Source organism: Eucyclogobius newberryi, unplaced genomic scaffold, assembly GCF_026437365.1.
Source record: "Eucyclogobius newberryi isolate DKJ021-1_F unplaced genomic scaffold, fEucNew1.0.hap1 SCAF_121, whole genome shotgun sequence".
Lineage (NCBI taxonomy): Eukaryota > Metazoa > Chordata > Actinopteri > Gobiiformes > Gobiidae > Eucyclogobius > Eucyclogobius newberryi.
Genome location: NW_027315748.1, coordinates 227,028 through 284,297, shown reverse-complemented (window position 1 = coordinate 284,297; position 57,270 = coordinate 227,028). Strand labels below are relative to the sequence as shown.

Here is a 57,270-nt window from a genome sequence, read left to right as displayed (position 1 = left end):
ATTGTCTCCCACGTCTCAGCACTGTGCTCAGAATGTCAAATTTTCGAACGCTAAACTCTGAGCAAAGACCAGCGCCACAGACGGCTCTAAGGACCCAAAGATCTCTGAGGAGGCCTTGATCCACATCTGGGCCTTCTCTTGGACACATGAGACCTGAGAGTGGCTGAAACTTGCAGAGTGGCATTAAAGTGAGGTTTCATCCAGATTATTTTAGAATTAATCAAAACTTACTTTTCACGTTGATCCCAGACATAGCTGGTGTAATTAATGTGTAATTACTTGCTTTGATATTTTTGTTTATTAAACTACACAAAATCATTCCGGTTTATAGACTTTTTATTGATCTTTTTTTTTTTTAGAGTTATAGTTGTCAGTCAATGGATAAAGTGCTCCCTTTTCAGAAAACGAGACTCGGTAGGTATTAATGTTTTGCTGAACAAGCTTCAGATTTTGCCCTTTTTAAATTTAAATCTGAACAATAACTTCCTAAAATCCTAGTCCCAGAGAATATTGTCCATAACAAACACCATGTTCAAGCACAAGGGTGTCCATCAGTGCACGTGGCACCAGGACACATACTTCCCAACTCTCTTGGAGATATTTATTTAAAAAAATAAAAATCGACCTTTTCTACTAGCCTTTACTTTGGTAGCAAAGGCGAGCGGCGGGGAGCATACGGGGGACATGGGCGCCGCCATGTTTGTTGTGATTACGCTGCTGAGCGTTTCCATCCCAGAATTCAACGCAGGTCAAATTTAATCCGAAATCTACACCATGATAGTGAACGACATGAGCGTTAACAAAGATAGCGGCGCCAATAAGGATAAATCGACTGATGAAAATAAATACCGGTTCTACAATACATGGTTTGTTTAATATAGAAATATACTATGAAGCGTAAAGTGGGACGAATATGCATCCGATGAGTCATGTGGCTCGCCTCATTAGTGTTATTTTCGGTTAATTCTGATAAAATTTGAAATCTCTCGCATAGGGGGCAATCTCCCATTTTTTAATGTGTTATCTCCCCCCTGGGATGGTAAATAATTTGGGAAGTATGAGGACACCCTAGGCTGGAGATCAATTATCGGCTTCGTTGTCGTGTCATCTGACCTCCGGCCACGTGTCTTGGACACTCGGGTGAAGAGAGGAGCAGAGCTGTCAACTGATCACCACCTGGTGGTGAGTTGGATCCGCTGGCGGAGGAGGAAGCTGTGCAGACAAAAGCGCATTGTGAGGGTCTGTTGAGAACGTCTTGCGGAGCCCTCTCTCAGTAGGGTCTTCAACTCACACCTTCGGAACAGCTTCTCCCATTTCTTGGGGGAGGCTGGGGACATTCAGTCAGAGCGGACCATTTTCGTGACCTCCATCGTCGATGCGGCTGCTCAGAGCTGTGGTCGCAAGGTCTCAGGTGCCTGCAGGTACGGCAACGCCCGAACCCGGTGGTGGACACCGGAAGGGATGTTGTCAGGCTGAAGAAGTAGGCCTATCAGGCCTCTTTGGCTTGTAGGACTCCTGAGGCCTTTGACAGGTATCGGCTGACCAGACGAGCCGCAGCTTGTGCTGTCGCTGAGAGGAGTTTGGGGAGATCATGGAGGAGGACTACTGGTTGCCCCCAAAGAAATTCTGGAAAACCGTCCGTCGCCTCAGAAGTGGGAAGCAGTGCTTCACCAACACCGTTTATGGTGCGGGTGGAGACCTGCTGACCTCGACTGGGGATGTTGTCGGGACGGTGGAAGGAATACATTGAGAACCTCCGTAATCCCACTACCACATATTCCGAAGAGGAAGCAGACTGAAGACTCTGAGGCTGACTCGTCCATCGCCCAAGCTGAAGTCATTGAGGTTGTTGGCAGACTCCTTGGTGGCAGGGCTCCTGGGGTGGATGAGATCTGCCCTGAGTACCTAAAATTTTTCTGGATGTTGTAGGACTGTCTTGGCTGACACATCTAAGTGTCTCTGGACTGGCAGACTGGAGTGGTCATCCCTCCGTTCAAGAAAGGGGACCGGAGGGTGTGTTCCAACTACAAAGGGATCACAGAACCTCAGATTCAGGAGGAGCAGAGTGGTTTTTGTCCCGGTCGTGGAACACTGGACCAGCTCTATACCCTCCATCGGGTGCTCGAGGGTTTATGGGAGTTTGACCAACCAGTCCACATGTGCTTTGTGGATCTGGAGAAGGCTTTCAACCGTGTCCCTCGGGGTGTCCTTTGGGGGGTGCTCTGGGGCTACGGGGTCCGGGGCCCTTTGCTCAGGGCTGTCCGGTCCCTGTATGACTGGAGCAGGAGCTGTGTTAAATTAACTTGTTTTGACTTTATTCGGCTGGATTGAGTGTTTTCGTCGTGTCGTGGCGATGTGTCTTGGCTCTGAGTCCCCCGGCTCCGGCCCCGCCCCCCGGCTCCGGCCCCGCCCCCCGGCTCCTGCCCCGCCCCCCGGCTCGGGGCCGGCGCCGTACCGCGTTTCCACAAAGGAGGAACTCATGAAACTGCGGAGAACAGTCGTCTTACCCGGAGATCGTCACGTTATCCCGTCGCAATACTGACCTAACCTAATACTGATGTGCAATTCTGTCGTATGTGCAATTACTGTGAAATTCATGTGCAATCTATGTGCTGTCGTGACACATATTCATGAGCAATTACTGTCGGGATCACATGCAATGGTATTTATTTATTTATTTATTTGTCTATGGGAGTTTTTATTTATTTATAGGAGATCTTCTACTGAAAGTGTTTTTCAGACTTCCTATAAGTGATCTGTTCTTCTGTATCTACCTCTGTATCTACCTGCGTTGCACCAATGAAATTTCCCCATGTGGGACAATAAAGGAATATCTTATCTTATCTTATCTTACATTGGAGTAAGTCAGACCTGTTCCCAGTGCGTGTTGGATGCCAGGGCATCCCTTTGTCACAGGTTCTGTTTTTTGTTTTTATGGACAGAATTTCTAGGCGCAGTCAGGGGTCGGAGGCTGTGGTCAGGGGTCGGAGGGTGTTCGGTTTGAGGACCACAGGATTTCATCTCTGCTGTTTGCAGACGATGTTGTCCTGATGGCTCCATCAAACCCGGACCTGCAACATGCACTGGGACGGTTTGAGCCGAGTGTGAAGCGGCTGGGATGAGAATCAGCTCCAAATCCGAGGCCATGGTTCTCAACCGGAAAAAGGTGTCTTGCCCTTTCCAGGTGGGTGGGGAGTCCTTGCCCCAAGTGGAGGAGTTCAAGTATCTCGGGGTCTTGTTCACGAGTGAGGGAAGAGGGAACGTTAGATTGACAGTTGGATCGGTGCAGCGGTCTGTTGTGGTGAAGAAGGAGCTGAGTCGAAAGGCAAAGCTCTCAATTTACCGGTCAATCTACATTCCCTCACCTATGGTCATGAGGTAATATTTTGAATAATTGGTTAAATCCAACTGAACTCTTTGCTTTGAAAACCACTGCAAATATGATGACGGTTCAAAACCATGAACCATTTGCTCAATATTCAAACCCATTTTGGGCTGTATTCAAAATCAGAGCGTATTAAAAAAAAAGTCAAAATGTGTCCTGTTGAGTTGTGCTGTAGACCTTTAGTCGAACAATCGATCAATGGTGTCTTTGTCAAATTCATTTTGGGTTCTTTTGAAGGATTAATATTCACAACAACAGAAAAGAATAAACAAGTGAGATACTGTGAGATTTGGGAGTGAATTATGGGTTCATTCTGTCGTTTTTCATGTAAATACACTGGTCGTTTTCTATAAAAATAAAAAAAAAATATTTGCAATAGTGTGAACTCCTGTGATCTTGTGGTGTTGTCGTTCCACTTTGGGTTAAATACATGTTCTGTTAGCAAAATATATAAAATCAATGTTGTTTTTAAGTTGGGCTGAATTTGAATATTAAGTTTATTGTTGATGGTAAAAAGTTCAAACCTCAACTAACACATTTAAACACATTTCTGTTGTATTGAAATAATATTGTCTGATTATCGTTATCAGGAATTAGATAAAGATTTTTGTCACTATTTTTGCCTTAGTCTTATCATAAAGATACTAAATAGTTTTGCCCGCTTTAATCGTGTCTACTGCACGGTTTTGGCCGTAGAGGTTTAGGTTTATAGTTTTACTTCCTGTTTGTAATTTATGACGTCACACTAGTGAATTACCCAGCAACCACTTTTTGATTCGACAAATAGAAATATATGAGCGCTCCTTTATTTTGTTGAATTAACATTTATAGGGTGAAAAACAGTTGTTTTGTGTAAATTATACATCTACTCTGGCTGGACCCTAATGTGATGTCACTTCCTGTCATTTACTATAGATTTGTTTGTACTTTTCCTTGCATATAGCCGCTCGATCGGTGTAAAACTAGGGTTCATATGTACAACAGATACAGACACACCAAATAAAAACCTGTAACGTGCCCTTTGAACTAGGGACTGTTGAATGTGGTGTCGATGAGTCTCGCAGGCCTGTTTGAATAGAACGGTTTGGCGTCTTGATTGTGTGTTACAAAGTTGCGTGTCTCTCATGTAACACGCCTGAGCAGACGTTCAGCCCAGCGCTTCCGTTTTGCAGCGTATAAGGAAGAAAACTGTCTGGATGTTGCCAGAGCCCATTATTATAACACTTTCCGAGCCGGGCCACGTGACAGATGATTGAACGCTTTTCTTTCAACACTGACGATTTCAGTTTGAGTTGAGTTTGTCTTATTAAAAGCAGACTGACTTTTAACACAAAAAATAGTCACATTTCTTTCTCCATTTTGCTAAAGGTGTGATTTTTGTTTGTCTCACTATTAAATCTGCAAGTGAAAAGTAACGTTAAGGCTCAATTAATGAAAAAAATATGACAATCACAGTTATTAAAACCATAACTGTAATCACGATTATTCAAACAATTATTTGTTTTAGAGCAGGGATGTCAAATTTTACCGTTTTGATTAAATATCACGATTTAATGATTGATCACGATTATTGAGACTGTGACCAAACAACAGTGACAGTGAATTTCCCTGGGAGCGCCCCGGGTTTTTGCCTCTGTGACACAAGCGGTGTGCTTGGCCTGCCGATACCTGTCAACGGCCTTAGGAGTCCCATAAGCAGAAGAAACCTTATCCCTTACGCCATCCCGTACTTCCGGCGTCCACCACCGGGTTCGGGGGTTGCCGCCTTCCTAGATTTTTAAAGATGAATATTCATTAAAAACCTATAAAGGGTTAATTTGAAAAAGTAAAAAGTGTGTATGATACCTGGAGACAAAAAGTACTAAAAAAAACCTTAGATTTGACTTTCTAGTTTACCTGATTTAGAAGCTATTACATTTTATTATTATTATCTAAATAGGGTTGAATTGAAAATAGTACAAGGTGTGCTTGATACCTAGAAATTAAACCTACTATAAAAGACAGTAGAAGCTATTGAAAGAATTCCTTGTTTTTTGAAGGTGAATATTCATAAACTACCTGGCCTGATAACGAGACTGTGACTGGGGCTTAGCATCGGACCTCTTCTTGACTGGAAAACATCACAATGGCCAATGTGAAACCTGTGGAAAAGAAGAAACTGTCCCCCATGTTTTAATGGAGTGTAACAGGTTTGCAGTTCAGAGGAGATCACTTTTGTCCCACTTCTTTGATCTGGGGTTTAAATCTGTGTCAGTGAAGACTTTGCTTGTCCCCTCTTTGCATCAGCAGGTGTACAGAGCGTCATAACGGACTATCACCAGTGAGAGGCAGCAGTGCTCTGTGTGGTGCGTAGTCTGCCGGAAATACATTGTTACCTGCCTGGCTGGCCCCTTGAAGAGAGAGGGTGGCATTGTGGGTAGCCGGAAGTGTCTTGTTGTTTTTGGGTCTGTTTTTCGATGTTTTTTCGGCGCGCGCGTGTCTGCCACCGCTGATCCGTATGTCCTGCATTCCGCTTCATGTAACCAAATAAAATCGTGTTGCAACGAGTACTATGCCTGCTCAGCCTCTGTACCACGGTTAGGAGTTTACTGGGCAGGGGAAGTATTAATAAATCCGGAGGTGGAAATAAATTTGGCCACGTCCCGGAAGGGACCTGCGCGCTAATGTATAGCTTACATAGAGATATCGTTCTACTGACGCGCGCAGATCTCTATTGGTGGTGCGGAGGCAAAGTGCTTCACCATGCATTAGACGGCAAGAATGAAGGTCCTTGTGCCCTAGTATCTCTCATTGTGCAGGCAGTCGTGTTTCCCATGACAGCTAATGACATTTTGCAGTGGGCTGATTCTCCTGTCCGGATGGCAGAGAACCCACTGCGTCCCATGAGATCGGTAGGGAAATCCACTCCCTGGCTGAGTGAAGCTGACCCAACCTACGTCGATGCCATAGGAGTCCCACGGGGTGTACCAGACGAGTATAAAATCAGTAATCAAGTGGCCGCAGGATTTGAATCATTCTTTTGCCCGTGGTGTACTATAAATAAAAATGTTGATAGAATTAATTACATCCATTATAATATTCAGAAACTGGGTATTTTTTTCCCAGGAAGGGTTCACTGCTGTACACGAGCAGCTAGCCGCTACCTCTCTGATGGCCTTCCAGAATCGTATAGCCTTGGACATGCTCTTGGCAGAGAAAGGCGGGATTTGCGCCATGATAGGGGAGGAGCAATGTTTTACTTTTATACCGAATAACACACGCGAAGGGGGCCGTTTGACCCAGGTTGTTGACGGATTACGCACAATAAATAGAAAGATGAAAAAGCATTCGGGGGTAGACACATCCATGTGGGATTCATGGATGAATTATTTTGGTAAATGGAAAGGGTTAATGTCGTCTGTGATACTCTCCCTCGCCGTTTTCCTGGCCATCCTGGTCTTGTGTGGCTATGGCTGCATACCCTGTATCAAGACCTTCACGGTGTCTTACCCACCTGGTGGAACGAACGATCAGCGGCTTTGTGGCTCAGGCAGGAGGAGGTCAGTATATGTTGATATGTTGGTGCCAAAGGAAGATGCTGTCCTCCCGGAGGAAGAGGAATGTTATCTACTCTAACCTTTCCCTTTGTCTAGTGTGCTGCGCTGTGCTTTATTTTTCAGAGTTGTCTGGTGAGCCGAACAATGGGAAAGTTTTGCAGTTCTGTAGTAGACATGTTTATATTGATGCACGGTTTTCTCACCAGTGATGGTTTGGTTCTATGTGAATTATTTGATTATATATGGGTTCTGATTGTGATCTCCTTCAGATATCAACAGGGGGAATGAAGTATATTGATTATGCTCATGTATCGCTTCATTCTTCTGCCCAGTCCAGATGAAGGGAGATCGGAGGGTCGGAAAAGAGTAGTGAGAGAGCAGAATAATCCTAAAGTAATCCTTCAATTTAAAACTGAGAGTGAGTTAGGAAAAATTGGAATCTTGGCGCTGTCAAGGGAGATAAAGAAGATATTGGGGGATGTAGCATTTGCCAGTGTTGAGAGATGGTAATCTACTGATTGTGTGTGATTCGGAGGCGCAGAAAAACTCAGCAATGCAGATTAGTAGCATTGGAAAGATGGCTGTAAGTGAGTTTAAGGTTGTTGGAGAAAGGAAAGGAGCACGTGGAGTAGTCACAGGAATCCCCCTGGATGAAGATCTGGATAAGTTTAAAAACAGTTTGGGTGCAGGGGTGGATTCTGTTAAGAGATTGATGAGATGGAGTGATGGCCAAAGAATTCAGAGCATGTCGGTTTTATTGGAATTTAAAGATGTGCTTCCTGAGAGAGTGAAGGTCGGCTGTTTGAGTTTCCTGGTAAGAGAATATGTCCCTCCTCCACTCCGGTGCTACAAGTGTCAGCTTTATGGCCACATAGCAGCGGTGTAAAGAGGGAAGCAGAAATGTTTAAAATGTGGAGGTGAACATAAGATTGAAGAATGTGAGGAAAATGCTCAGATTAAGTGCTGTAATTGTGGGGGACAGCACACTGCGACGTTTGGTGGATGTGAGGTAAGAAAGAAAGCTGTACAAATTGAAAAGGTAAATATGTTGAATAACATCTCGTATGCAGAAGCTGCAACGAAGGTCCAAATACAGAAACGAGGAAACACTGCTGACACCAGTGTTGTTCCAAAAAGAGGAGGAACAAGTATAGTACTTGCTGTTGATGACTTGGTAGTATTTTTGTCTTATGTGATAAATTGCTCTGAACAAGTCAAACGTAAACCAGACAAAGCTAAGATGATAGTAGAGGGGGCGGAGAAATTCTTGGGTGCTAAAGGTATCTCTTGGGAGCTAATGAACAAAAGGTTAGAGGGGAACAGTAAGGCAGGAGGAGAAACAAGTGAGAAGACCTGATTATACTGCAGTGGAATGCCAGGAGTCTCATTGCAAATGGACAGGAATTTAAAGGATATGTACAAGATAGTAAGGTGAAACCGGATGTCATTTGTGTTCAAGAAACCTGGCTAAAGCCAACATTAGATTTTGTTATTAGAGGGTACGAGTGTGTTCGAAGGGATAGGCAAGGAGGAAATGGTGGAGGATGTGCAATATTTATCAGGAATGGGATCAGTATAGAGTTTTAAGTAAAGGGAAAGAATTATAATTCATTGTGATAGAAGTGTGGGGGAGAGTTCTTCTATTAAGAGTGCTTTTTAAACTTCCTATAAGTTATCTATCCCTTTCCTCTGAATCTACCTGCGTTGCAACAACAAAATTTCCCCATGTGTGGACAAAAAAGGAATATCTTATCTCATCTTAAGCGTTTAACACTGGAGGGTCTGCAGGATTTTATGGTTCATCTTGAGGGCAAATCTACATGTTGTGGTGATTTTAATGCTCATAGTACGTTGTGGGCATAATGATGAGAATGGGTTGGTGATAGAGGATTTAATGGATATGAAGGGTCTTGTATGTTTGAATGACGGGAGTGGAACTAGATTTAATGCTGGTGTCAGCGGAACCACCTCCTCATCAACGCGGGGAAGACCAAGGAGATGGTGGTGGACTTCCACAGAGGCCACCCCACTGCCCCCTCACCAGTGAACATCCAGGGACGGGACATTGAGAGAGTGACTCATACAAGGACCTGGGTGTTCATCCGAACCACAAACTGAACTGGACTCATAACACAGACGCACTGTACAGGAAGAGCCAGAGTCGGCTCTACCTCATGAGACTCAGGTCTTTTGGAGTGACAGGGCCACTCCTGAAGACCTTCTCTGACTCTGTGGTGGCATCAGCTCCTGTAGGTGTGGCCTGCTGGAGCAGCAGCATCACAGAGAGGGAGAGGAAGAAGCTGGACAAGGGTCCTGACTAGATTCACATCTATGCTGGACCATGAGTGTCGCCCCCTGCAGGACACTCTGTCCGCTCTGGAGAGCAGCTTCAGAGAGACTGATCCAACCTCGCTGTGCGAGGGAGAGGTTTCACAGGTCTTTCCTTCCTGCTGCTGTCAGACTGTATAACAAACACTGCTAGCCCTGAACATGTGCAATACTGATTTAACCATGTGCAATACTGTCATATTCATGTGCAATTACTGTCATACTCATATGAAGAAAGCTATGTGTGAGACGGGGGTGCGGAGTGTGCGCTGCGTCGCACATTCTGGCCATCTTTGCGTACAGAACTTGCTTTCCCAACATGGCGTGATAGACACCGTGGTTACTGCGAGGATGAGTGTAGGTCGCTTCAAACACTGGCCCCTGGCCTACTCTCGACTCGACAACAGATGGATTTCATCAAGAAAAACATACGTTTTATTATTTAAGCCCAAGAGTATTAAGAGTGCAGTTCTGAAAAGCACATTATGGCCTTACTTTATGACACTGTTGCAATTTTAATACACTTTGTTTATTTGTTTACATGCTTCTGGGGATTTTAAGTTGAGCTGCTTTTTTATTTAATTCAAATTCTGCACTATTGTTTCTTATTCAAGCTACCTCAAAAAAGGTGCACTGTTAAAGTGTTAAAAAATAAAATAAAAACTGCGACAACCTGCATTTGTGCATTTAAAAAAAAAAGTTACTGTACTAGGGAAAGAAATCCCGCACACTGTCTTACTTGCGAATAAAAATGTATTGGTAAAGAGGCAACGTTTCGGCAACTGGGCCTTCGTCAGGCAAATGGGTAACTGAGGATGGGACAGAGGTTTAAATAGGAGTGGCCTAAAAAATAGGAGTGGCCAATCACAGATGTTAAAGGTCCCATAACATGCAAAATCGACTTTTCAGAGCTTTTAACCTTCTTACATTGCTATTTGTGCTTCATATTTGTCCAGAGTGTTTTTTTGATTGATTCCCGCAGTGTTTAGCTATATTACAGACTATCTCCTTTCCACAAATCTCCAAACTGACGGGCGGTGGGGCAAGACCGCGTCATAAGGGCAAGCACGCGTCATTAGCCCCCCTCACCCCCCGCCTGCCGCCTCCCGCCCCCTTCCCCCCGGCTCCGCGCTGCTGTCTCCCTTCAAGCTCATTCCGGAGTTTTTCTGCTTCGATTTACGAGGAAACACGGCTCAAAGAGGCCCAAAACGTCATTAATGATATCGCACTCTTTACTATTATCACAATGGTGAAGGTTTATGTGGCACTTGATGCAGCAACCGGGAAAATAAACGGAGAGAAGTTCTATCCGATACGAAAAACCAGGAAATAAGAGCGCGATGGACATAAGACTTTTTTATCCATCTCTATCTCTATAGATAGATAGATAGATAGATAGATAGATAGATAGATAGATTCTCACTCATTCGCGCGGAGCTGCGCAGCGCGGAGCAGACAGCTGTGGGGCTACGTCACGGGTGGGCGGGGCACACACGCTCTCTGAGACTACGTCACGGGTTGGGCGGGGGAGCCAGATCGCTCTTCGCAAGGTTGGGGGCGAATATCAAACCAAGCCGTTTGCATTTCCGGGTTGGTGAGGGGGTCCAAGGTCTGGGTGATATTTCTTAACTATTATGTTAAGGCTGTTGCACAACCCTTATTATTACCAATTATACACTAGACTACACTAGACTACGAAACGTGAAAAAAAGCATGTTATGGCACCTTTAATCACAAAACGATAGACAAATAGTGACACCTCATGATGAATTACACATACGTCAAAAATAGTATTAATCACTATTTTTTGAAGGCCCAGTTGCCGAAACGTTGTCTCTTTACCAATACATTTTTATTTGCAAGTAAGACAGTGCGCAGGATTTCTATTATTATTATTATTATTATTATTATTATTATTATTATTATATATATATATATATATATATATATAATTCCACAAATGTTCCCAATCATTGTGTTCACACGTGCTATCACAGGCAACACAACACCGCTCTGTGACGAGTTCTTGCTGGTTTGCGCACGGCAACAAACCACACTTTTTTGTCGCTGCTCTGAACAGCTGCAAGTTCCCCGAGTTGATCTGGCGCTGTACTCACACCACGTTTGTGAAATATGTTTGCTCATGTAACGGTTATATGATTAAATCCCACGGGCGCATACATGGATGCGCCCGTGGGTAAAACAAAACTAATCAAATGTGTGGTGATTTTCATAGCTTACGATGCCCACAAATGTTTTTTTCCCCGCAGCTTTTGAGTTTGCTCTCACAATTTGACATTCTCGAAACATACGGCCAGTAAATATGCAATAAAATGTTTAAGGTCTGGTTTTCATTATTTTGAAATCCAGGTCGAGTTACCGGAAACACACATTTTTTTCTTCTTATGAAGTTCTCTCAGGTGTGAACTGTTGCCCAGTCAAGTGACCCAAACTGCCATTTTTAGAGCCAATTACCTTCCCAGGAATGTTGTGTAGAAGCATTGCGACTCCTGCTGACCAATTTGTTCCATAACTAAAATATATTTTGTCTCCCCAACATTTTTCATCAGTGTTTTTGGTGTGTGTCTCTTGAAGAAGAAAACGATGTGCTTTGGTTTTAGTCGAGTCTCTCAAACCCCGAGCATTGAGAGACGCCTGCCGTGTGGGGCGGGCTGCGGCCTCATGAGTTTGAGTCCGGCTTTCACCTGTTTGCTGCATGTCGTTCCCCAGTCTCATTCCCATTTCCCACTGCACTGTCCTGTCAAAGCCTACAGTCCAAAAAAAACTCTGGAAAATAAAGTACTCAGAATGTGAAATACAAAGGATCAAACATGACTCTCCCACTTTACCCTCATTCACACAAACACATTTAATTGTTAAATTAAATCAATGTGTTACATTCATTAAATGTTGAATGTAAACATGTTTGAATGACAGAGCTCTGGCTAGACTTGTTTGATGCTGTCGGTCCTCACCCAAAGCCAGAGCCTGTTATACTGTCCACATTCTTATAGAAACAGTAAAGTTCTGTTCGTTTCATAACTCACTGAACCTTGTGAAAATGACTTATTTTTTCCATGACAACACCACTCTCAATGGTGATAAGGAATTGACAAAAGTATAAGTTATTTATTTAACCCTATTATTACTTAACATCTTCTTTTTCTGTGTTCATGGCAGATCTAAAAGTCCATCAGAAGAATTGGGTTCACCTGTGACCAGTGTGGAAAGACATGGAGCTGTTCTTCTGCGCTCAAGAAACACTACAGAACTCACACAGGAGAAAAACCATACGAGTGTGACCAGTGTGGAAACAGTTTTCCTACAGCAAGAGCTCTCAAAATACACACTAGTATCCACACTGGAGAGAAATCTTACAACTGTGATGTTTGTGAGAAGACATTTTCAAGCTCAAGCTACTTAAAAAAACACATGAGAGTCCACACTGGAGAGAAACCTTTTAAGTGTGACCAGTGTGAAAAGGCTTTTAGAACATCACCTGAGCTCTCGAATCACTACACAACCCACACAGGAATAACACTAAATGAGTGTGACCAGTGTGGAAACAGTTTTTCTACAGCAAGCGCTCTCAAAAGTCACACCAGAATCCACACTGGAGAGAAACCTTACAGCTGTGATGTTTGTCAGAAGACATTTTCAAGCTCAAGCAGCTTAACAACACACATGAGAGTCCACACTGGAGAGAAACCTTACAGCTGTGATGTTTGTCAGAAGACATTTTCAATCTTGAGCAACTTAATAAGACACATGAGAGTCCACACTGGAGATAAACCTTACAGCTGTAATGTTTGTGAGAAGGCATTTTCAAGCTCAAGCCACTTAACATCACACATGAGAGTCCACACTGGAGAAAAACCTTACAGCTGTGATGTTTGTGAGAAGGCATTTTCAAGCTCAAGCTGCTTAAAAAAACACATGAGAGTCCACACTGGAGAGAAACCTTTTAAGTGTGACCAGTGTGAAAAGGCCTTTAGAACATCACCTGAGCTCTCGAATCACTACACAACCCACACAGGAATAACACTAAATGAGTGTGACCAGTGTGGAAACAGTTTTTCTACAGCAAGCGCTCTCAAAAGTCACACCAGAATCCACACTGGAGAGAAACCTTACAGCTGTGATGTTTGTCAGAAGACATTTTCATGCTCAAGCAGCTTAATAACACACATGAGAATCCACACTGGAGAAAAACCTTACAGCTGTGATGTTTGTGAGACGGCATTTTCCCAGTTAAGCCACTTAACATCACACATGAGAGTCCACACTGGAGAGAAACCTTACAGCTGTGATGTTTGTCAGAAGGCATTTTCCACTCAGGCAGCTTAATAAAACACATGAGAGTCCACACTGTTGAAAAGCCTTAGCGGCTAAGGCTTTTATCAGATGCATGTGTTTTCATATCAAACGCCTGCTAATGTTCATGTTTTACCATAAATGAGCTCATCATCTGGACACTGTTTTTTTTTTTTCCCAACTCCTTCATTGAGTCATTCTCAATATGTGGATGTAGTCTGAGAATGCAAATATTTATTCTACTCTATGAAGGGTGTTTACAATTTCACTTGAGATTACTCTCCTTTGTATCCTAACTGTAAAGGGCTATCAAAACCCTTTTGTTAGCTGATGTTAGCTCCCTCATCACTGAGTACCTGATTAGCGTCAGAATGGACAGGGCTTTTCCCGCCCCATGGCTTCAAGACACTATTGTATGCGACCGGTATGTTTAACGTTAAATTTCTATTCAAAGAGCTCTTTCTGAACAAAATGGCCTCTGTAGGACATATGTGTCCATAGAGACCTTTAAGAGACATTACCTTTTCATAATTAAGACACTGTTGCAGAAAGCAAAGCAAAATGTTGGATGGGTGGAAGAATGTTCCCCATCCCCCATGGACCAACAACACTGTCTTCACCACACCCCCCTCCCCCCCTTTGGGTCAACACCTCTGATAAAGAACACAGAGGACACCAAATGGGTCCAAGGACCTGACCCCTGTGGAGAAGTGGAATCGTCTACTGTAACAAATCCTCTTGTTCTGCTGGATGGAAACTTTCTCAGGATGAAGTCCTTAATGACTGTATTTCACATTTAAACTGACTTAACGTTTACTGTGTGATCTAAACTTGTAAATAAATCATGCTTTAGTTTAGTTTGCCTTAAGAACTGTGTTTGAAATGTGTTTATGTCATATTTAATGTACTTCCTCATGACCTGCTAATGATGTGTGGGAGGGGCTTCCATTGTCTCCCACGTCTCAGCACTGTGCTCAGAATGTCAAATCTTCGAACGCTAAACTCTGAGCAAAGACCAGCGCCACAGACGGCTCTAAGGACCCAAAGATCTCTGAGGAGGCCTTGATCCACATCTGGGCCTTCTCTTGGACACATGAGACCTGAGAGTGGCTGAAACTTGCAGAGTGGCATTAAAGTGAGGTTTCATCCAGATTATTTTAGAATTAATCAAAACTTACTTTTCACGTTGATCCCAGACATAGCTGGTGTAATTAATGTGTAATTACTTGCTTTGATATTTTTGTTTATTAAACTACACAAAATCATTCCGGTTTATAGACTTTTTATTGATCTTTTTTTTTTAGAGTTATAGTTGTCAGTCAATGGATAAAGTGCTCCCTTTTCAGAAAACGAGACTCGGTAGGAATTAATGTTTTGCTGAACAAGCTTCAGATTTTGCCCTTTTTAAATTTAAATCTGAACAATAACTACCTAAAATCCTAGTCCCAGAGAATATTGTCCATAACAAACACCATGTTCAAGCACAAGGGTGTCCATCAGTGCACGTGGCACCAGGACGCATACTTCCCAACTCTCTTGGAGATATTTATTTAAAAAAATAAAAATTGACCTTTTCTACTAGCCTTTACTTTGGTAGCAAAGGCGAGCGGCGGGGAGCATACGGGGGACACGGGCGCCGCCATGTTTGTTGTGATTACGCTGCTGAGCGTTTCCATCCCAGAATTCAACGCAGGTCAAATTTAATCCGAAATCTACACCATGATAGTGAACGACATGAGCGTTAACAAAGATAGCGGCGCCAATAAGGATAAATCGACTGATGAAAATAAATACCGGTTCTACACTACATGGTTTGTTTAATATAGAAATATACTATGAAGCGTAAAGTGGGACGAATATTTATCCGATGAGTCATGTGGCTCGCCTCATTAGTGTTATTTTTGGTTAATTCTGATAAAATTTGAAATCTCCTGCATAGGGGGGCAATCTCCCATTTTTTAATGTGTTATCTCCCCCCTGGGATGGTAAATAATTTGGGAAGTATGAGGACACCCTAGGCTGGAGATCAATTATCGGCTTTGTTGTCGTGTCATCTGACCTCCGGCCACGTATCTTGGACACTCGGGTGAAGAGAGGAGCAGAGCTGTCAACTGATCACCACCTGGTGGTGAGTTGGATCCGCTGGCGGAGGAGGAAGCTGTGCAGACACAAGCGCATTGTGAGGGTCTGTTGAGAACGTCTTCCCTCTGTCAGTAGGGTCTTCAACTCACACCTTCGGAACAGCTTCTCCCATTTCTTGGGGGAGGCTGGGGACATTGAGTCAGAGTGGACCATTTTCGTGACCTCCATCGTCGATGCGGCTGCTCAGAGCTGTGGTCGCAAGGTCTCAGGTGCCTGCAGGTACGGCAACGCCCGAACCCGGTGGTGGACACCGGAAGGGATGTTGTCAGGCTGAAGAAGTAGGCCTATCAGGCCTCTTTGGCTTGTAGGACTCCTGAGGCCTTTGACAGGTATCGGCTGACCAGACGAGCCGCAGCTTGTGCTGTCGCTGAGAGGAGTTTGGGGAGATCATGGAGGAGGACTACTGGTTGCCCCCAAAGAAATTCTGGAAAACCGTCCGTCGCCTCAGAAGTGGGAAGCAGTGCTTCACCAACACCGTTTACGGTGCGGGTGGAGACCTGCTGACCTCGACTGGGGATGTTGTCGGGACGGTGGAAGGAATACATTGAGAACCTCCGTAATCCCACTATCACATATTCCGAAGAGGAAGCAGACTGAAGACTCTGAGGCTGACTCGTCCATCGCCCAAGCTGAAGTCATTGAGGTTGTTGGCAGACTCCTTGGTGGCAGGGCTCCTGGGGTGGATGAGATCTGCCCTGAGTACCTAAAGTTTCTGGATGTTGTAGGACTGTCTTGGCTGACACATCTAAGTGTCTCTGGACTGGCAGACCGGAGTGGTCATCCCTCCGTTCAAGAAAGGGGACCGGAGGGTGTGTTCCAACTACAAAGGGATCACACTCCTCAGTAAGGTCTGTTCCAGGGTACTGGAGAGGAGAATACGACTGATAGTCGAACCTCAGATTCAGGAGGAGCAGAGTGGTTTTTGTCCCGGTCGTGGAACACTGGACCAGCTCTATACCCTCCATCGGGTGCTCGAGGGTTTATGGGAGTTTGCCCAACCAGTCCACATGTGCTTTGTGGATCTGGAGAAGGCTTTCAACCGTGTCCCTCGGGGTGTCCTTTGGGGGGTGCTCTGGGGCTACGGGGTCCGGGGCCCTTTGCTCAGGGCTGTCCGGTCCCTGTATGACTGGAGCAGGAGCTGTGTACATTGGAGTAAGTCAGACCTGTTCCCAGTGCGTGTTGGACTCTGCCAGGGCATCCCTTTGTCACAGGTTCTGTTTTTTGTTTTAATGGACAGAATTTCTAGGCGCAGTCAGGGGTCGGAGGGTTTGGGGACCACAGGATTTCATCTCTGCTGTTTGCAGACGATGTTGTCCTGATGGCTCCATCAAACCCGGACCTGCAACATGCACTGGGACGGTTTGAGCCGAGTGTGAAGCGGCTGGGATGAGAATCAGCTCCAAATCCGAGGCCATGGTTCTCAACCGGAAAAAGGTGTCTTGCCCTTTCCAGGTGGGTGGGGAGTCCTTGCCCCAAGTGGAGGAGTTCAAGTATCTCGGGGTCTTGTTCACGAGTGAGGGAAGAGGGAACGTTAGATTGACAGTTGGATCGGTGCAGCGGTCTGTTGTGGTGAAGAAGGAGCTGAGTCGAAAGGCAAAGCTCTCAATTTACCGGTCAATCTACATTCCCTCACCTATGGTCATGAGGTAATATTTTGAATAATTGGTTAAATCCAACTGAACTCTTTGCTTTGAAAACCACTGCAAATATGATGACGGTTCAAAACCATGAACCATTTGCTCAATATTCAAACCCATTTTGGGCTGTATTCAAAATCAGAGCGTATTAAAAAAAAAGTCAAAATGTGTCCTGTTGAGTTGTGCTGTAGACCTTTAGTCGAACAATCGATCAATGGTGTCTTTGTCAAATTCATTTTGGGTTCTTTTGAAGGATTAATATTCACAACAACAGAAAAGAATAAACAAGTGAGATACTGTGAGATTTGGGAGTGAATTATGGGTTCATTCTGTCGTTTTTCATGTAAATACACTGGTCGTTTTCTATAAAAATAAAAAAAAATATTTGCAATAGTGTGAACTCCTGTGATCTTGTGGTGTTGTCGTTCCACTTTGGGTTAAATACATGTTCTGTTAGCAAAATATATAAAATCAATGTTGTTTTTAAGATGGGCTGAATTTGAATATTAAGTTTATTGTTGATGGTAAAAAGTTCAAACCTCAACTAACACATTTAAACACATTTCTGTTGTATTGAAATAATATTGTCTGATTATCGTTATCAGGAATTAGATAAAGATTTTTGTCACTATTTTTGCCTTAGTCTTATCATAAAGATACTAAATAGTTTTGCCCGCTTTAATCGTGTCTACTGCACGGTTTTGGCCGTAGAGGTTTAGGTTTATAGTTTTACTTCCTGTTTGTAATTTATGACATCACACTAGTGAATTACCCAGCAACCACTTTTTGATTCGACAAATAGAAATATATGAGCGCTCCTTTATTTTGTTGAATTAACATTTATAGGGTGAAAAACAGTTGTTTTGTGTAAATTATACATCTACTCTGGCTGGACCCTAATGTGATGTCACTTCCTGTCATTTACTATAGATTTGTTTGTACTTTTCCTTGCATATAGCCGCTCGATCGGTGTAAAACTATGGTTCATATGTACAACAGATACAGACACACCAAATAAAAACCTGTAACGTGCCCTTTGAACTAGGGACTGTTGAATGTGGTGTCGATGAGTCTCGCAGGCCTGTTTGAATAGAACGGTTTGGCGTCTTGATTGTGTGTTACAAAGTTGCGTGTCTCTCATGTAACGCGCCTGAGCAGACGTTCAGCCCAGCGCTTCCGTTTTGCAGCGTATAAGGAAGAAAACTGTCTGGATGTTGCCAGAGCCCATTATTATAACACTTTCCTAGCCGGGCCACGTGACAGATGATTGAACGCTTTTCTTTCAACACTGACGATTTCAGTTTGAGTTGAGTTTGTCTTATTAAAAGCAGACTGACTTTTAACACAAAAAATAGTCACATTTCTTTCTCCATTTTGCTAAAGGTGTGATTTTTGTTTGTCTCACTATTAAATCTGCAAGTGAAAAGTAACGTTAAGGCTCAATTAATGAAAAAAATATGACAATCACAGTTATTAAAACCATAACTGTAATCACGATTATTCAAACAATTATTTGTTTTAGAGCAGGGATGTCAAATTTTACCGTTTTGATTAAATATCACGATTTAATGATTGATCACGATTATTGAGACTGTGACCAAACAACAGTGACAGTGAATTTCCCTGGGAGCGCCCCGGGTTTTTGCCTCTGTGACACAAGCGGTGTGCTTGGCCTGCCGATACCTGTCAACGGCCTTAGGAGTCCCATAAGCAGAAGAAACCTTATCCCTTACGCCATCCCGTACTTCCGGCGTCCACCACCGGGTTCGGGGGTTGCCGCCTTCCTAGATTTTTAAAGATGAATATTCATTAAAAACCTATAAAGGGTTAATTTGAAAAATTAAAAAGTGTGTATGATACCTGGAGACAAAAAGTACTAAAAAAAAAAACTTAGATTTGACTTTCTAGTTTACCTGATTTAGAAGCTATTAAATTGTATTATTATTATCTAAATAGGGTTGAATTGAAAAAAGTACAAGGTGTGCTTGATACCTAGAAATTAAACCTACTATAAAAGACAGTAGAAGCTATTGAAAGAATTCCTTGTTTTTTGAAGGTGAATATTCATAAACTACCTGGCCTGATAACGAGACTGTGACTGGGGCTTAGCATCGGACCTCTTCTTGACTGGAAAACATCATAATGGCCAATGTGAAACCTGTGGAAAAGAAGAAACTGTCCCCCATGTTTTAATGGAGTGTAACAGGTTTGCAGTTCAGAGGAGATCACTTTTGTCCCACTTCTTTGATCTGGGGTTTAAATCTGTGTCAGTGAAGACTTTGCTTGTCCCCTCTTTGCATCAGCAGGTGTACAGAGCGTCATAACGGACTATCACCAGTGAGAGGCAGCAGTTCTCTGTGTGGTGCGTAGTCTCCCGGAAATACATTGTTACCTACCTGGCTGGCCCCTTGAAGAGAGAGGGTGGCATTGTGGGTAGCCGGAAGTGTCTTGTTGTTTTTGGGTCTGTTTTTCGATGTTTTTTCGGCGGGCGCGTGTCTGCCACCGCTGATCCGCATGTCCTGCATTCCGTTTCATGTAACCAAATAAAATCGTGTTGCAACGAGTACTATGCCTGCTCAGCCTCTGTACCACGGTTAGGAGTTTACTGGGCAGGGGAAGTATTAATAAATCCGGAGGTGGAAATAAATTTGGCCACGTCCCGGAAGGGACCTGCGCGCTAATGTATAGCTTACATAGAGATATCGTTCTACTGACGCGCGCAGATCTCTATTGGTGGTGCGGAGGCAAAGTGCTTCACCATGCATTAGACGGCAAGAATGAAGGTCCTTGTGCCCTAGTATCTCTCATTGTGCAGGCAGACGTGTTTCCCATGACAGCTAACGACATTTTGCAGTGGGCTGATTCTCCTGTCCGGATGGCAGAGAACCCACTGCGTCCCATGAGATCGGTAGGGAAATCCACTCCCTGGCTGAGTGAAGCTGACCCAACCTATGTCGATGCCATAGGAGTCCCACGGGGTGTGCCAGACGAGTATAAAATAAGTAATCAAGTGGCCGCAGGATTTGAATCATTCTTTTGCCCGTGGTGTACTATAAATAAAAACGTTGATAGAATTAATTACATCCATTATAATGTTCAGAGACTGGGTAATTTTTCCCAGGAAGGATTCACTGCTGTACACGAGCAGCTAGCCGCTACCTCTCTGATGGCCTTCCAGAATCGTATAGCCTTGGACATGCTCTTGGCAGAGAAAGGCGGGATTTGCGCCATGATAGGGGAGGAGCAATGTTGTACTTTTATACCGAATAACACACGCGAAGGGGGCCGTTTGACCCAGGTTGTTGACGGATTACGCACACTAAATAGAAAGATGAAAAAGCATTCGGGGGTAGACACATCCATTTGGGATTCATGGATGAATTATTTTGGTAAATGGATGTGATAAAATGTGAATATATGATTATATTTCTGTGATGTATTTTATCTGCATAATAGTGATATTTTATCTGCATCATTAGTCTAAGAGAATAACGGGTGTGTGACAAACTGCATTTGTGAAGGGGTCGTAAAGATGGGCCAAAGGATGTTTACCCTAGGGGGGTGACAGCCCAGAGGAGTTTGGGTAATGTTTACCCAAGGCTTGATCTCTAGGAAAAATACCAGCTGTAAAACAAGTGCCTTGATGTGAAGCTGACCAATGAGAAATGTGACCCGCCTATTCCAGAATATCTAACAAAACCAACCAGCATGGGAAAAAACGGGGTGAGACGCAGGAGGATCACGCAGGCTGCGTACCACAGCCTGCGTGATCAGTCCAGGCGTTTTCTCCCAAGCTTGCCATACAAATGTCTCATATTTCTGTGTCGTTTCATTTTCTAAGTTGAATTGTGTTCTCGATGTGTTACGGAATAGCATCGGTGCATGTCTGATTCCATGACAATGGAAAGGGTTAATGTCGTCTGTGATACTCTCCCTCGCCGTTTTCCTGGCCATCCTGGTCTTGTGTGGCTATGGCTGCATACCCTGTATCAAGACCTTCACGGTGTCTTACCCGCCTGGTGGAACGAACGATCGGCGGCTTTGTGGCTCAGGCAGGAGGAGGTCAGTATATGTTGATATGTTGGTGCCAAAGGAAGATGCTGTCCTCCCGGAGGAAGAGGAATGTTATCTACTCTAACCTTTCCCTTTGTCTAGTGTGCTGCGCTGTGCTTTATTTTTCAGAGTTGTCTGGTGAGCCGAACAATGGGAAAGTTTTGCAGTTCTGTAGTAGACATGTTTATATTGATGCACGGTTTTCTCACCAGTGATTTTATGTGAATTATTTGATTATATATGGGTTCTGATTGTGATCTCCTTCAGATATCAACAGGGGGAATGAAGTATATTGATTATGCTACTATGTTTGTTACTTATGCTCATGTATCGCTTCATTCTTCTGCCCAGTCCAGATGAAGGGAGATCGGAGGGTCGGAAAAGAGTCGTGAGAGAGCAGAATAATCCTAAAGTAATCCTTCAATTTAAAACTGAGAGTGAGTTAGGAAAAATTGGAATCTTGGCGCTGTCAAGGGAGATAAAGAAGATATTGGGGGATGTAGCATTTGCCAGTGTTGAGAGATGGTAATCTACTGATTGTGTGTGATTCGGAGGCGCAGAAAAACTCAGCAATGCAGATTAGTAGCATTGGAAAGATGGCTGTAAGTGAGTTTAAGGTTGTTGGAGAAAGGAAAGGAGCACGTGGAGTAGTCACAGGAATCCCCCTGGATGAAGATCTGAATAAGTTTAAAAACAGTTTGGGTGCAGGGGTGGATTCTGTTAAGAGATTGATGAGATGGAGTGATGGCCAAAGAATTCAGAGCATGTCGGTTTTATTGGAATTTTAAGATGTGCTTCCTGAGAGAGTGAAGGTCGGCTGTTTGAGTTTCCTGGTAAGAGAATATGTCCCTCCTCCACTCCGGTGCTACAAGTGTCAGCTTTATGGCCACGGTGTAAAGAGGCAAGCAGAAATGTTTAAAATGTGGAGGTGAACATAAGATTGAAGAATGTGAGGAAAATGCTCAGATTAAGTGCTGTAATTGTGGGGGACAGCACACTGCGACGTTTGGTGGATGTGAGGTAAGAAAGAAAGCTGTACAAATTGAAAAGGTAAAAATGTTGAATAACATCTCGTATGCAGAAGCTGCAACGAAGGTCCAAATACAGAAACGAGGAAACACTGCTGACACCAGTGTTGTTCCAAAAAGAGGAGGAACAAGTATAGTACTTGCTGTTGATGACTTGGTAGTATTTTTGTCTTATGTGATAAATTGCTCTGAACAAGTCAAACGTAAACCAGACAAAGCTAAGATGATAGTAGAGGGGGCGGAGAAATTCTTGGGTGCTAAAGGTATCTCTTGGGAGCTAATGAACAAAAGGTTAGAGGGGAACAGTAAGGCAGGAGGAGAAACAAGTGAGAAGACCTGATTATACTGCAGTGGAATGCCAGGAGTCTCATTGCAAATGGACAGGAATTTAAAGGATATGTACAAGATAGTAAGGTGAAACCGGATGTCATTTGTGTTCAAGAAACCTGGCTAAAGCCAACATTAGATTTTGTTATTAGAGGGTACGAGTGTGTTCGAAGGGATAGGCAAGGAGGAAATGGTGGAGGATGTGCAATATTTATCAGGAATGGGATCAGTATAGAGTTTTAAGTAAAGGGAAAGAATTAGAATTCATTGTGATAGAAGTGTGGGGGAGAGTTCTTCTATTAAGAGTGCTTTTTAAACTTCCTATAAGTTATCTATCCTTTTCCTCTGAATCTACCTGCGTTGCAACAACAAAATTTCCCCATGTGTGGACAAAAAAGGAATATCTTATCTCATCTTAAGCGTTTAACACTGGAGGGTCTGCAGGATTTTATGGTTCATCTTGAGGGCAAATCTACATGTTGTGGTCATTTTAATGCTCATAGTACGTTGTGGGCATAATGATGAGAATGGGTTGGTGATAGAGGATTTAATGGATATGAAGGGTCTTGTATGTTTGAATGACGGGAGTGGAACTAGATTTAATGCAAGGAATGGAACAAAATCAGCCCATCATATTGCTGGGATGAGCACCTGGGTCGTTGATAAGGAGTGATCACTACCCAATAAAAACAGATAAGTTTTAATTATGAGAGTGCACGGAAGGAATAAGTAGGTGGTGTTTTAAAGGAATAGACTGGAATAAATTCAGGGTCATTTGTGAAAATGAAATGGAGAAAGCACAGTTTGGGCTCTGGAACCCATCTCCTCGAGAGGGGCTGGACGCTCCACTTCTCTGGTGTTGCCCGCGGGGAGAGGCGGCGGGCTGGTGTGGGCTTGCTGATAGCCCCTCAGCTCAGCCGCCACGTGTTGGAGTTTACCCCGGTGAACGAGAGGGTCGCGTCCCTCCGCCTTCGGGTGGGGGACAGGTCTCTCACTGTTGTGGCGGCCTACGGGCCGAACAGCAGTGCAGAGTACCCGGCCTTCTTGGAGTCCTTGGGAGGGGTACTGGACAGTGCACCGACCGGGGACTCTGTTGTTCTACTGGGGGACTTCAACGCCCACGTGGGCAATGACAGTGACACCTGGAGAGGGGTGATCGGGAAGAACGGCTTCCCCGATCTGAACCCGAGCGGTGTTCAGTTATTGGACTTCTGTGCTAGCCACGGATTGTCCATAACGAACACCATGTTCAAGCACAAGGGTGTCCATCAGTGCACATGGCACCAGGACACCCTAGGCCGGAGGTCAATGATCGACTTTGTTGTCGTGTCATCAGACCTCCGGCCGCGTGTCTTGGACACTCGGGTGAAGAGAGGGGCAGAGTTGTCAACCGATCACCACCTGGTGGTGAGTTGGATCCGCTGGCGGAGGAGGAAGCCGGACAGACTTGGCAGACCCAAGCGCATTGTGAGGGTCTGTTGGGAACGTCTAGTGGAGCCCTCTGTCAGTAGGGTATTCAACTCGCACCTCCGGGAGAGCTTCTCCCATGTCCCGGGGGAGGCTGGGGACATTGAGTCCGAGTGGACCATGTTCTCCGCCTCCATTGTTGATGCGGCTACTCGGGGCTGTGGTCGCAAGGTCTCCGGTGCCTGTCGTGGCGGCAACCCCCGAACCCGGTGGTGGACACCGGAAGTAAGGGATGCCGTCAGACTGAAGAAGGAGGCCTATCAGGCCACTCTAGCTTGTAGGTCTCCGGAGGTCATCGACGGGTACCGGCAGGCCAAGCGAGCCGCGGCCCGTGCTGTCGCAGAGGCAAAAACCCGGGCCTGGGAGGAGTTCGGGGAGGCCATGGAGGAGGACTATCGGTCGGCACCAAAGAAATTCTGGCAAACCGTCCGGCGCCTCAGGAGGGGGAAGCAGTGTCTCACCAACACCGTTTACGGTGCGGGTGGAGACCTGCTGACCTCGACTGGGGATGTCGTCGGACGGTGGAAGGAATACTTTGAGGATCTCCTTAATCCCTCAGTCACGTCTTCCGAAGAGGAAGTAGAGACCGGGGACTCGGAGGCTGGCTCATCCATCAGCCAAGCTGAAGTCACTGAGGTTGTTCGCAAACTCCTCGGTGGCAGGGCTCCGGGGGTGGATGAAATCCGCCCTGAGTACCTAAAGTATCTGGATGTTGTAGGACTGTCTTGGTTGACACGTCTCTGCAACATCGCGTGGCGTTCGGGGACCGTGCCTCTGGACTGGCAGACCGGGGTGGTGGTCCCTCTGTTCAAGAAGGGGGACCGGAGGGTGTGTTCCAACTACAGAGGGATCACACTCCTCAGCCTCCCGGGTAAGGTCTATTCCAAGGTACTGGAGAGGAGAATCCGACCGATAGTCGAACCTCGGATTCAGGAGGAGCAGAGTGGTTTTCGTCCCGGTCGTGGAACACTGGACCAGCTCTATACCCTCCATCGGGTGCTCGAGGGTTCATGGGAGTTTGCCCAACCAGTCCACATGTGCTTTGTGGATCTGGAGAAGGCTTTCGACCGTGTCCCTCGGGGTGTCCTTTGGGGGGTGCTCCGGGAGTACGGGGTCCGGGGCCCTTTGCTCAGGGCTGTCCGGTCCCTGTATGACCGGAGCAGGAGCTGTGTTCGCATTGCCGGCAGTAAGTCAGACCTGTTCCCAGTGCATGTTGGACTCCTCCAGGGCTGCCCTTTGTCACCGGTTCTGTTCATAATTTTTATGGACAGAATTTCTAGGCGCAGTCAGGGGTCGGAGGGTGTCCGGTTTGGGGACCACAGGATCTCATCTCTGCTGTTTGCAGACGATGTTGTCCTGATGGCTCCATCAAACCCGGACCTGCAACATGCACTGGGACGGTTTGCAGCCGAGTGTGAAGCGGCTGGGATGAGAATCAGCACCTCTAAATCCGAGGCCATGGTTCTCGACCGGAAAAAGGTGGCTTGCCCTCTTCAGGTGGGTGGGGTGTCCTTGCCCCAAGTGGAGGAGTTCAAGTATCTCGGGGTCTTGTTCACGAGTGAGGGAAGGATGGAGCGTGAGATCGACAGGCGGATCGGTGCAGCGGCTGCAGTGATGCAGTCGCTGCATCGGACCGTTGTGGTGAAGAGGGAGCTGAGCCGAAAGGCAAAGCTCTCGATTTACCGGTCGGTCTATGTTCCTACCCTCACCTATGGTCATGAGCTTTGGGTAGTGACCGAAAGAACAAGATCGCGGATACAAGCGGTCGAAATGAGTTTCCTCCGCCGTGTGGCTGGACGCTCCCTTAGAGATAAGGTGAGGAGCTCGGCCACACGGGGGGAGCTCGGAGTAGAGCCGCTGCTCCTCCACGTCGAGAGGAGCCAGCTGAGGTGGCTCGGGCATCTGTTCCGGATGCCTCCTGGGCGCCTCCCTCGGGAGGTGTTTCAGGCATGTCCCACCGGGAAGAGGCCCCGGGGAAGACCCAGGACACGCTGGAGAGACTATGTCTCTCGGCTGGCCTGGGAACGCCTCGGGATCCCCCCGGAGGAGTTAGAGGAAGTGTCTGGGGAGAAGGAAGTCTGTGAGTCCCTGCTCAGACTGCTGCCCCCGCGACCCGGCCCCGGATAAAGCGGTAGAAGATGGATGGATGGATGGAAATGGAGAAAGTAAATGTGGATGTAAACTTATTTGTGTCTCGCGATTGTGAGAGCAGCAAAGCAGACAATAAGGAAGAGCAAAGGTAAGCAAAACCGAAAGATTGTCCCTTGGTGGTCTGAAGAATGCACAAATGCCATTCGAGCGAGGAATAAAGCATTTAAAGTATTGAAAAGAAATGATTGTTTTCAAAATTATATTGATTATAAAAAGAAAATGGCAATGGTAAAAAGAACGGTAAAAGGAGAAAGAGTATTGGAGAGGTTACTGTGACACGCTTGGTAGACAATCATCGGTAGGTCAGGTTTGGGGAACAATTAAAAGAATGGCTGGTATTAATAAAAGTTTTAGTTACCCAGTGATGAAAAATGGAGAAGAAGTAGTTCTAGATAATGCAAATAAAGCTGAGTTGTTAGCTAGGCAATATGTAAAAGTTAATAGTCGGGAAAATCTGAGTGTAGAGGAAAAGAGAGCAAGAAGAAAGATTGTGGGAAATAACACCAATAGATTAGATGATATCAGTGACTATGATAGTGCAATTAATGTTGAATTTACAATGAAGGAACTCAATGACGCTTTAAATAAGTATGAAAAGATGAAGTTATTGTATGTTGAAGAACCTCAGTGGAAAAAGTAAAGCCTTAATTTTACAGTTGTATAATAAAGTGTGGATGGAGAATTCCTACCAGACCAGTAGAAGGAGGCAGTAATAGTACCAAATTGTAAACCAGGTAAGGATCCCAGCTTGGCAGTGAGCTATAGACCTAGAGCCTTGACATCGCATGTAGGGAAACTAATGGAAAAAATGATCAATGAAAGACTATGCTATATTTTGGAAAAAAATGAAATGATTAAAAGCCACCAGTCTGGATTTAGGAAAGGCAGGAGTACAATAGACCCAGCAGTTATTTTGGAAAATGAAATTAGAAAAGCCCAAGTGAATAAGGAGTGTGTTGTTGCAGTATTTTTTGACATTGAAAAAGCTGATGATATGATGTGGAGGGAGGGGCTAATTATAAGGTTGCATCAGATGGGAATAAGAGGCAAGATGTTAGGATGGGTTAGGAATTTTTTGGTAGGAATATTTCAGTGCGTGTGGGGAAAGATTTTAGCTCAAAGTATGACATCAAAAATGGTACGCCACAGGGGAGTGTAGTGGGCCCGGTGCTGTTTTCTATTATGAATAATGAAATATTTTGTAATGTGGAAGGCCCTATAGGGGTCTCTCTTTTTGCAGATGATGGAGTAATGTGGAAGAGAGGTAGAAATATTGAATATACTGGGGGGAAATTGCAACAAGCCAAACATAAAGTGGAAACATGGACAATTAAGTGGGGATTTAGATTTTCTGTAAATAAGACAAAAACAATGTTTTTTACGAGTGTGAGTTTAAGTATTTGGGGTTGTGGTTTGACACTATATTGACATGGGGAGTGCATATAAGTAAAACAGTAGAGAAGTGTAAAAAAGTGGTAAACATTATGAGGTGCTTGAGAGGACGGGAGTGGGGACGGGAGTGGGGAGCTAGCCGGAAATGCCTGAAGGTAATATATATGGCTCTGATCAGATCATCGATTGACTATGGGTGTATTGTATATTGCTCAGCTTCAAGGAGTAATCTAAAAAAAATAGATATAGTTCAGAACCAAGCTTTAAGAGTGTGTTGTGGGGCGATGAGGTCAACTCCAGTAGATGCACTCCAAGTTGAAAAGGGGGAGATGCCTCTAGATAGCAGAAGAGAGCAGATGATTCTAACATATTGGGTTAATTTACAAGGACATAGTGTAAGCCACCCAGGACTAAATGTACTAAAACCATGTCAGGAAAAAGAAAAAGCACAGTTCACCAGCTTTGGGTGGATAGGAGAGAGTGAAGCTCAAATAAATAGGAATTAACCAGCTGAACGTGAGCCCGACAGTTCCAAACTCTAATGTCCCTCCATGGTTTCTGAAAGAGCCTGGGGTAGATCTGAGTTTGTTGAGAAGAAAGAAATGTAGTAGTGTTAATGTGAACGGGTACATAAATAGAGAGTATTCAGAAAATCTAGTAATTTACACTGATGCATCAAAGTTAACTAGTGGTAAGGTTGGAGTAGCTTTTGTCATCCATGATATAGACATTGTTGTAAAAAAAAGAGTAAGTGATTACATAGCTGTGTAAACAGCAGAACTGTTGGCTGTGCTTTTGGCACTAAACTGGAGGAGGAAAATGGGCAAGAGAAAAATCTAGTTGCATCAGATTCAAGTAGAGCAATAACAAGTATTAAACATTTGAGCTCGGAAACCAGACAAGACGTAATCTGTGAAATAGGACAAGTGCTAGAAAGAATAAACAGACAAGGGAAACAAGTAACCCTTTTGTGGGTCCCAGCTCACATAGGGGTGGAAGGGAACGAGCTGGCACATAAATATGCAAAAGGAGGAGCTACAAAAGCAGAGGTGGACATCCCCATTTTGCATTGTAAAACAGAAATCAAAACCACAATTATGGAAGAAGTTAGGAAACGATGGCAGAGGAGATGGGTTGCTTGCTCCTCCCCCTGCACAGCTGGACAATGCCCTGCACCCGTCCCTCTTCACACCTCTGCTCCAGCTCATCAGCTCCCCACTTCGCCTGGACTCACCCATCCCCCCAGCACACAGTCCCCCTGCCAACCACTGACTCTCTCAACAGCACAGGTGAGGAGAGAGCTGAAGAGGATTAAAGTGAGGAGGGCAGCAGGACCTGACGGCATCAGCCCCAGGCTCCTTAAGTCCTGCGCAGATGAACTGTGTGGAGTTATGGAGCATGTCTTCAACATGAGCCTGAAGCTCAGGGTGGTACCACAGGTCTGAAGACCTCCTGTCTGGTACCTGTGCCCAAGACACCGCGCGCCAAAGACTTCAACAGCTTCAGGCCGGTGGCTCTCACGTCCCACCTGATGAAGACACTGGAGCGGCTGGTCCTGGACCACCTCCGCTCCACCGTGAGCCCAGCCATGGACCCGCTGCAGTTTGCATACCGGCATCGGAGTGGAGGACGCCGTCATCTCCCTGCTGCACCGCTCTCTCTCTCACCTGGAGAAACCTGGCAGCTCTGTGAGGATCCTGTTCTTTGATCTCTCCAGCTCCTTCAACGCCATCCAGCCGCTGCTCCTGAGGGACAAGCTTGATCCTGGACTACCTCACAGAGGCACTGTCATTTTGCCTTTTTTCTTCACCCTCTACACTGCAGACCTCAGACACGACACGGACAGCTGTGTCCTGCAGAAGTTCTCTGACCACTCTGCCATCATCGGACTAATCACAGACGACGATGATGCAGGGGACTGGACTGGTACAGGACTTTGTGGACTGGTGTCAGCGGAACCACCTCCTCATCAACGCGGGGAAGACCAAGGAGATGGTGGTGGACTTCCACAGAGGCCACCCCACTGCCCCCTCACCAGTGAACATCCAGGACGGGACAAACTGAACTGGACTCATAACACAGACGCACTGTACAGGAAGAGCCAGAGTCGGCTCTACCTCATGAGACTCAGGTCTTTTGGAGTGACAGGGCCACTCCTGAAAACCTTCTCTGACTCTGTGGTGGCATCAGCTCCTGTAGGTGTGGCCTGCTGGAGCAGCAGCATCACAGAGAGGGAGAGGAAGAGACTGGACAAAGTCTTTAAGAAGTCCCGCTCCGTCCTGGGCTGTGCTCTGGACTCGGTGCAGGAGGTGGGGGACAGAAGGGTCCTGACTAGATTCACATCTATGCTGGACCATGAGTGTCGCCCCCTGCAGGACACTCTGTCCGCTCTGGAGAGCAGCTTCAGAGAGACTGATCCAACCTCGCTGTGTGAGGGAGAGGTTTCACAGGTCTTTCCTTCCTGCTGCTGTCAGACTGTATAACAAACACTGCTAGCCCTGAACATGTGCAATACTGATTTAACCATGTGCAATACTGTCATATTCATGTGCAATTACTGTCATACTCACACGCAATTAGTTTCATTCATGTGCATACAACTGATGTAAATAAGAGTGTTTACTTTACCATTATTATTAGTATTATTTGTCTTATGCCTGCTACTTTTATTTCTATTATTATTATTATTATTATTATTATTATTATTATTATTATTATTATTATTATTATTATTATTATTTTATCTTTATTTTTATTTTTCTGCCCTCCATTCCCTATTAAGATATGAGAGGACCTGTTTACAAGGTTTTGTTAATAAGAGTTTTTGTTTATAAGAGTTCTTCTATTAAGAGTGTTTTTTTTAACTTCCTATAAGTTATCTGTCCTTTCCCCCTGTATCTACTGTGTTGTAACACCCACATTTCCCCATGTGTGGACATTAAAGGCATATCTTATCTTATCTTGCCTCAAAGGCCGGTTTTTCTATATTATACAAACGAGAGCAGAGGGGAGAACAAGAGAGTGGAGCAGTAAGAGCCGCAGAGAGGAGGACGTTCTGACGTGTCTGAGGTTGGGACACACAGGGCTGAATGACACCCTCAGAATAATAGGGAAACATTGAACAGGGGAGTGCGAGCGCTGCAGAGTCCAAGAGACAGTGGAGCATGTCATTATTCATTGCCCGAAATATCAACAGCAAAGACAAATTGTGAGAGAGAGTATGTGAACATGGGATTAGATTTAGTATCAAGGAATGATTGCTGAACATCTCACAAGAGGTTATAGTAAAGGTACTCCTTATGTACCTTAAGTCAACAGGATCAATGGGGAGGATTTAAGGACTGTTGGGGCCTTCCCAACCCACACTCCATACCGGCCGGTGGCGGTAATGGTGGTGGCACCTTTAGTTGCGTGCCAACTGCTGATAAACAATACTAGAAGAAGAAGAAGAAGAAGAAGAAGAAGAAGAAGAAGAAGAAGTACTTCCGTGAGTTAGGCGTGTATGATCTAGTGCCTGCCATGCTGCTGGACTCGCTGCTTAAACCCGCGACCTACAACGACTCCAACTCAACATAGCCGAAGGTAAGTGAAGAATGACATTATATTTGTAAAGGAATGTGTTTCCTTCACTTATATCCGGTGTTTAGGCCATAGTTTTAACTTGTTTGTGACGTTAGCTAGTCGGCTAACGCTAGTCGGCTAACGCTAGTCGGCTAACGCTAGTCGGCTAACGCTACAAACGTAAAACAACAACACTAATGAAGTGAACTCTTTTTATCGGTTCGGCTGGATGTGAAGTGAATTACTGAGAGTGTGTTTCTACTATTATTTTACATGTTTATTGCTTTTTATGAAAGATATACACGTTTTTACCGTTGTCCCAGCAACAATACATAGCTTCACGCTGACGTCGTCATCCGGGTCACTTGACCTAGTAACGGGGGCATTCAGTTTGCGAGGGGGAAACAACACCATAACTACCGCGTGTCACGTGGTTACGCAGAGCATTTGGAGCATCAGTGATTTGAACATCCCAAAACTGAGCAACTTTTTGAGATCGATCAGAATGACAGTTAGCTTACTCGGTATCAAGGTTTTGTGAGGGGGCAGTGACCCGGATGTTGTGACGTCATCTGAAGCTATGTATCGTCTCAGTAGAAGTGCATGTGACACACTGAATGGACAGTCCACTCTCGATGCACTTGGACAGATCTTCTTCTTCAAAGACAGAGAAGTCTCCTCAGGGGTCTTTCGTGTTCCTGTAAATGAATAAATCTTGTAAATGATTCATCAACTTAACTGCATTGATGACATCAGTAATAAGCCCTCACTTCCTCTGTTGTGCTGCAGTCTTTGTTTAGTGCAACGCGTACATCCATGGATTTGCTCTTCCATGACAGATGTAACCTAAAGCATTGTTTATTATTTTCTGATCGGATGTTGCATCCCGATCAGTGATCGGATATACATTTTACTCTTACTAGTTTGATCAGCGTTATACATTTCAAGCTTATTATTAGTCTCTCTCCTCCGTATAACACATGAATGGATCATGACATTTTACTGCCCACACTTTACGGCAGTTAACTTGCATCATGGATCAATCATCTGCATGTCCAGGGAATTTCGCGGACACCACACAGCAGAGAGCATCTTAACAGATTAAGGAAAAAATGCTCAATAACTGGGGCATCGACAAGCAACGAGTCGGTGTAATTTTGCGTGACAAGCGCTGCTAATATGAAGAAAGCTATGTGTGAGACGGGAGTGCGGAGTGTGCGCTGCGTCGCACATTCTGGCCATCTCTGCGTACAGAACTTGCTTTCCCAACACGGCGTGATAGACACCGTGGCTACTGCGAGGATGAGTGTAGGTCGCTTCAAACACTGGCCCCTGGCCTACTCTCGACTCGAAAACAGATGGATTTCATCAAGAAAAACATACGTTTTATTATTTAAGCCCAAGAGTATTAAGAGTGCAGTTCTGAAAAGCACATTATGGCCTTACTTTATGACACTGTTGCAATTTTAATACACTTTGTTTATTTGTTTACATGCTTCTGGGGATTTTAAGTTGAGCTGCTTTTTTATTTAATTCAAATTCTGCACTATTATTTCTTATTCAAGCTAGCTCAAAAAAGGTGCACTGTTAAAGTGTTAAAAAATAAAATAAAAACTGCGACAACCTGCATTTGTGCATTTAAATTTTTTTTTTACTGTACTTGGGAAAGAAATCCCGCACACTGTCTTACTTGCGAATAAAAATGTATTGGTAAAGAGGCAACGTTTCGGCAACTGGGCCTTCGTCAGGCAAATGGCTAACTGAGGATGGGACAGAGGTTTAAATAGGAGTGGCCTAAAAAATAGGAGTGGCCAATCACAGATGTTAAAGGTCCCATAACATGCAAAATCGACTTTTCAGAGCTTTTAACCTTCTTACATTGCTATTTGTGCTTCATATTTGTCCAGAGTGTTTTTTTGATTGATTCCCGCAGTGTTTAGCTATATTACAGACTATTTCCTTTCCACAAATCTCCAAACTGACGGGCGGTGGGGCAAGACCGCGTCATAAGGGCAAGCACGCGTCATTAGCCCCCCTCACCCCCCGCCTGCCGCCTCCCGCCCCCTTCCCCCCGGCTCCGCGCTGCTGTCTCCCTTCAAGCTCATTCCGGAGTTTTTCTGCTTCGATTTACGAGGAAACACGGCTCAAAGAGGCCCAAAACGTCATTAATGATATCGCACTCTTTACTCTTATCACAATGGTGAAGGTTTATGTGGCACTTGATGCAGCAACCGGGAAAATAAACGGAGAGAAGTTCTATCCGATACGAAAAACCAGGAAATAAGAGCGCGATGGACATAAGACTTTTTTATCCATCTCTATCTCTGTAGATAGATAGATAGATAGATAGATAGATAGATAGATAGATAGATAGATAGATTCTCCTCACTCATTCGCGCGGAGCTGCGCAGCGCGGAGCAGACAGCTGTGGGGCTACGTCACGGGTGGGCGGGGCACACACGCTCTCTGAGACTACGTCACGGGTTGGGCGGGGGAGCCAGATCGCTCTTCGCAAGGTTGGGGGCGAATATCAAACCAAGCCGTTTGCATTTCCGGGTTGGTGAGGGGGTCCAAGGTCTGGGTGATATTTCTTAACTATTATGTTAAGGCTGTTGCACAACCCTTATTATTACCAATTATACACTAGACTACACTAGACTACGAAACGTGAAAAAAAGCATGTTATGGCACCTTTAATCACAAAACGATAGACAAATAGTGACACCTCATGATGAATTACACATACGTCAAAAATAGTATTAATCACTATTTTTTGAAGGCCCAGTTGCCGAAACGTTGTCTCTTTACCAATACATTTTTATTTGCAAGTAAGACAGTGCGCAGGATTTCTATTATTATTATTATTATTATTATTATTTTATATATATATATATAATTCCACAAATGTTCCCAATCATTGTGTTCACACGTGCTATCACAGGCAACACAACACCGCTCTGTGACGAGTTCTTGCTGGTTTGCTCACGGCAACAAACCACACTTTTTTGTAGCTGCTGTGAACAGCTGCAAGTTCCCCGAGTTGATCTGGCGCTGTACTCACACCACGTTTGTGAAATATGTTTGCTCATGTAACGGTTATATGATTAAATCCCACGGGCGCATACATGGATGCGCCCGTGGGTAAAACAAAACTAATCAAATGTGTGGTGATTTTCATAGCTTACGATGCCCACAAATGTTTTTTTCCCCGCAGCTTTTGAGTTTGCTCTCACAATTTGACATTCTCGAAACATACGGCCAGTAAATATGCAATAAAATGTTTAAGGTCTGGTTTTCATTATTTTGAAATCCAGGTCGAGTTACCGGAAACACACATTTTTTTCTTCTTATGAAGCTCTCTCAGGTGTGAACTGTTGCCCAGTCAAGTGACCCAAACTGCCATTTTAGAGCCAATTACCTTCCCAGGAATGTTGTGTAGAAGCATTGCGACTCCTGCTGACCAATTTGTTCCATAACTAAAATATATTTTGTCTCCCCAACATTTTTCATCAGTGTTTTTGGTGTGTGTCTCTTGAAGAAGAAAACGATGTGCTTTGGTTTTAGTCGAGTCTCTCAAACCCCGAGCATTGAGAGACGCCTGCCGTGTGGGGCGGGCTGCGGCCTCATGAGTTTGAGTCCGGCTTTCACCTGTTTGCTGCATGTCGTTCCCCAGTCTCATTCCCATTTCCCACTGCACTGTCCTGTCAAAGCCTACAGGCCCAAAAAAACTCTGGAAAAAAAAGTACTCAGAATGTGAAATACAAAGGATCAAACATGACTCTCCCACTTTACCCTCATTCACACAAACACATTTAATTGTTAAATTAAATCAATGTGTTACATTCATTAAATGTTGAATGTAAACATGTTTGAATGACAGAGCTCTGGCTAGACTTGTTTGATGCTGTCGGTCCCCACCCAAAGCCAGAGCCTGTTATACTGTCCACATTCTTATAGAAACAGTAAAGTTCTGTTCGTTTCATAACTCACTGAAGCTTGTGAAAATGACTTATTTTTTTCCATGACAACACCACTCTCAATGGTGATAAGGAATTGACAAAAGTATAAGTTATTTATTTAACCCTATTATTACTTAACATCTTCTTTTTCTGTGTTCATGGCAGATCTAAAAGTCCATCAGAAGAATGGGGTTCACCTGTGACCAGTGTGGAAAGACATGGAGCTGTTCTTCTGCGCTCAAGAAACACTACAGAACTCACACAGGAGAAAAACCATACGAGTGTGACCAGTGTGGAAACAGTTTTCCTACAGCAAGAGCTCTCAAAATACACACTAGTATCCACACTGGAGAGAAATCTTACAACTGTGATGTTTGTGAGACGGCATTTTCAAGCTCAAGCTACTTAAAAAAACACATGAGAATCCACACTGGAGAGAAACCTTACAGCTGTGATGTTTGTCAGAAGACATTTTCAAGCTCAAGCTACTTAAAAAAACACATGAGAATCCACACTGGAGAGAAACCTTACTGCTGTGATGTTTGTCAGAAGACATTTTCAAGCTCAAGCAGCTTAATAACACACATGAGAGTCCACACTGGAGATAAACCTTACAGCTGTGATGTTTGTGAGAAGACATTTTCAAGCTCAAGCAGCTTAACATCACACATGAGAGTCCACACTGGAGAAAAACCTTACAGCTGTAATGTTTGTGAGACGGCATTTTCCCAGTCAAGCAGCTTAACATCACACATGAGAATCCACACTGGAGAGAAACCTTTTAAGTGTGACCAGTGTGAAAAGGCTTTTAGAACATCACCTGAGCTCTCGAATCACTACACAACCCACACAGGAATAACACTAAATGAGTGTGACCAGTGTAGAAACAGTTTTTCTACAGCAAGCGCTCTCAAAAGGCACACCAGAATCCACACTGGAGAGAAACCTTACAGCTGTGATGTTTGTGAGACGGCATTTTCCCAGTCAAGCAACTTAATAGCACACATGAGAATCCACACTGGAGAAAAACCTTACAGCTGTGATTTTTGTGAGAAGGCATTTTCAAGCTCAAGCTGCTTAATAAAACACATGAGAATCCACACTGGAGAGAAACCTTACAGCTGTGATGTTTGTCAGAAGGCATTTTTCCAGTCAGGCAACTTAACATCACACATGAGAATCCACACTGGAGAGAAACCTTACAGCTGTAATGTTTGTCAGAAGGCATTTTTCCACTCAGGCAGCTTAATAAAACACATGAGAGTCCACACTGTTGAAAAGCCTTAGCGGCTAAGGCTTTTATCAGATGCATGTGTTTTCATATCAAACGCCTGCTAATGTTCATGTTTTACCATAAATGAGCTCATCATCTGGACACTTTTTTTTTCCCCCCAACTCCTTCAAGAGTCATTCTCAATATGTGGATGTAGTCTGAGAATGCAAATATTTATTCTACTCTATGAAGGGTGTTTACAATTTCACTTGAGATTACTCTCCTTTGTATCCTAACTGTAAAGGGCTATCAAAACCCTTTTGTTAGCTGATGTTAGCTCCCTCATCACTGAGTACCTGATTAGCGTCAGAATGGACAGGGCTTTTCCCGCCCCATGGCTTCAAGACACTATTGTATGCGACCGGTATGTTTAACGTTAAATTTCTATTCAAAGAGCTCTTTCTGAACAAAATGGCCTCTGTAGGACATATGTGTCCATAGAGACCTTTAAGAGACATTACCTTTTCATAATTCAGACACTGTTGCAGAAAGCAAAGCAAAATGTTGGATGGGTGGAAGAATGTTCCCCATCCCCCATGGACCAACAACACTGTCTTCACCACACCCCCCTCCCCCCCTTTGGGTCAACACCTCTGATAAAGAACACAGAGGACACCAAATGGGTCCAAGGACCTGACCCCTGTGGAGAAGTGGAATCGTCCACTGTAACAAATCCTCTTGTTCTGCTGGATGGAAACTTTCTCAGGATGAAGTCCTTAATGACTGTATTTCACATTTAAACTGACTTAACGTTTACTGTGTGATCTAAACTTGTAAATAAATCATGCTTTAGTTTAGTTTGCCTTAAGAACTGTGTTAGAAATGTGTTTATGTCATATTTAATGTACTTGCTAATGATGTGTGGGAGGGGCTTCCATTGTCTCCCACGTCTCAGCACTGTGCTCAGAATGTCAAATCTTCGAACGCTAAACTCTGAGCAAAGACCAGCGCCACAGACGGCTCTAAGGACCCAAAGATCTCTGAGGAGGCCTTGATCCACATCTGGGCCTTCTCTTGGACACATGAGACCTGAGAGTGGCTGAAACTTGCAGAGTGGCATTAAATTGAGGTTTCATCCAGATTATTTTAGAATTAATCAAAACTTACTTTTCACGTTGATCCCAGACATAGCTGGTGTAATTAATGTGTAATTACTTGCTTTGATATTTTTGTTTATTAAACTACACAAAATCATTCTGGTTTATAGACTTTTTATTGATCTTTTTTTTTTAGAGTTATAGTTTTCAGTCAATGGATAAAGTGCTCCCTTTTCAGAAAACGAGACTCGGTAGGTATTAATGTTTTGCTGAACAAGCTTCAGATTTTGCCCTTTTTAAATTAAAATCCGAACAATAACTACCTAAAATCCTAGTCCCAGAGAATATTGTCCATAACAAACACCATGTTCAAGCACAAGGGTGTCCATCAGTGCACGTGGCACCAGGACGCATACTTCCCAACTCTCTTGGAGATATTTATTTAAAAAAATAAAAATTGACCTTTTCTACTAGCCTTTACTTTGGTAGCAAAGGCGAGCGGGGGGGGGGAGCATACGGGGGACACGGGCGCCGCCATGTTTGTTGTGATTACGCTGCTGAGCGTTTCCATCCCAGAATTCAACGCAGGTCAAATTTAATCCGAAATCTACACCATGATAGTGAACGACATGAGCGTTAAGAAAGATAGCGGCGCCAATAAGGATAAATCGACTGATGAAAATAAATACCGGTTCTACAATACATGGTTTGTTTAATATAGAAATATACTATGAAGCGTAAAGTGGGACGAATATGCATCCGATGAGTCATGTGGCTCGCCTCATTAGTGTTATTTTCGGTTAATTCTGATAAAATTTGAAATCTCCCGCATAGGGGGGCAATCTCCCATTTTTTAATGTGTTATCTCCCCCCTGGGATGGTAAATAATTTGGGAAGTATGAGGACACCCTAGGCTGGAGATCAATTATCGGTTTCGTTGTCGTGTCATCTGACCTCCGGCCACGTGTCTTGGACACTCGGGTGAAGAGAGGAGCAGAGCTGTCAACTGATCACCACCTGGTGGTGAGTTGGATCCGCTGGCGGAGGAGGAAGCTGTGCAGACACAAGCGCATTGTGAGGGTCTGTTGAGAACGTCTTGCGGAGCCCTCTGTCAGTAGGGTCTTCAACTCACACCTTCGGAACAGCTTCTCCCATTTCTTGGGGGAGGCTGGGGACATTGAGTCAGAGCGGACCATTTTCGTGACCTCCATCGTCGATGCGGCTGCTCAGAGCTGTGGTCGCAAGGTCTCAGGTGCCTGCAGGTACGGTAACGCCCGAACCCGGTGGTGGACACCGGAAGGGATGTTGTCAGGCTGAAGAAGTAGGCCTATCAGGCCTCTTTGGCTTGTAGGACTCCTGAGGCCTTTGACAGGTATCGGCTGACCAGACGAGCCGCAGCTTGTGCTGTCGCTGAGAGGAGTTTGGAGAGATCATGGAGGAGGACTACTGGTTGCCCCCAAAGAAATTCTGGAAAACCGTCCGTCGCCTCAGAAGTGGGAAGCAGTGCTTCACCAACACCGTTTACGGTGCGGGTGGAGACATGCTGACCTCGACTGGGGATGTTGTCAGGACGGTGGAAGGAATACATTGAGAACCTCCGTAATCCCACTATCACATATTCCGAAGAGGAAGCAGACTGAAGACTCTGAGGCTGACTCGTCCATCGCCCAAGCTGAAGTCATTGAGGTTGTTGGCAGACTCCTTGGTGGCAGGGCTCCTGGGGTGGATGAGATCTGCCCTGAGTACCTAAAGTTTCTGGATGTTGTAGGACTGTCTTGGCTGACACATCAAAGTGTCTCTGGACTGGCAGACCGGAGTGGTCATCCCTCCGTTCAAGAAAGGGGACCGGAGGGTGTGTTCCAACTACAAAGGGATCACACTCCTCAGTAAGGTCTGTTCCAGGGTACTGGAGAGGAGAATACGACTGATAGTCGAACCTGCAGAGTGGTTTTTGTCCCGGTCGTGGAACACTGGACCAGCTCTATACCCTCCATCGGGTGCTCGAGGGTTTTTTGGGAGTTTGCCCAACCAGTCCACATGTGCTTTGTGGATCTGGAGAAGGCTTTCAACCGTGTCCCTCGGGGTGTCCTTTGGGGGGTGCTCTGGGGCTACGGGGTCCGGGGCCCTTTGCTCAGGGCTGTCCGGTCCCTGTATGACTGGAGCAGGAGCTGTGTACATTGGAGTAAGTCAGACCTGTTCCCAGTGCGTGTTGGATGCCAGGGCATCCCTTTGTCACAGGTTCTGTTTTTTGTTTTTATGGACAGAATTTCTAGGCGCAGTCAGGGGTCGGAGGGTTTGGGGACCACAGGATTTCATCTCTGCTGTTTGCAGACGATGTTGTCCTGATGGCTCCATCAAACCCGGACCTGCAACATGCACTGGGACGGTTTGAGCCGAGTGTGAAGCGGCTGGGATGAGAATCAGCTCCAAATCCGAGGCCATGGTTCTCAACCGGAAAAAGGTGTCTTGCCCTTTCCAGGTGGGTGGGGAGTCCTTGCCCCAAGTGGAGGAGTTCAAGTATCTCGGGGTCTTGTTCACGAGTGAGGGAAGAGGGAACGTTAGATTGACAGTTGGATCGGTGCAGCGGTCTGTTGTGGTGAAGAAGGAGCTGAGTCGAAAGGCAAAGCTCTCAATTTACCGGTCAATCTACATTCCCTCACCTATGGTCATGAGGTAATATTTTGAATAATTGGTTAAATCCAACTGAACTCTTTGCTTTGAAAACCACTGCAAATATGATGACGGTTCAAAACCATGAACCATTTGCTCAATATTCAAACCCATTTTGGGCTGTATTCAAAATCAGAGCGTATTAAAAAAAAAGTCAAAATATGTCCTGTTGAGTTGTGCTGTAGACCTTTAGTCGAACAATCGATCAATGGTGTCTTTGTCAAATTCATTTTGGGTTCTTTTGAAGGATTAATATTCACAACAACAGAAAAGAATAAACAAGTGAGATACTGTGAGATTTGGGAGTGAATTATGGGTTCATTCTGTCGTTTTTCATGTAAATACACTGGTCGTTTTCTATAAAAAAAAAAAAAAATATTTGCAATAGTGTGAACTCCTGTGATCTTGTGGTGTTGTCGTTCCACTTTGGGTTAAATACATGTTCTGTTAGCAAAATATATAAAATCAATGTTGTTTTTAAGATGGGCTGAATTTGAATATTAAGTTTATTGTTGATGGTAAAAAGTTCAAACCTCAACTAACACATTTAAACACATTTCTGTTGTATTGAAATAATATTGTCTGATTATCGTTATCAGGAATTAGATAAAGATTTTTGTCACTATTTTTGGCTTAGTCTTATCATAAAGATACTAAATAGTTTTGCCCGCTTTAATCGTGTCTACTGCACGGTTTTGGCCGTAGAGGTTTAGGTTTATAGTTTTACTTCCTGTTTGTAATTTATGACATCACACTAGTGAATTACCCAGCAACCACTTTTTGATTCGACAAATAGAAATATATGAGCGCTCCTTTATTTTGTTGAATTAACATTTATAGGGTGAAAAACAGTTGTTTTGTGTAAATTATACATCTACTCTGGCTGGACCCTAATGTGATGTCACTTCCTGTCATTTTCTATAGATTTGTTTGTACTTTTCCTTGCATATAGCCGCTCGATCGGTGTAAAACTATGGTTCATATGTACAACAGATACAGACACACCAAATAAAAACCTGTAACGTGCCCTTTGAACTAGGGACTGTTGAATGTGGTGTCGATGAGTCTCGCAGGCCTGTTTGAATAGAACGGTTTGGCGTCTTGATTGTGTGTTACAAAGTTGCGTGTCTCTCATGTAACGCGCCTGAGCAGACGTTCAGCCCAGCGCTTCCGTTTTGCAGCGTATAAGGAAGAAAACTGTCTGGATGTTGCCAGAGCCCATTATTATAACACTTTCCGAGCCGGGCCACGTGACAGATGATTGAACGCTTTTCTTTCAACACTGACGATTTCAGTTTGAGTTGAGTTTGTCTTATTAAAAGCAGACTGACTTTTAACACAAAAAATAGTCACATTTCTTTCTCCATTTTGCTAAAGGTGTGATTTTTGTTTGTCTCACTATTAAATCTGCAAGTGAAAAGTAACGTTAAGGCTCAATTATTGAAAAAAAAATGACAATCACAGTTATTAAAACCATAACTGTAATCACGATTATTCAAACAATTATTGGTTTTAGAGCAGGGATGTCAAATTTTACCGTTTTGATTAAATATCACGATTTAATGATTGATCACGATTATTGAGACTGTGACCAAACAACAGTGACAGTGAATTTCCCTGGGAGCGCCCCGGGTTTTTGCCTCTGTGACACAAGCGGTGTGCTTGGCCTGCCGATACCTGTCAACGGCCTTAGGAGTCCCATAAGCAGAAGAAACCTTATCCCTTACGCCATCCCGTACTTCCGGCGTCCACCACCAGATTCGGGGGTTGCCGCCTTCCTAGATTTTTAAAGATGAATATTCATTAAAAACCTATAAAGGGTTAATTTGAAAAAGTAAAAAGTGTGTATGATACCTGGAGACAAAAAGTACTAAAAAAAAACTTAGATTTGACTTTCTAGTTTACCTGATTTAGAAGCTATTAAATTGTATTATTATTATCTAATTAGGGTTGAATTGAAAAAAGTACAAGGTGTGCTTGATACCTAGAAATTAAACCTACTATAAAAGACAGTAGAAGCTATTGAAAGAATTCCTTGTTTTTTGAAGGTGAATATTCATAAACTGCCTGTCCTGATAACGAGACTGTGACTGGGGCTTAGCATCGGACCTCTTCTTGACTGGAAAACATCATAATGGCCAATGTGAAACCTGTGGAAAAGAAGAAACTGTCCCCCATGTTTTAATGGAGTGTAACAGGTTTGCAGTTCAGAGGAGATCACTTTTGTCCCACTTCTTTGATCTGGGGTTTAAATCTGTGTCAGTGAAGACTTTGCTTGTCCCCTCTTTGCATCAGCAGGTGTACAGAGCGTCATAACGGACTATCACCAGTGAGAGGCAGCAGTGCTCTGTGTGGTGCGTAGTCTGCCGGAAATACATTGTTACCTGCCTGGCTGGCCCCTTGAAGAGAGAGGGTGGCATTGTGGGTAGCCGGAAGTGTCTTGTTGTTTTTGGGTCTGTTTTTCGATGTTTTTTCGTCGCGCGCGTGTCTGCCACCGCTGATCCGCATGTCCTGCCTTCCGCTTCATGTAACCAAATAAAATCGTGTTGCAACGAGTACTATGCCTGCTCAGCCTCTGTACCACGGTTAGGAGTTTACTGGGCAGGGGAAGTATTAATAAATCCGGAGGTGGAAATAAATTTGGCCACGTCCCGGAAGGGACCTGCGCGCTAATGTATAGCTTACATAGAGATATCGTTCTACTGACGCGCGCAGATCTCTATTGGTGGTGCGGAGGCAAAGTGCTTCACCATGCATTATACGGCAAGAATGAAGGTCCTTGTGCCCTAGTATCTCTCATTGTGCAGGCAGTCGTGTTTCCCATGACAGCTAACGACATTTTGCAGTGGGCTGATTCTCCTGTCCGGATGGCAGAGAACCCACTGCGTCCCATGAGATCGGTAGGGAAATCCACTCCCTGGCTGAGTGAAGCTGACCCAACCTACGTCGATGCCATAGGAGTCCCACGGGGTGTACCAGACGAGTATAAAATCAGTAATCAAGTGGCCGCAGGATTTGAATCATTCTTTTGCCCGTGGTGTACTATAAATAAAAACGTTGATAGAATTAATTACATCCATTATAATATTCAGAAACTGGGTAATTTTTCCCAGGAAGGGTTCACTGCTGTACACGAGCAGCTAGCCGCTACCTCTCTGATGGCCTTCCAGAATCGTATAGCCTTGGACATGCTCTTGGCAGAGAAAGGCGGGATTTGCGCCATGATACGGGAGGTGCAATGTTGTACTTTTATACCGAATAACACACGCGAAGGGGGCCGTTTGACCCAGGTTGTTGACGGATTACGCACACTAAATAGAAAGATGAAAAAGCATTCGGGGGTAGACACATCCATGTGGGATTCATGGATGAATTATTTTGGTAAATGGAAAGGGTTAATGTTGTCTGTGATACTCTCCCTCGCCGTTTTCCTGGCCATCCTGGTCTTGTGTGGCTATGGCTGCATACCCTGTATCAAGACCCTCATGGTGTCTTACCCACCTGGTGGAACGAACGATCGACGGCTTTGTGGCTCAGGCAGGAGGAGGTCAGTATATGTTGATATGTTGGTGCCAAAGGAAGATGCTGTCCTCCCGGAGGAAGAGGAATGTTATCTACTCTAACCTTTCCCTTTGTCTAGTGTGCTGCGCTGTGCTTTATTTTTCAGAGTTGTCTGGTGAGCCGAACAATGGGAAAGTTTTGCAGTTCTGTAGTAGACATGTTTATATTGATGCACGGTTTTCTCACCAGTGATGGTTCTATGTGAATTATTTGATTATATATGGGTTCTGATTGTGATCTCCTTCAGATATCAACAGGGGGAATGAAGTATATTGATTATGCTACTATGTTTGTTACTTATGCTCATGTATCGCTTCATTCTTCTGCCCAGTCCAGATGAAGGGAGATCGGAGGGTCGGAAAAGAGTAGTGAGAGAGCAGAATAATCCTAAAGTAATCCTTCAATTTAAAACTGAGAGTGAGTTAGGAAAAATTGGAATCTTGGCGCTGTCAAGGGAGATAAAGAAGATATTGGGGGATGTAGCATTTGCCAGTGTTGAGAGATGGTAATCTACTGATTGTGTGTGATTCGGAGGCGCAGAAAAACTCAGCAATGCAGAAAAGTAGCATTGGAAAGATGGCTGTAAGTGAGTTTAAGGTTGTTGGAGAAAGGAAAGGAGCACGTGGAGTAGTCACAGGAATCCCCCTGGATGAAGATCTGGATAAGTTTAAAAACAGTTTGGGTGCAGGGGTGGATTCTGTTAAGAGATTGATGAGATGGAGTGATGGCCAAAGAATTCAGAGCATGTCGGTTTTATTGGAATTTAAAGATGTGCTTCCTGAGAGAGTGAAGGTCGGCTGTTTGAGTTTCCTGGTAAGAGAATATGTCCCTCCTCCACTCCGGTGCTACAAGTGTCAGCTTTATGGCCACATAGCAGCGGTGTATAGAGGGAAGCAGAAATGTTTAAAATGTGGAGGTGAACATAAGATTGAAGAATGTGAGGAAAATGCTCAGATTAAGTGCTGTAATTGTGGGGGACAGCACACTGCGACGTTTGGTGGATGTGAGGTAAGAAAGAAAGCTGTACAAATTGAAAAGGTAAAAATGTTGAATAACATCTCGTATGCAGAAGCTGCAACGAAGGTCCAAATACAGAAACGAGGAAACACTGCTGACACCAGTGTTGTTCCAAAAAGAGGAGGAACAAGTATAGTACTTGCTGTTGATGACTTGGTAGTATTTTTGTCTTATGTGATAAATTGCTCTGAACAAGTCAAACGTAAACCAGACAAAGCTAAGATGATAGTAGAGGGGGCGGAGAAATTCCTGGGTGCTAAAGGTATCTCTTGGGAGCTAATGAACAAAAGGTTAGAGGGGAACAGTAAGGCAGGAGGAGAAACAAGTGAGAAGACCTGATTATACTGCAGTGGAATGCCAGGAGTCTCATTGCAAATGGACAGGAATTTAAAGGATATGTACAAGATAGTAAGGTGAAACCGGATGTCATTTGTGTTCAAGAAACCTGGCTAAAGCCAACATTAGATTTTGTTATTAGAGGGTACGAGTGTGTTCGAAGGGATAGGCAAGGAGGAAATGGTGGAGGATGTGCAATATTTATCAGGAATGGGATCAGTATAGAGTTTTAAGTAAAGGGAAATAATTATAATTCATTGTGATAGAAGTGTGGGGGAGAGTTCTTCTATTAAGAGTGCTTTTTAAACTTCCTATAAGTTATCTATCCTTTTCCTCTGAATCTACCTGCGTTGCAACAACAAAATTTCCCCATGTGTGGACAAAAAAGGAATATCTTATCTCATCTTAAGCGTTTAACACTGGAGGGTCTGCAGGATTTTATGGTTCATCTTGAGGGCAAATCTACATGTTGTGGTGATTTTAATGCTCATAGTACGTTGTGGGCATAATGATGAGAATGGGTTGGTGATAGAGGATTTAATGGATATGAAGGGTCTTGTATGTTTGAATGACGGGAGTGGAACTAGATTTAATGCAAGGAATGGAACAGAATCAGCACATCATATTGCTGGGATGAGCACCTGGGTCGTTGATAAGGAGTGATCACTACCCAATAAAAACAGATAAGTTTTAATTATGAGAGTGCACGGAAGGAATAAGTAGGTGGTGTTTTAAAGGAATAGACTGGAATAAATTCAGGGTCATTTGTGAAAATGAAATGGAGAAAGTAAACGTGGATGTAAACTTCTTTGTGTCTTGCGATTGTGAGAGCAGCAAAGCAGACAATAAGGAAGAGCAAAGGTAAGCAAAACCGAAAGGAGAGTCTAAGGACAGAGGACCCTGGGACATCGTCCCTCGCCACCACAGACATTGTCTGACTCCCTCGCCACCACAGACATTGTCTGACTCCCTCGCCACCACAGACATTGTTGATTCATTTCTCCCTGTGGCCCTCAGAGGCAACTGTTGTTGTGATTTTGGGCCTTACAAAAAAAGAAAAAAAAAAAAAAAAGAAAAAAAAAAGAAAAGAAAGAAAGATTGTCCCTTGGTGGTCTGAAGAATGCACAAATGCCATTCGAGCGAGGAATAAAGCATTTAAAGTATTGAAAAGAAATGATTGTTTTCAAAATTATATTGATTATAAAAAGAAAATAGCAATGGTAAAAAGAACGGTAAAAGGAGAAAGAGTATTGGAGAGGTTACTGTGACACGCTTGGTAGACAATCATCGGTAGGTCAGGTTTGGGGAACAATTAAAAGAATGGCTGGTATTAATAAAAGTTTTAGTTACCCAGTGATGAAAAATGGAGAAGAAGTAGTTCTAGATAATGCAAATAAAGCTGAGTTGTTAGCTAGGCAATATGTAAAAGTTAATAGTCGGGAAAATCTGAGTGTAGAGGAAAAGAGAGCAAGAAGAAAGATTGTGGGAAATAACACCAATAGATTAGATGATATCAGTGACTATGATAGTGCAATTAATGTTGAATTTACAATGAAGGAACTCAATGACGCTTTAAATAAGTATGAAAAGATGAAGTTATTGTATGTTGAAGAACCTCAGTGGAAAAAGTAAAGCCTTAATTTTACAGTTGTATAATAAAGTGTGGATGGAGAATTCCTACCAGACCAGTAGAAGGAGGCAGTAATAGTACCAAATTGTAAACCAGGTAAGGATCCCAGCTTGGCAGTGAGCTATAGACCTAGAGCCTTGACATCGCATGTAGGGAAACTAATGGAAAAAATGATCAATGAAAGACTATGCTATATTTTGGAAAAAAATGAAATGATTAAAAGCCACCAGTCTGGATTTAGGAAAGGCAGGAGTACAATAGACCCAGCAGTTATTTTGGAGCATGAAATTAGAAAAGCCCAAGTGAATAAGGAGTGTGTTGTTGCAGTATTTTTTGACATTGAAAAAGCTGATGATATGATGTGGAGGGAGGGGCTAATTATAAGGTTGCATCAGATGGGAATAAGAGGCAAGATGTTAGGATGGGTTAGGAATTTTTTGGTAGGAATATTTCAGTGCGTGTGGGGAAAGATTTTAGCTCAAAGTATGACATCAAAAATGGTACGCCACAGGGGAGTGTAGTGGGCCCGGTGCTGTTTTCTATTATGAATAATGAAATATTTTGTAATGTGGAAGGCCCTATAGGGGTCTCTCTTTTTGCAGATGATGGAGTAATGTGGAAGAGAGGTAGAAATATTGAATATACTGGGGGGAAATTGCAACAAGCCAAACATAAAGTGGAAACATGGACAATTAAGTGGGGATTTAGATTTTCTGTAAATAAGACAAAAACAATGTTTTTTACGAGTGTGAGTTTAAGTATTTGGGGTTGTGGTTTGACACTATATTGACATGGGGAGTGCATATAAGTAAAACAGTAGAGAAGTGTAAAAAAGTTGTAAACATTATGAGGTGCTTGAGAGGACGGGAGTGGGGACGGGAGTGGGGAGCTAGCCGGAAATGCCTGAAGGTAATATATATGGCTCTGATCAGATCATCGATTGACTATGGGTGTATTGTATATTGCTCAGCTTCAAGGAGTAATCTAAAAAAATTAGATATAGTTCAGAACCAAGCTTTAAGAGTGTGTTGTGGGGCGATGAGGTCAACTCCAGTAGATGCACTCCAAGTTGAAAAGGGGGAGATGCCTCTAGATAGCAGAAGAGAGCAGATGATTCTAACATATTGGGTTAATTTACAAGGACATAGTGTAAGCCACCCAGGACTAAATGTACTAAAACCATGTCAGGAAAAAGAAAAAGCACAGTTCACCAGCTTTGGGTGGATAGGAGAGAGTGAAGCTCAAATAAATAGGAATTAACCAGCTGAACGTGAGCCCGACAGTTCCAAACTCTAATGTCCCTCCATGGTTTCTGAAAGAGCCTGGGGTAGATCTGAGTTTGTTGAGAAGAAAGAAATGTAGTAGTGTTAATGTGAACTTTACCATTATTATTAGTATTATTTGTCTTATACCTGCTACTTTTATTTCTATTATTAGGCCCGAGAACCACAAGCTGGCGAGAGGCCTATTAATCTCGTAAGGCCGTGCGAAGCACGGCTGCGAAAGTGCACACGTAGTGCGCACGAAATCGAGCGCGAAGCACTCGCCCACTTCCAAACACTCACTAACGCACTCCTTCACTCATGCACGCCCCGTGCATACTAATTAGTAGTAGGAAAATGGAACATTACCGTTGTAAACGGGCGAAGCCCGTGCAAAAGTGCGCACTAAACGCGGTCGTCATCCCCATATAAAGCACTCATTTGCGCTAAGTACCTCACGAATACGTTCCCCATCTCTTGCATGTTCCGTGCATTTAAGCATGTAATGCAAAAATTTAACATTATTACTGTATAGAGGGCAAAAAACACAAAGTGGGCGGAGCCCACTCAAAATCAACGAAAGTACCCGTCAGTGACCAGGGACCCACACCATGAGGTAGGAAAGCGCGAGCGCTTTCCGAAAATGTATAGTTTATGATATTTGAAAAATGGGAAACATTGTTTTCGCATCGGAATATTATTCTTTCTTCTTCTTCTTCTTCTTCTTCTTCTTCTTCTCGGGACCAACCCCCCTATTTTTCACCCAGTGAACATTGATGAAAAGTCACAAAAATTTGCACACCTCTAAAAATCGTGCCTCTCTACATTCTGGCTATTTCCCTTTTCTAAAATAAAAAAATTGGCGCGTCAGCGCCCCCAAATGTACCAAAAATGCATTGAGAGATGGGAAATGACCCAAAAAAAATCTGATCGTAGAATCATGAAATTTGGCGCAGAGGTAGATGGTGACAAGAGAAGTAAAAACTATTACTGCGGCAACGCCGTCCGCCCAACCAAATGTCGGCCATATTGCTTCAAAAATGGCTAAACATGACTTCGGAGTTTTTCCAAACGTCGTACTTTTACGAACTCCTCCCAGGGCGTTGGCCCTAAAAAGCTGAAATTTGGTGAAAATGCTACTGAGGAGTGGGACATCAAAAGCTATCCAAATGACATTGACCCTGTCACGGTCTCTGTGCGGCGAAGCCGCAAACTGTAGCAAGAATTTCAGAAATCTCCAAAATTTTACATTTCTGCCGTTTGCGCAGATAAAGTCCGAATTGCGTCAAATTAGAATCAGTTGTTAAACTCTTTGCCCTAAACCTACTAGAAGTGAAATAAATCAATTTGGAGCCACAGCGCCCCCTACAGATTTCATATGGAGGTTAAATATTTAGTTTTGCGAAATTATATGAAATTTGACACACAACTCAATTTTGGCCCCATCAAAAAAGTCAATGAGACCCATGTCATAATTGTTATGGCGTTGCCGTAACGATGACCGAAACCTTCCATGTTATTCCAATGGGGAAATCGCCAGAACATGTTTACACTTTAGACTTTCACAAACTCCTCTTAGGGCGTCAGCCCTATTAACCTGAAATTTGGTGAGACTCATCTTCAGGGGTGGACCATCAAAAGTTATCCACATTTTTATTCTAAGAGTCACGGTGTCTGTGCGGCAAAGCTGCACATTTTGCCAAGAATTCAAAATAAAATTGCTTTTTGATGGTAAAACAAAGGGGAGAAGATGTGACAGCGTCACAGATTCAGCAGTAGGCGTAATAAAAGGACAATTGGGGCGCGTTAGCGCCCCCTCCTCTTGCGGCGTGGCGGCAGCGTGGCGAGGGCCGATCATTGCCGCTTGCGGCTATATTTATTATTATTATTATTATTATTATTATTTTATCTTTATTTTTATTTTTCTTCCCTCCATTCCCTATTAAGATATGAGAGGACCTGTTTACAAGGTTTTGTTAAAATAGTTTTTGTTTATAAGAGTTCTTCTATTAAGAGTGTTTTTTTTAACTTCCTATAAGTTATCTGTCCTTTCCCCCTGTATCTACTGTGTTGTAACACCCACATTTCCCCATGTGTGGACATTAAAGGCATATCTTATCTTATCTTGCCTCAAAGGCCGGTTTTTCTATATTATACAAACGAGAGCAGAGGGGAGAACAAGAGAGTGGAGCAGTAAGAGCCGCAGAGAGGAGGACGTTCTGACGTGTCTGAGGTTGGGACACACAGGGCTGAATGACACCCTCAGAATAATAGGGAAACATTGAACAGGGGAGTGCGAGCGCTGCAGAGTCCAAGAGACAGTGGAGCATGTCATTATTCATTGCCCGAAATATCAACAGCAAAGACAAATTGTGAGAGAGAGTATGTGAACATGGGATTAGATTTAGTATCAAGGAATGATTGCTGAACATCTCACAAGAGGTTATAGTAAAGGTACTCCTTATGTACCTTAAGTCAACAGGATCAATGGGGAGGATTTAAGGACTGTTGGGGCCTTCCCAACCCACACTCCATACCGGCCGGTGGCGGTAATGGTGGTGGCACCTTTAGTTGCGTGCCAACTGCTGATAAACAATACTAGAAGAAGAAGAAGTACTTCCGTGAGTTAGGCGTGTATGATCTAGTGCCTGCCATGCTGCTGGACTCGCTGCTTAAACCCGCGACCTACAACGACTCCAACTCAACATAGCCGAAGGTGAGTGAAGAATGACATAATATTTGTAAAGGAATGTGTTTCCTTCACTTATATCCGGCGTTTAGGCCATAGTTTTAACTTGTTTGTGACGTTAGCTAGTCGGCTAACGCTAGTCGGCTAACGCTAGTCGGCTAACGCTAGTCGGCTAACGCTACAAACGTAAAACAACAACACTAATGAAGTGAACTCTTTTTATCGGTTCGGCTGGATGTGAAGTGAATTACTGAGAGTGTGTTTCTACTATTATTTTACATGTTTATTGCTTTTTATGAAAGATATACACGTTTTTACCGTTGTCCCAGCAACAATACATAGCTTCACGCTGACGTCGTCATCCGGGTCACTTGACCTAGTAACGGGGGCATTCAGTTTGCGAGGGGGAAACAACACCATAACTACCGCGTGTCACGTGGTTACGCAGAGCATTTGGAGCATCAGTGATTTGAACATCCCAAAACTGAGCAACTTTTTGAGATTGATCAGAATGACAGTTAGCTTACTCGGTATCAAGGTTTTGTGAGGGGGCAGTGACCCGGATGTTGTGACGTCATCTGAAGCTATGTATCGTCTCAGTAGAAGTGCATGTGACACACTGAATGGACAGTCCACTCTCGATGCACTTGGACAGATCCTTCTTCTTCAAAGACAGAGAAGTCTCCTCGGGGGTCTTTCGTGTTCCTGTAAATGAATAAATCTTGTAAATGATTCATCAACTTAACTGCATTGATGACATCAGTAATAAGCCCTCACTTCCTCTGTTGTGCTGCAGTCTTTGTTTAGTGCAACGCGTACATCCATGGATTTGCTCTTCCATGACAGATGTAACCTAAAGCATTGTTTATTATTTTCTGATCGGATGTTGCATCCCGATCAGTGATCGGATATACATTTTACTCTTACTAGTTTGATCAGCGTTATACATTTCAAGCTTATTATTAGTCTCTCTCCTCCGTATAACACATGAATGGATCATGACATTTTACTGCCCACACTTTACGGCAGTTAACTTGCATCATGGATCAATCATCTGCATGTCCAGGGAATTTCGCGGACACCACACAGCAGAGAGCATCTTAACAGATTAAGGAAAAAATGCTCAATAACTGGGGCATCGACAAGCAACGGGTCGGTGTAATTTTGCGTGACAAGCGCTGCTAATATGAAGAAAGCTATGTGTGAGACGGGAGTGCGGAGTGTGCGCTGCGTCGCACATTCTGGCCATCTCTGCGTACAGAACTTGCTTTCCCAACACGGCGTGATAGACACCGTGGCTACTGCGAGGATGAGTGTAGGTCGCTTCAAACACTGGCCCCTGGCCTACTCTCGACTCGACAACAGATGGATTTCATCAAGAAAAACATACGTTTTATTATTTAAGCCCAAGAGTATTAAGAGTGCAGTTCTGAAAAGCACATTATGGCCTTACTTTATGACACTGTTGCAATTTTAATACACTTTGTTTATTTGTTTACATGCTTCTGGGGATTTTAAGTTGAGCTGCTTTTTTATTTAATTCAAATTCTGCACTATTGTTTCTTATTCAAGCTACCTCAAAAAAGGTGCACTGTTAAAGTGTTAAAAAATAAAATAAAAACTGCGACAACCTGCATTTGTGCATTTAAAAAAAAAAGTTACTGTACTAGGGAAAGAAATCCCGCACACTGTCTTACTTGCGGATAAAAATGTATTGGTAAAGAGGCAACGTTTCGGCAACTGGGCCTTCGTCAGGCAAATGGGTAACTGAGGATGGGACAGAGGTTTAAATAGGAGTGGCCTAAAAAATAGGAGTGGCCAATCACAGATGTTAAAGGTCCCATAACATGCAAAATCGACTTTTCAGAGCTTTTAACCTTCTTACATTGCTATTTGTGCTTCATATTTGTCCAGAGTGTTTTTTTGATTGATTCCCGCAGTGTTTAGCTATATTACAGACTATCTCCTTTCCACAAATCTCCAAACTGACGGGCGGTGGGGCAAGACCGCGTCATAAGGGCAAGCACGCGTCATTAGCCCCCCTCACCCCCCGCCTGCCGCCTCCCGCCCCCTTCCCCCCGGCTCCGCGCTGCTGTCTCCCTTCAAGCTCATTCCGGAGTTTTTCTGCTTCGATTTACGAGGAAACACGGCTCAAAGAGGCCCAAAACGTCATTAATGATATCGCACTCTTTACTCTTATCACAATGGTGAAGGTTTATGTGGCACTTGATGCAGCAACCGGGAAAATAAACGGAGAGAAGTTCTATCCGATACGAAAAACCAGGAAATAAGAGCGCGATGGACATAAGACTTTTTTATCCATCTCTATCTCTATAGATAGATAGATAGATAGATAGATAGATAGATGGATAGATTCTCACTCATTCGCGCGGAGCTGCGCAGCGCGGAGCAGACAGCTGTGGGGCTACGTCACGGGTGGGCGGGGCACACACGCTCTCTGAGACTACGTCACGGGTTGGGCGGGGGAGCCAAATCGCTCTTCGCAAGGTTGGGGGCGAATATCAAACCAAGCCGTTTGCATTTCCGGGTTGGTGAGGGGGTCCAAGGTCTGGGTGATATTTCTTAACTATTCTGTTAAGGCTGTTGCACAACCCTTATTATTACCAATTATTATTACCAATTATACACTAGACTACACTAGACTACGAAACGTGAAAAAAAGCATGTTATGGCACCTTTAACCCCAAACGATAAACGATAGACAAATAGTGACACCTCATGATGAATTACACATACGTCAAAAATAGTATTAATCACTATTTTTTGAAGGCCCAGTTGCCGAAACGTTGTCTCTTTACCAATACATTTTTATTTGCAAGTAAGACAGTGCGCAGGATTTCTATTATTATTATTATTATTATTATTATTATTATTATTATTATTATTATTATTTTATATATATATATATAATTCCACAAATGTTCCCAATCATTGTGTTCACACTTGCTATCACAGGCAACACAACACCGCTCTGTGACGAGTTCTTGCTGGTTTGCTCACGGCAACAAACCACACTTTTTTGTAGCTGCTGTGAACAGCTGCAAGTTCCCCGAGTTGATCTGGCGCTGTACTCACACCACGTTTGTGAAATATGTTTGCTCATGTAACAGTTATATGATTAAATCCCACGGGCGCATACATGGATGCGCCCGTGGGTAAAACAAAACTAATCAAATGTGTGGTGATTTTCATAGCTTACGATGCCCACAAATGTTTTTTTCCCAGCAGCTTTTGAGTTTGCTCTCACAATTTGACATTCTCGAAACATACGGCCAGTAAATATGCAATAAAATGTTTAACGTCTGGTTTTCATTATTTTGAAATCCAGGTCGAGTTACCGGAAACACACATTTTTTTCTTCTTATGAAGTTCTCTCAGGTGTGAACTGTTGCCCAGTCAAGTGACCCAAACTGCCATTTTTAGAGCCAATTACCTTCCCAGGAATGTTGTGTAGAAGCATTGCGACTCCTGCTGACCAATTTGTTCCATAACTAAAATATATTTTGTCTCCCCAACATTTTTCATCAGTGTTTTTGGTGTGTGTCTCTTGAAGAAGAAAATGATGTGCTTTGGTTTTAGTCGAGTCTCTCAAACCCCGAGCATTGAGAGACGCCTGCCGTGTGGGGCGGGCTGCGGCCTCATGAGTTTGAGTCCGGCTTTCACCTGTTTGCTGCATGTCGTTCCCCAGTCTCATTCCCATTTCCCACTGCACTGTCCTGTCAAAGCCTACAGTCCAAAAAAAACTCTGGAAAAAAAAGTACTCAGAATGTGAAATACAAAGGATCAAACATGACTCTCCCACTTTACCCTCATTCACACAAACACATTTAATTGTTAAATTAAATCAATGTGTTACATTCATTAAATGTTGAATGTAAACATGTTTGAATGACAGAGCTCTGGCTAGACTTGTTTGATGCTGTCGGTCCTCACCCAAAGCCAGAGCCTGTTATACTGTCCACATTCTTATAGAAACAGTAAAGTTCTGTTCGTTTCATAACTCACTGAAGCTTGTGAAAATGACTTATTTTTTTCCATTACAACACCACTCTCAATGGTGATAAGGAATTGACAAAAGTATAAGTTATTTATTTAACCCTATTATTACTTAACATCTTCTTTTTCTGTGTTCATGGCAGATCTAAAAGTCCATCAGAAGAATGGGGTTCACCCTTTGACCAGTGTGGAAAGACATGGAGCTGTTCTTCTGCGCTCAAGAAACACTACAGAACTCACACAGGAGAAAAACCATACGAGTGTGACCAGTGTGGAAACAGTTTTCCTACAGCAAGAGCTCTCAAAATACACACTAGTATCCACACTGGAGAGAAACCTTACAGCTGTGATGTTTGTGAGAAGACATTTTCAAGCTCAAGCTACTTAAAAAAACACATGAGAATCCACACTGGAGAGAAACCTTACAGCTGTGATGTTTGTCAGAAGACATTTTCAAGCTCAAGCTACTTAAAAAAACACATGAGAATCCACACTGGAGAGAAACCTTACAGCTGTGATGTTTGTCAGAAGACATTTTCAAGCTCAAGCTACTTAAAAAAACACATGAGATTCCACACTGGAGAGAAACCTTACAGCTGTGATGTTTGTCAGAAGACATTTTCAAGCTCAAGCAACTTAACATCACACATGAGAGTCCACACTGGAGAAAAACCTTACAGCTGTGATGTTTGTGAGACGGCATTTTCATACTTGTGCAGCTTAATAAAACACATGAGAGTCCACACTGGAGATAAATCTTACAGCTGTGATGTTTGTGAGAAGGCATTTTCATGCTCAAGCCACTTAACATCACACATGAGAGTCCACACTGGAGAGAAACCTTACAGTTGTGATGTTTGTGAGACGGCATTTTCCCAGTCAAGCAGCTTAACATCACACATGAGAATCCACACTGGAGAGAAACCTTACAGTTGTGATGTTTGTCAGAAGACATTTTCATGCTCAAGCAGCTTAACATCACACATGAGAATCCACACTGGAGAGAAACCTTACAGTTGTGATGTTTGTGAGACGGCATTTTCATGCTCAAGCAGCTTAACATCACACATGAGAATCCACACTGGAGAGAAATCTTACAGCTGTGATGTTTGTCAGAAGACATTTTCAAGCTCAAGCAGCTTAATAAAACACATGAGAGTCCACACTGGAGAGAAACCTTACAGCTGTAATGTTTGTCAGAAGACATTTTCAAGCTCAAGCAGCTTAATAAAACACATGAGAGTCCACACTGGAGATAAACCTTACAGCTGTGATTTTTGTGAGAAGGCATTTTCAAGCTCAAGTCACTTAACATCACACATGAGAGTCCACACTGGAGAAAAACCTTACAGCTGTGATGTTTGTGAGAAGGCATTTTCAAGCTCAAGCTGCTTAAAAAAACACATGAGAGTCCACACTGGAGAGAAACCTTTTAAGTGTGACCAGTGTGAAAAGGCTTTTAGAACATCACCTGAGCTCTCGAATCACTACACAACCCACACAGGAATAACACTAAATGAGTGTGACCAGTGTGGAAACAGTTTTTCTACAGCAAGCGCTCTCAAAAGTCACACCAGAATCCACACTGGAGAGAAACCTTACAGCTGTGATGTTTGTGAGACGGCATTTTCCCAGTCAAGCAGCTTAATAACACACATGAGAATCCACACTGGAGAAAAACCTTACAGCTGTGATGTTTGTGAGAAGGCATTTTCAAGCTCAAGCAACTTAACATCACACATGAGAATCCACACTGGAGAGAAACCTTACAGCTGTGATGTTTGTCAGAAGGCATTTTTCCAGTCAGGCAACTTAACATCACACATGAGAGTCCACACTGGAGAGAAACCTTACAGCTGTGATGTTTGTCAGAAGGCATTTTTCCACTCAGGCAGCTTAATAAAACACATGAGAGTCCACACTGTTGAAAAGCCTTAGGCCTAAGGCTTTTATCAGATGCATGTGTTTTCATATCAAACGCCTGCTAATGTTCATGTTTTACCATAAATGAGCTCATCATCTGGACACTGTTTTTTTTTCCCAACTCCTTCAAGAGTCATTCTCAATATGTGGATGTAGTCTGAGAATGCAAATATTTACTCTACTCTATGAAGGGTGTTTACAATTTCACTTGAGATTACTCTCCTTTGTATCCTAACTGTAAAGGGCTATCAAAACCCTTTTGTTAGCTGATGTTAGCTCCCTCATCACTGAGTACCTGATTAGCGTCAGAATGGACAGGGCTTTTCCCGCCCCATGGCTTCAAGACACTATTGTATGCGACCGGTATGTTTAACGTTAAATTTCTATTCAAAGAGCTCTTTCTGAACAAAATGGCCTCTGTAGGACATATGTGTCCATAGAGACCTTTAAGAGACATTACCTTTTCATAATTAAGACACTGTTGCAGAAAGCAAAGCAAAATGTTGGATGGGTGGAAGAATGTTCCCCATCCCCCCATTGACCAACAACACTGTCTTCACCACACCCCCCTCCCC

The 57,270-nt window shown here is 43.8% G+C and overlaps 1 protein-coding gene and 1 pseudogene across 1 annotated transcript; both read left to right on the top strand.

Moving 5' to 3' along the window:
* Nucleotides 1-7,498: 7,498 nt before the first annotated feature.
* LOC140357026 (uncharacterized) lies at nt 7,499-36,636 on the top strand (annotated as a pseudogene).
* A 2,170-nt stretch (nt 36,637-38,806) lies between these two features.
* On the top strand, nt 38,807-56,710 carry LOC140357025 (uncharacterized). The gene is made up of 7 exons (XM_072442001.1): nt 38,807-38,852; nt 39,384-39,442; nt 43,068-43,262; nt 43,374-43,493; nt 44,356-44,634; nt 46,004-46,035; nt 54,916-56,710. Exons 1-7 carry the CDS (start codon nt 38,807-38,809, stop codon nt 56,708-56,710), a joined length of 2,526 nt encoding a protein of 841 aa, XP_072298102.1.
* The last annotated feature ends 560 nt before the right edge of the window (nt 56,711-57,270 follow it).

Coding starts and splice junctions, on each gene's coding strand:
- LOC140357025 (XM_072442001.1), top strand. CDS start 38,807: ATGCGGCTGCTCAGAGCTGTGGTCGCAAGGTCTCAGGTGCCTGCAG. Junction 43,263..43,373: donor AGTATAAAATCAGTAATCAA/GTGGCCGCAGGA, acceptor AATTTTTCCCAG/GAAGGGTTCACTGCTGTACA. Junction 46,036..54,915: donor GACAATAAGGAAGAGCAAAG/GTAAGCAAAACC, acceptor TGTTCATGGCAG/ATCTAAAAGTCCATCAGAAG.